Genomic DNA, 72,089 nt, shown 5'->3' with positions numbered 1-72,089 from the left:
AGTTAAATAGGAATAAATATCTACTTGATCAGGCTCTTATGGGGATTAAAAGAGACAATGTATATACAATACTTAGTATTATTACACAATAAATGGTAGTTCTATATTTTTATTATAATTTATCCCTTTTTTGAAATCATGCTACTTGTACCCTTAGGGCTGAACATTTTATACTTTGCATTTTAATTATTTGTGAAATCACTTATCTGCCTTACAATGAGCCCCTGGTGACAACAATCACTTATGAATGTATGAGTCAAAACTTTCTATTTGCAATTGGTATAAATCCAACTAAAACTAGTTTTAGCAATAAAGGGAATTTATTCATGATTGAAAACTCTAGGAAGAATCAAGGGCTCAAAAATGTCACAAGGAGTTGGTCTCTATTTTTCTTTTTGTGTATGTTTCTGGGCGGCAGGGAGAGGGTAGCCTTTGGCAGCTCTGTTTCTACATCTAACCAACTGCAAGTCCAGTGGAAAGAAATGGTCTCTTTCCAATAGTTCCAGCAAACATTCTGGAGTTAGGTCTTAGATCAACTTATCCATTCCTAAACCAAATATCTATGGTTTAGGTGGCAGTGATTCTGGTTGGCCAGATCTGGATCATGTGACGACCTTACTTGCTGCAGAGTGATGTCAGCCCTACTGAATTCATAGACTGAAAATGAGTAAGGGAAATTTCCCCAGAGGAAATCAATACATGTGACTATAAAAAGAAGGAATGGATGATGAGAAAGAAAAGTAATACTGACATTTTGTAAGCCATATCCTCCCTTATAAATGTGGAAGACATCATAGCCAATATCCTTAGTCTCCTGCAATCAGTATCATCCTAAATTGACTTCAAATCCACATGCACACTGAAGACAATATCCTGCATAACCATGGAGGGAAATATCTTAAAGCAACAATCTTGAATATCAGATCACATTCAGTTCCCTCAACTTGTACTTCTGGCTAAAATGGAGCAACGGGGACCAGATTTACCCTCCTGCCTGAAACAACCAAGAAAGACAGACAAACTACAAAAAATAACAGTTTTTGAGATACTGGATATCAGGCAACAAAGGACAGTGATCTCTGAGAGATGAGAAACATATGAGATGAGCCCTATGATTGTCCCAGATTACTGTCTTGAGAGAGTTTCCAGGCCACAGAACACGGAGACGAGACCAGGCAGAGCAAATGCCCTGTTTTAAGGAAATGGAGCTGAAAGTCCACGGAGATCAAGTTGGCTAGAGTTCACAAAACAAAATACCAGAGAAGAGAGAGCTACAGAGAAAGAATCCTGGGGAGCAGCAAAGGGTATTTAGCAGAGTACTCATCAGTGAATGCATGTAAGGAAACTACTGGAGAAATAAGTATCTGATAGGATTACAAAGAACAGTGCTCACACAGGGCTACAATTAGTGCCTATTATTACCAGTCAGATTGGAAAAGCTCATAATTTACAGGCAAAGAGGTACTCAGAAAGCATCTGCCTCAGTGGTGGGGAATAATGGGTCTTGAGTCTAGACTCCAGACTAAATGCTGTTCTCATTCTGCCTAACAAATCTTATAATGAAGATTTGGAATGATCAAACTCTTTCCAAGTAACTTAACTGTAGTCCAGAATAAAGCTCAAGAATATTTATAGGAATACAAAAAATATTCAGCATCCAAAAATGTAAAATTCACATTTGACATCCAATCAAAAACTACCAGGCATGGAAAGAAGCAAGGAAATGCATGCCATAATGAGAAATATCAATCAATCAAAAGTGATTCAGAACTGACACAGATGTTAGAATTAGTAGATGAGGATGTTGAAACAGTTATTGTAACTATATTCCATATGTTTAACAAGCTAAGTAGAGACATGAAAGATATAAAAAAGACCCAAGCCAAACTTCTAAAGATGAAAATTACCATGCTTGAGATTTAAAAATCACTTGCTGGGGCCGGCCGGGTGGTGCAGGCGGTTGAGTGCACGTGCTCTGCTGCGGCGGCCGAGGGTTCACCAGTTCAGATCCCAGGCGCGCACCGACGCACCACTTGGCAGGCCATTCTGTGGCAGCGTTCCATATGGAGTGGAGAAAGATGGGCACGGATGTTAGCCCAGGGCCGGTCTTCCTCAGCAGAAAAAGAGGAGGATTGGCAGATGTTACCACAGGGCTTATCTTCCTCACAAAAAAAATATAAATAAATAAAAAAATAAAAATCACTTGCTGCAATTAACAGCAAATTACAAAATTTACACATCTCAAAAGAAAAAGTTAGTGAACTTGAAGACATAGCAATGCAAAATGCAACACAGACTGTAATGAGAATTTAAAAGAGTAAAATGAACATCAGTAAGCTCTGGAACAACTTCAAGAGACCTAATATATGTATAGTTGAAGTACCCAAAAGAGAGGAGGCAGAAAAATATTTGAAGAAACAATGGCTGAAAAGTTACTAACTTTGATAAAAACTATAAACCCACAGATCCAAAAATTTCAATGAACCCTAAGCACAAGAAACATGAAGAAAATGAAACTACACCAAAGCATATCTTAATCAAATTGCTAAGAAAACGACACAAAACAGTGATAAATAGAAAATCTTGAAATCAGCCAGAGAAAAAAGACATTACATACAGAGGAACAAAGATAAGGATGGTAGCACTTTTCTCATCGGGAACAATGCAAGCAGGAAGACAGTAGAGTAACATTTTTAAAGTGCAGAAAAAAGCCTGTCAAGCTATAATACCGTGCTGTCATTAATCACATGAAAACTGGAGTTGTCAATATCATACAAGCTTTGTTTAGAGGGGAAACAGAAAAAAATCTGTTTTCACAATGTTTGCTTGTACATGTCAATAAGAAAAATGGCCATTTTGATTACATGCAGTAGTAGAAGCTAACACAACTTGAACAACTGGCTCTCTGAAGACAAATAAAATGAAAAAGTCCTGATTTGTCTTGGTGTATGTGCTCCTATTATGGCCAATTTCAAGCTACCTGAAGTCAACCAGCTCACAAATTTTCTGAAAACTTAACAAGAGGCTCTCCTGAGCCAGTCCCAGCCAGCCTCATCATACAACCGATTCTAAGCTATCAAAATGTGGGCACATAGTTATCTTATTCCTGCCAAGTGGCTCTCTTTTGAAGCAAAGATATTTAGAACTGTTGTTTGCAATTTAAACAAAAATTAAAGGGCACACATATGATCTGGGGGCTATAAATGGACATGCTCTAACTTTGAAAGAAGATTTCTAGGAGCATTCCACATCCCCTTCTTCCTTATTGAATAATTTAGTTTTTCTTTTGGCCTTAATAAATCCAGGCACCTGCTGCCTGAATCAATAGAAATCTAGTAGGACATTAACATTTCACCATGGAAATTGAGTATGCCTGCAGAAGATGAGAGGACAGGTCTTTTGGGATGTTCAAAGTGATTCTATTTGTTAAATTTTTGTAAGAAAAGTTAGTGTAACTGTCATGGATTTTATCAACTTCCAGGTCATATCAATTTGTCTCAGTCTTTTTTAACCGACTGGAACTAATGTGTAACATTGCTGGAGGGCAAATTAGGTTTCTCATGATGATTTTTAAAGGAAGTATTGATAGATACTGACTTTTAAATTAATTCATCATTTATTTATTATTATTATTATTTTTAGTGTGTGTGGCAGGGAAAGAGAGTGGGGATGCTGCTGGATTTGAATTTTGCTCTTTTCAAATTATTGGTAGATAGGTGCTAGGTGCTTTCACACATGCAATCTCGTGTATAAAATGGGGTAGTAACAATAAATAGATAATGGTGGGATTTCAGGCACCATATCTTAAGTCAGGGAGATAATTTCTCAGAAGTGTGACTTTTAAGTGACCATACATAATCCTGCAATTCCTTTGCCCTATCTGGCATAAGGCCAGCCTTAACTTTAGCACTCAACACACCACCTTCCCCCCAACCCACCTCTAACCTCTAAACAGTGAAATTTTTAAACTATCACCTAAAATGACCAGAAACAAAGACTATCATGTCTCATCTGTAAGCTAGGTAAGGGAGGGGAGATCAGTCCTGATCTGAGTATGCAAGTTTTCTATTTAGTGTGTTAGGGATTCAAGACCAGTGTGTACTAGCTGAGTAAGGTCCAAAAGTACAGACTGTTAGAAATATGCCACCTTCACTCCTCAGTTCACAAGGATCCCTAAGTTCCTGACATACAGACTGTGCTGTACACAGCCTGTGAGGGTCGATCTTAATTGATCACATTAATTCTATGGCCTCTAAAAAGAAGCAGTCCTGCTGTTTAACAGTGCATGGCAGCTCAGCCTCTGTGTTTACAATTCAGAACATGACGAGTAGGGCTTGTGAGCTGGGTGTGGTGGTGGGGGGGGGCAGGGGACCAAGGACAGAAAGAGGTAGAGAATGTGAAATGGTGGAAAAAGCCTAGGACCCAGAATCGGTAATCCTGGGATTTCCTCTTAGACCTGCCACTAATTTCTGTGACCTTGGAGAAGTCTTTTTTCCTCTGACTTCCATTTGTATCATCTGAACAATGAACATGTTGGACTAATGGTTTCTAAAGGCCTTTCTAGCCCTAAGATTCAATGATTTTAGGTACTCCTTTAATCACTCTGAGAAGGACCCTTACTCTATTTACCTTAAGGAAATTGATAAGAATTCATAACCTCTTATAGCTATATGGTTTAATTCAGCTTACAAAGCCCTCTCCCCATATATAATGTGTCTTGATCCTAGCAATAGCCTTCTGAGATAGGTAGAGTGGGTATGTTAATCTCAGTTGACAGATGTAGTAACTGAGGCTCAGAGGCTAGCTAACACTTACTGAGCACTTACTCTTTGTCAATGTGTTAAGCATGTTACATGGACCATCTCCCTTAGTTCTCTCAATGACCCTTTAAAGATTTTTATGGTAGGTAATACAGTTATTCACATTTTACAGCTGAAGACAGTGAGGCATAAAGAGCTTCAATGACTTACCCATGGTCACCTAGGTAGCAACTACCAGTCTGGTTTCAGAGCCTTGCACTTAACAATTGTGTCATATACTGCCTCTCTCATAAGAGCACATACAGAGTCTTGCCTTTGCGAATAGGAGATAAGGATAGGAGAAGAAACACCCAGAATTGAGTGGGTGAGTGGGTTATAAACCTGCTTTGGGCAGGCTGACTCTTGGCAAAATTGTGAATACAGTTTGTCTTTGTTGCTTCCTGACATCTCCCTTTCCAATAGGCCCCTAGCACCAATCAAGATTCATTTCCATAGGCCCTACTCTCTAAAGCTCAAGGAGATGGTTAAGCAGTTTCTACAACAGGGGTTCTCAGTCCTCATTGGCTGGGAGGGAATCTTTAAACAGCCTCACCTCAGAGAATTAGATTCAATTGGTGAAATTTAGATTCCATTTTTAAGCTTCCCAGGTGATTCTAATGTGCAGTCAGGGTTCAGAACAACTTGTTCTCAGTCTTGGCTGCACATTGAAATCATCTAAAGAGTTTTTAAAAGTTACCAAAGTGCCCGAGCTCCAGAAATTCTGAGGCAATTGGTCTGGGGTATGACCTTGGGATTTTTATAAATTCCCAAATGAAATCAATGTAGAGCCAGAGTGAAAAATCATGGATCTGGAGTCAGAATTCCTGAGATCTACTATAAACTCCATCACTTACTAGCTTGGACTAGTAACAATCTCATTGACATAGTTTCTTCATCTTAAAAATAAAGAAAATTATAAGACTTACTTTGTGGGTTTATTCTGAGAATTAAATGAGATAAGTCTTGTAATGGGCCAATATCTGGCACATAGTAAGTGCTGAAAAACTCTATAATGATAAGCTACTATGCTGGATAAAAAGTATATAATAAACTAAATCCCACTAAGGCAATGGTTCTAAAACTTTAGCATGCATCAGAATCACCTGTGGGCTTGTTACAACACAGATTGCCTCTCCTCACCCATTCTTTAGGTCTAGGGTAGGACCAGTAATTTGCATATGTAACAAGTTCCCAGGAGATGCTGATGCTGCTGGTTTGAACATTACACTTTGAGAATCACTGTTTGAGCTTTAGCAGTTTAAGGTTCCCCTCCAAAAGAGTATTGATGCTTTAATACATCCCAAGGATATTATTATGGTGGAATTTAAGATACTTTAGTTGACAGATAGTGGGGAGATATTCTGGGGCAGGAGAAACCCTTTTAGGAAGCTGACTACTCCATTTAATTTTAAGGTGAGTCCTTGTCAGCTTCCCTGTGCTGTTTTCCAAAGCAGTGGACAGATCAGAGGCTGCTCTGAATGGGATTTTTGTAACAGAGTAGAGACAGCTTTGGGAGATTTTTTTTCTTTCAAGTACTATTTTATGAGAGCTGCCTTTTCTACTCCTTCACATTCTCCTCCAATTTGGAAAAGACGCCATTAAAGTGGCACATATTTATAGAAGGATTAAATTCATGTCTAAACGTATGTTAAGGTCTGTAAAACACATCAAGATGGTTGGCATCTGATTATTTCCCACTGAAAAGTTTCAGAAAAATGAAGATGTTTTCCAGTGTGACTGGGGAGGTTATGACAAATAGACCAAGGCTGGCAAATTTGTGTCCCAGTCCTGACAGCTACTGAAGTCATCGTTTCTGAGAGAGATGACAGACTCTGAGACCAATGGGAGGCTGGCAAAGCTTGTCGGCAGCATACTCTTCCCACCTCTCATTTTAGCCACTCTGCCAGGCACTCCCCTCACATTGCCCAGCGCTGGCTTCCCAATTCTCCAACACTCTATTTCTGGGCAGCAGGCATTATCCACGTTAACCCTCACCCCAGCCAAAATCTATTTTGACTTAATTTCTATTTCTCTAATATCTGGCTAGGGCTAGGCAGTTGACTTGCTGAATTTAGATACAGAAATTCACACTGAATGTGTGAATGGTTGATACTGCTTAACGGGATATTTATTTCAAGGAATTTGCATGAAAAGCAGCAGCTGAAAGATATGCATCAAATAGTGGGAAGCCAGGCACTGTGGTTGATAGCAAAGAGTTTTGTTTGTTTGTTTGATTTGTTTTGTTTTTAATATGTGTGTGACATGGTGGGGGTGGGGGACTTTGAACAATTTATCACATAATATCCTCTCCCTCTTTGGGAGCAGGTAAGATAATTTGCTTGCTAGGTGGTATTTCATCAATAGGTGCCAATATTCTCTAGAGCAGAGAAAGTGGGGAGACTCCTAGAAGCTCAGCACCACAGGTGGTTGGATTTGACCTTGGAGATATCACTCAATATCTTCATCTATAAATAAGGTTAATAATATCCTGCCCTGCCTCCCTCTTTAGGGTTGTGAAAATGAATCTTCATGGCTCATGTGAAAGCACCCTGTAAATTAGTAGGTGTTAGAGAAATTAAAAATTTTTAATAACTGAATAATGATTATAATGGTGAAAATAATAATAAATCCTTGCCATATGAGTTTCTACAAATAACATATCAACTTATTTGGAGGGGACAGAAAAATAGGTTGAATATTAGTAAATTTTTCACTGCAGAAAAGTTATACTGAATTATTAAAAAGTACTCTTTTGATGCAAATTAATTTTAATATTACCATTCCTCCTATCTTAGAGCCAAGAAAGCCAACTGATTTGATGTGGAGACAGCATATTTACCAGACATGTCCTTCTCTGGGTCTCAATGTCCTCATATGTCCCATTAGGGGGTAGGAGGCCTGGATATTCATAGATAGCAAGGTTTTCTGGGAATTCATAGGGAGGAAAGAAGCCAGAGGTGAAGCTGGCTGCTGCCACAGCCTCCTTTCCTGTCCAGAAGTGGAGGCCCAAGGGCCGGAGAAGAAACAGCGACCCTTTGCAGGGGTCTGTACTCTGGAGGCCGCTTGGAGAACCTTGAGTGGCCGCTGCTGCCCCCTCCCAGCGAGCTGCTTTCAATGGAAGATTTACAAGTTCTAAAGACACTCCAAGACAGCGAAACGCTGGTCCACACCGGCTCATCATTCGAGGCAGTAAGTATGAAATGATTGCTCAACCAATAGCTAATATTCCAAGGACTTGAAATGATCCAGGATCACTTCTCTTTGAATCATCCCACTGGGGAAGAGAAACAGCTAATTTACAAAAGAGTCTTGCTGTATTTGCCCTGTATCTGCAGTCCTCAGCCTCCACCTCCAAGTACTGAATTAAATGAGCAGAGACTGTTCATGCAGAGAAGGCTTAAGACAATGAAACTTTGTGTTTAACCCCAAAGGCCCTAACAGCCTGCCATCTTCAGAAAAGCAACGAATCCTAGCTAGCCAGACTCAGCTTCCATGGTAATCCAGCACAACTTGCTCCAGGAGAAAAAGCAGAGGGCTGCAATTGGCAATGATCATCTCTGCATAACGTGGGCATCAAGAGTAGTTCCATTGTTCCACTGGGGCTTAATTTAGGGCATGGAGTTGGGCAGGTGGGTAACAGAGAGCCTGTTTTTAAAATGTTTATCTCCACAAAAGCAAGAAGAGGAGTGCTTCAGACAGGGATAACCTTATAAATAGATGCACTATAATCTCCCATTAAAAAATAAATATCTTCTTGTAAGCCTTGCAATCATGCCTCAAATTCTACTCGCAGTGCTTATGTTAAGCATTGCCCTCTTCCTACGGCCTTAAAATGGAAAGTAGTGCATCTAGTGATTAAGAGCCAAGGTTCCGACTGGGACTCAGCCACGTACTCTTTATCCTAGGCAAGTTGCTTAATTTCTCTTAAGTTCAGTTTCCTCATTTGTAAAAAATGGGTAAAAAATAGTACCTTCCTCAGATGGATGTTGTCCATGATTAAAAAGATAACATTTAGTAAGTGCTTAGCACAGTGCTCCACACATAAGAAATGTTAAAGAAAAATGGTAGCTTTTATTACCTAAAATCCAAATTCTTTTGCAGATTTCGCAAAGTGAGTTTCGCAGATGCCTCCTTTTCAGAGACAGTTTGGCAGAGGGTAAACACCATGGGCTTTGGATTTAAACAGACTTGAGATTAAATCTGGGCTCTCTCACCCTAGCTCTGCAACTCCAACTAAGTCATTTCACTTCCCTGAGCCTCAGGCCCAGCCTATTGTAAAACGGGGATAACATCTCACTTTATGGGACTGTTGTGAGAATTAAGAGAGATGTTTGTGACATGCTTGGTACATAGTAAGTGCTCAATGTGTTAATTCCTTCTCAGGAAAGCAATGGGCTCTGACACATGATGAGAGGGAGGGTGCTGAAAGTAGGGCAGTGGGTGTTACAAGGAAAGCTGGGACACTGGAAACAAACTTATGCCTTCTGGGCCTGATCTAGGATTTCAGTACTCTACTATCAAGATAATGGAAAAGGTGTAAGGACCCAGTGCCATAAAAATATTAGTACACCATAATAAAAGAGGTGACATATATAATCATATATGTGTTTAGGGGTCAATGTACAAGACAGAGCATTTAAGGTGTTTCCCATGCTCACTGTACTCTTCTGAGGGCTTCCTTCTTATCCTTAGGTCACCATCCCACTCTGTGCATATAATGGGCTTTTCAACTGGCTATGAGACAGTCTAGCAGGAGAACTTCCCCTAGCAGGGGGCCTAATGGGATGATGACTGGCTGAGCCCATCAGATCCTCTCTTGAATTTGGTGATGAGGGAGGGGGATTAGGGGCATGGAAAATAGAAAGAGATTTGTTATGGCAATGGTGCTTACTGGAGCAGCAGAAACAGGTAAACTAAGTTGATAATGGTCATCATTACATCACTGCAATGCTCTAACATTAGAGGCAGGAGCAAAAGATAGTTTCTGAGGGGAAGTTATATTAGAGGTATTGATAATCCATCTCTCTTGTCAGACTACTAGAGCTACTATTGTATCCTGAGTATGTAAACATTTCAGTTTTCTATGAGGCCTGGTTGTGTGGTTATCAAAATGGTGTCTTGATCTTGTATTTCTCTACATATCTTTATAATAAATCTTCTTTAGCCGACATGATCTGAGCTTATCTGGGTTCCTTGCAAACAGAAAGAATTTAAATATTTTGGTGTGAATTTCAGCCCTGCCACTTACTAATCTTCATCTATAAAATGGAAGTTGTCAGGATTAAAAGAGTTAATACATGCGAAACATTTAGAATAGTGCTTGGCATAGAGCAAGTGTTCAAAATGTGTTAACTATTATTATAATTACTTTGGACAAGTAACAGCCTGAGTTTCAGTTTTCTTATCTGTAAAATGGGATTATATTCACCTCATGAAGTTGTTGGCAGGAGTAAATGAAGTAACTCAGGTAAAAATAGTGCATAGCTATACAACTGGTACTTAATATATGTTGGTTATCGCCTTCCTTCCCTCAAAAACAAAATCTTTAAACATTTTGAATCATCAAACATCTGGGCAGTATAGTGAAAACAAGTTTGGGCTTTGTGCATAGTAAGTGCTGAATAAATATTTAATGTGTAAAGTTCCTACTTCAACGAGGGTTGCTATTTTGAACCTCTTTCTCACTCTCTACCCTCACACCCAGCCTCAGAAGAATTGAGGTGGCTCAGGTATGGTTCTATTTGGAGATTTATAGCAATAGGAAGGTTTTTCCATAGGTCCAGGCCTTCTTGGTCAGTTAAAAGGAAGCAAGATAATTTCAGGTCCCTTGCAAGTGGGATGGTGTAGCCATCCTCACCCTAGCTAAGTAATGCCCATTCTTTATGAAGCTTACAGTGGTGCAACACGAATGGGAATAATGAATTTGGCTTTGGATTCAATTTTCTTTCTTCTGTAAATAGGCAATTCCACCTGGAGGGCCTCAAAAAAGCATATTGAGCTGGTAAATCTCTACAGATTTTAGTAATTGGGAATCTTGCTTTTCTTCCCATTACCTGGAAAAGCATCCTCCATCACGTCTTTCATTCAACCCCAGAATGGTTGTTAGATTTTATGTTGGACTGAATCTAAAGAAATGATCAAAATATATATAGAGAAAGTCCTTGTTAATTATTGTATTACTTCAACATCCAAATCCCTTTATGGAAGTGACATAAAATTACTGTGCAGTAACGTTTTCCAAAATTTTTAATCTTTTTCCTCTCAATGATTTCATGTCATTTTCATAAAGGAAAAGCTAAACATGTCAAGCTCTGGCATGATCAAGTTTGAGTAAGATTTCTAAGAAACAGATACAGAGTTCATTTTATGAACCATCATTTGGAACATGGGACCCAACTTTATTTTAGTGACCAAGCAACATATTAAATGAAGACTTTTTGCCTTCCCTTACTAAATTTGAGAACAAACATAAAACAGAACAAGTAATTTATTTTACTAGGCATAAATTTTCCTTTAACATCCTATTTTGATTTTTTTAACTGAAGGCTAGAAGGCTTTTAGCTGTCTGGCAGACATTAGTCATTTATTTGCTACTACAGTAGAGAAGTATATTTACAGGAATATAGACAGTATCATCAGTAGGTTGGATAGATTTTATTTTTGCAATTTCAGTTGAATTATTTTTACCAATATATCTTTTAGCTTGGGAGCATTTTCCAGTGTGGAAAAAGAAAATCTTGAGCATGAATATAACTTGGTTAACTTTGTAACAAATTGATTCCATTTGTTAACTTATGGAAAAACAGCTATGATTTCCAAATCGGAATAAAGTCTTATTTTTCTGATAGCTCACTCTGAGGAAAAAAGAACCAATCCTCACCTAGAAACACTCTGCTCAACACCTGTGTCTTGGGATGAACTACCCCCAGGTCAAGAATTTGATTAGTAGCTTTCACTGTCTGTCTCAGCAACAAATTCAGAAAACTATATAGTGGGAATAGAATGTGGATGAGGTATAACAAGACTTATAATTCCAGTTAGAATCCAGGTTCTAGTACAGTGCTATGAGCACTGGATTTGAAGTGAGACATATTTGTAATAAAATCCCAGCTCTGTTTTTTAGTAGCTGTATGAATCTTTGCAATCTAATTAAACTATCAGCATAGTTTCCTGTTCTCTAAAAATGGAGATAAGTCATCCACCTGCTCACAGGATTCTTTTGAGGATTAAATAAACCACAATATATCAAAGTACCCAGAACCGTTCCTAACACATAGTAGATCAAATCTGGTGGATCTGAATCTCTCTGGTCTCCTCTTCCATAAAATGAGTGGTGGGGTGGACTAGATGTTCTCTAGGTCTCTGAGACAAAAGATTCTAAGACCTATAACATCATAATACTGCACTTTAAATTCTTTTGGGGGAATGGTAGAAAACAGAAAAGAATGGTAGGAATGTACTGTACTACAGCAACTAATTTCAATTTACACAACCAATGTACTCTGAAAAGATTTGTAGAAAGGGAATCTAAGGCCCAGAACGGCGTAAGAGAATTATCCAAGTTAGAAGTTAGTATCAGACATAGGGCTAGAAACCCACATCAATCACTATAGATCAGATCCAGAGCTTTTTCCTCTACAGTCTATGCTACAGCCAATTTAAGACTTTATCTTGGAGCTGTTATCTACTAACTTCAGTTAATCCACAGAAAATTAGGCTAAGATTGTCTTTGGCACTCTATCAATCATTTTCATCTTATTTTCTTTATAACTAGTACCCTTAGATTCTCTTCAGATAATTCATCCAGAGGTTCTTTTCCCATCTCTCTAAACTATAAAGCAAACTCATCTTCTTATCTTACCATATCATCTGTTCTATCTCCTATTCCTGTTTCCTCTCTGTAACAATGACTGGTAATAAATTAACCAGGTAAAATAATCTAGCCCATAATGCTTACCTAAGATGGTTCACAGGAAGGTCAAAGATTATAGGCATCGAGGCATAGGAGCAGGGGTATAATTTTTGTCAGGGGTGCGTTTTAAGACTTCTTTAAATAATAGCCACATTGTCTAAAGGATGAAGGTGCAGCAAAATGTTCTGGAGCATTTGACTTTATACATTCTACCAAATGATATAAATCAAATACTCAGGAAAAATATCAGGAGAAAATTAGATTGATAGGGAACTAAAACTGAAGGTAAATAAAAGGTGCTATGATGTCTAGCTTTCATGATAGTATAGTCTGACGTGTTACTTTTCAATTATCGAATGACTTATCAAATTAGAAATGTAATTTATACTAACAAGAGTTCACAGGTTGTGGGGATATTGCTCTAAAAACAAATTGTAAGAAATAAATTTTTATTACAAGACAATAGATGAATCCAAAAGTACAACTTGGTGTCTATCAGAGAACAATATTTTTACAAGACCAATCTGATATGTCTGTTAAATAAAACTACGAGCAGTTATCTTTAGATCAGAATCACTTATATTTCTAGATTTAAGTAAGCTGTATTCACAATTTAACAATTTTTATTCAAGTCAAAAGAACAAAAGCTACAATTCCCACTAACACAAAATAAGAAAACTATTTCATAGATATTTTAGTCTGTAATAATTTCTTCTATGGCTCCTCAGAATGTTCCAATACAAACAAATAAATTTACCCTTTAAGTAGAAAGGATAAAGCATCAATTATAAACAAAATGGAAGATTACCACATTGAGGTCACAACATATAGTCAAGTACCAAGAAAGTTCAACAAGTTGAACCCAAACTTAGCAAAAGAATAATTTCTCATTTCATTAACCAGTGAAAATAATCTTCATTTATATATGCTCTCATTTACAGTAGGAAATCTCATGTATGAACGGTGAATACTCAGCAAAAAAGATTCTCCATAATTGCACTTTGAATGCCTTCATGACTTACAATGAAAGGATTTCCCTACAGATCTACTCTTCAATAGAACTTTATGAAATATTGGAATTATTTCATAGATCAATCATGAAGTAAGGAAAAACACCGTACCTACGTAACCTAGATTAGTAGTATACTTGCTAAAATATAACTTGGTCACTTCTCCACATTTGAGACCATTATAGCAGAAAATTGCAGGTACATGTTAATTTGTTCATTTTAGTTGGGTAAAATATAGATATGCCTGAGGAGATGGCAAGTAGTACAGCTGGTCATCAAATGCTTTTCCCCACAGATCCTGGCCTTCCAGAGTCTAGTCTTCTTTACAACTTTATGACTTTTCTTTCCCTCTATGCCCTATGTTGTGCTCCCAACTTCCACTGAGCTGGAAGTTATTCACATGACTGGATAAAACATTTTATTCCAACTTATTTGTTTCTACTTCATTTCTTCCAGTTATTAAAGAGTTGTTTTTTAAGATAAAAGAATGAACACATTTAACCAGGACTTATAGTAGTTGTAATTTGAGTTGGTTCAATTTTGTTTTCTTTGTTGATATTTTTTGTTGGTTGGTTTAAAAAAATAGGCCAAGATTCTCAAAAACCAATCAACAATCCTATGGAAAATGAAAATGATATTGAGGCCATGCAACTTAATCTCCTTTTAAAATACAGCCTAACAAGGGTTGAGTAGAAATAGGAGAATCATTAAAAATGTGTTTCAATTTCATTTGAAAGTATGAAAGGTTAACTTTCTCTGAGAGTCTTAGCAACAGTGATATTTAGCAAAAAGAAAATGTAAAAAATGAGTAAACCTTAATTTCTTTAATGTTGCAGATTTTTACTGGTTATATGGGAAAATTATCAATTAATTTTTTTTTTAAATTTAAAGAATTAAAATAATAGTCATTAGATTCCTGGGTAAAAATTCCAATAATAATCTAAATTTAAAAGCTAATGAATATAGATTAAAAGTCAACTGCATTTCTGCTTGAATAGCAAAAACAAACACAAACATAAAACACAAAAAATGGCACTGCCCATTGTATGATGCTAAATGAGGTGTTTTGGTTATGTAAACATATTAAGTAAACACGTTTTCCCTTTTATTTTCACACATCACATGTGTATGCAGACAGATATTTCAAACTGCTTTGAATTAAAAAGAAACCAAAACCTTTATTCTATACTTTATTCTGTATAAAGTACTATTTTCTGTAGTACTTTGGTGCTAGATTTTTGATGTAATTTTTGAGAACGATGTTTCATATACAATAAGCTAAGGCTAGCTTAGTCAAAGACAACTACAAAAAAAGATGTCCCTCATACTTTTCAACACAGTATACAAAACTGTAAAATCTGTCAAGGTGGAAACTCTCTGAAATTTCTTCAAGTATCGGAAAGTACAGAAAGGCAAAAGAAAGCATTATATACAAATACTGTTTAAGCATTCTGTAATATATGGTGTTCTTAGTGTAAGTGGAGTGCAATTTATCTATATATACACACAAAGTATTTCAGAGGCAAGTGAAGTAAACAAAAACACGAGTTCTTTAAATTACACTTGATCACGTAGACGAGCAAGTCTCTGTGATAGTTCATCCTGGAGAAAGCAAATTTTAAAAGTCACAAGCTGTGACAAATATAAATCACTAATATTTTAAATAGCCCTCATTTTAAATAAAATTTAAAATCTTGGCTCAAAAATGTACACAAAAACCAAAATTTACAGTTTACTTTTTAAACATCTCAGAATAAATGAAGAGCTTAATAGAGCAGAAGCTATGAAGGGGAGCAAATTCAATTTCTAAATGAAATGTGCATGCAAATAGAAAACGTCCATCATTACGGAATTAAAGGCTAATCACATTTTGCTAATTTATGATGTCATATTATAGTAGAGAAATACTTTATAAAATAATAAAGTATATATAAATACATATAATATATATTTAATTCATACATAAAGTTCATACTAATCAAGATAAAATCAAACCTCTACCTGTTCTGTAGAAGCAACACTTGTGCCAACAGAACCTGTCTGACCCTGTGGTAGTTCCATATTGAGATCAAGGCTACAATTTAAAAATAATTAGCATAAATGAATGTTAATATAGGCATTTTCCTCCTTATCTAATTATAATAAGCAATAAAATAGGTTTATTGCAAATGTGAATATTCCACAAACCATTTACCTTAATTTAAATAAAAATAAAACTGGTCCAAATTTATAAATGTAAATAGAACTTAAATATATTCTGAGTGTCCACCTTAGGATACATGAATTTACTAATTTTAAAGTGTTTTTGTTGAGCCCTAATGATGACCCACGTGGATGATAAGTTTATGATAGAAAAACTAATAAAAGACAGGAAAATGATCTGGTCATCCGAACAAAAGACCAAAACAATGGTCATCCAATGTATTCAATTTACTGGAGATTACTATATGTCTCCTACTGGGAAGGAAAATTAATATGCCAAAACAGATAAACCAGACTAGATAAATGTAGCCTCAGGATCCATATCTAACATTTGAGCTAACTTCAAGGTCAGTGTCTAGCTCCTGAGCTACCTTTAGTAGGAATCATTACTTGCATCCACCCATACAACTGAGGTTTAGAAAAGTTAAGTACGCTTGTCCAGGATGACCCTAGTGATAAGACAGGTTCTGAACCCAGGCTTGTCAACCTCTAAGGCCTGTGATTTTAATCTCCATTATAACTACTCCTCTAGGATATAAACTGGCCTTTCTGCCTATCTCTAGACCAGTGTATGCTAAAGCTAATTCTAGTTTGAAAACACTACAGGGAATATAATAACTTTACCAGTCATTAGGAGATTCCATAGACAGATTGTTATTTAAAAGGTAAATATATGCTATACTAAAATTTTGTTGAAGGAATCACAAACTCAAAAAGAATTCGGATACTTAAACATCTATAAGGATGGGCATCAGTATTTTGCCATCAGTGGTTCTACCTGTTTCTACTGCTCCAGTCACCACCCATTATTGATATAACTAATCTCTCTCGATTTTGGCCCCCCACCCCCAAGGAACATTTGGAAATGTCTGAAGGCATTTTTGGCTGTCACAACTGGGGTGACGGGTGTTACTAGTATCTTGTGGGTAGAGGCCAGGGATGCAGCTAAACATCCTACAATGCCTGGGACATCCCCCAGGATTATCTAGCCCAAAATGTCAATAGTGTCAAGGGTGAGAAATCCTGCTCTAAATCTTATCAAAAAGTTGTCTACTGAACTTGATTTCCACTGAGGGTCCACAAGACTGTAATGTGGTGATATTCATTTTACAAGACTTCCCTTGCAGTATTTTCAAGCCCAATCTTCTTATTTTGTCTTTGGTAAAAACAGAAACAAGTCCTTAGCCTCATATTACTAAGATGAAGTCTTCTGACACACAATGCCGTGGTCTCTTTTATAATACTTAGCAAAAATCACCTTTCTTGCTACCTCCCTGTTGGTATGTGGGCTACATCAGGATACTAAAGCAAAATAGTGTACAACCTAACTTCCAGCCCTGTTCTCAAATATTGCAAACCTGATTTATTAACCTGGGTTTTAATTTACTAATGATACTTTAGTGATCTAAAGAGCTGATAAATTGTTCACTCTAATCAGGTATTAGTTTAGACACTAGAATAGTATTCATCAACTTTATTTTCTAAATGTCTTCAAATTTTCTCTTTCAAGGAGAAAAGAATAGAGTACATGAACCCTATTTCAAATTACTCTACCTCTGAAGAGAAAGTATAAAACTTTAGTATAACCCAGTTTTCATCTTTATCTTTGAAAAAATATATTTTTATTCTTTACTACAATTTTCTCCTTAGCTAAATAATATACCAAAGAATACTGATATAACATGACTTCTGTAGCACAGACATTATTATGGTCAAGTCATTCTCTTCAAACATGAAGAGCATGAAATAAGCAGCCCATTAACAGACACCCTATTTCGAACAGCAGTACCACAAAGGGTGTCAATTATTTACGTTTTTAAAAAACAAATGACCATCGGCAATGATGCAATGTTGCCATCTTTTGAACTCCTTGGACATTCTGCACATATGGCTCAGTTTGCAGGACTCAAACAGGGCGTAAGACTTAATCGTCTGATCACAGCAGAATTCTTTTGGAAGATCCCTTAAAAAAAATTCCAAACTTCTGATATATGCTGAACACAGAAGGTATTGAGGAAATGTTTAAACACTCCCACCTCCCTCAATCACCTTCCTGCATTTCTTATCATACACTAAATGAATGTATCTCCAGAAATTTTTAAGAAAATATCAGGATGATTTGAACAAAGTTACATTTTTTATGAGCATGGCAAAGAGCTGAATGGACTGTTCCAAAGGGCCTCTAACACTAAATTCTAGGGTTAAAAACCTAATTGACCATTGTTGGTAAAGACCAATATTTTTATGCACATCACATAATTTTAGGATCTCTAGATATTAAATCAAGATTATCCGAAAGCACCTGAATAATTTCTTACCCAGCTTCATCTGCCATTTCTTGAAGCAGCATATCCACTTGGTTCTAGAATAAGAAAATGAAAACTTATATTTTAATGGCATTTGCTTTTTGGGTGTTTTTGTTTCTGATTTTGCTTTAAAAAGGAGAACTGGAGGCCAGCCCGGTAGCATAGTGGTTAAATTCGTGCACTCCGCTTCAGCAGCAGGGGGTTCGTGGGTTTGGATCCTGGGCGTGGACCTATGCACGGCTTATCAGGCCATGCTGTGGCAGGCGTCCCACATATAAAGTAGAGGAGGATGGGCACGAATGTTAGCCCAGGGCCAATCTTCCTCAGCACAAAGAGGAGGATTGGCAACAGATGTTAGCTCAGGGCTAATTTTCCTCATCGAAAAACAAAAAAAGGAGAACTGGTCTACAATTTTTTAAAAAAAAGCTTTTCTTAAAAAAATATTTTTTTACCACCAGAGGGAGCTGAATTATTTCATAAAATGATTTATTTCTGAATAATGTTAAATTATAAAGCCTTAAACTATGAGGTTTGTGAAAAATATTAGCAGCGATATTCACACGTAATTTGAATCTGAGTAATGTAGCTCTCTTTAACAGAGCGAACCAATGTATAAAGCTCTGTTCTAACCCACTTTGCTTGTATTTAAAGAATAATAGATTTAAATTTTAGATTAATCATAATTTTTCTTTCTGCTAGTTGATGCAAATTTGATATTAAGGATTATTCTTCAAAAAATATCTAGAGATGATTAAAATATAAATATTGAGATTTTACTACAGTACAGGAGTTCTCAGGGACTCGAGTCTGACTAATCAAAAAAACTCTTGTTTTCAACTTAGTTGTTTAAAATATTTTGGACATTCAGGTGGGAGTTCTAAGACATAGTCCCAACTCTATCATTAACAAGGTGTATGATTTTAAGCAAATCACTAACCAAGCTCTTGGGCTTTAGTTCTCTTGTTCTCTTTCATTCACCTTAAAAATATTTCCAAAATACAGAAAAGTTCAGAAAATAATACATCAAATACTTATGTGCATTTACATTTTGTTGTCTTTACTTCATATATAAATAGCATTATTTGTGATTTTAAAATTTACTTAAATGGTATTTATATTATGTACACTATTCTACAACTTGCTTTTCTCATTCAACCTTATAAGATCTAATTATATTGAGATCTAGAGATCTAGTTCATTCACTTTCACTCCTGCATAATACTGCAGTATAGAAATACACTCAATTTTATGTATCCATTTTATTTCTGGACATTTAGACTTTTTTCCCTAATTTCTCCTGATTATAGACAATGGTGCAATCAACAGTCTCATGTATAAGTATCTTTATACACACAAGTAGGGGTTTCTTTGTGTATAAATTTGGAAATAGAAGTAGGTTATAGGTTACATGCATTTTCATATACTCTAATTTATTTGAAAAATATTAATTGAGCACCTACTTTATGTCAGATATTGTTTTAAGTGCTAGGGATGCATCAATGAAGAAAAATGATAAAAATCCTTGCCTTCATTCACCTTACATTCTAGCGTGTGCATGTGAAAGGGGGGGCAAATAAAATTTTTAAAAAATTATATGGTATATTAGAAGGTGATATCATGTACTATGGAGAAAAATAAAGCAGGGATGGTAGATAGGGAGTATAGGCATGGTGGGTGTGCTGTTGATGTACTTTTAAGTAGAAGAGTCAGGAAAGACCTAACTGAGAAAATGACATTTAAACAAAGAACTGAAGGAGGTGAGGGAGTGGGCAATGAGGATGTCTGCAAGGCTGAGGAAGAACATTAAGGCAGAGGAAACCGCAAGTGAAATGGCTTTGAGGCAGAAATATACTTGCTGTGTTTGAGAAATAAAAAGGAGGCCAAGTGCTTGAGTACAGTGATGAGCAATAATAGTAGATAAGGTCAGAGGGGCAGGGTGAGGCAGATCCTATAAAGCCACTGTAAAGAATTTGGCTTTATTTTGAGGGAGATGTGGAGCCACTGAAGGGTTTTAAGCAGAAGAGTGACATGATCTGCCTTGTTTTAACAAGATCACTCTGCCTCCTATGTTAAGAACAGACTAGATATTACCAAATTGCTTTTCCAAAGTGGATATGCCAATTTAAATTCTAATTACTCATTAGCAGGATATGAGAATTTGGACAACTAAGTGTGTTCAACCAGATCTCTCTCCATTTCTGTTGTAAGTGATTTTCTGTAAGTTTTGGTTGATTTTTTATGAAGAATGTTTATATATATTTGAATGTCCCCAGCACCTAGCACAATACCTGAAACAAGAGAAGGTGCTTAGCAAACGTTGGGTGAATGAATCTCAAGATTTTTCATAACTACAAGGCATTTAGATATCATCAAACCCAACTTCTACATTTTATAGCTAAGGAAACTGAGGCCCAGGGTAGTGGGTATCTGAAGGTCCGAAAGCTAATTAGTGGCAGTGTAGGGATTAGAAATCCAAGTGTCCTGACTTCAAGTCCTCTTTCTAATTCACTTGTGTTTCCTAAACTTGACTGATCATTAAATCACCTGGGGATCACCTAAGGTGCTTGAATAAGAATCAGAAACTGTAGGACAGTGCTACTCAAACTTGGTGCATAAAAATCACCTGAGAATCTTGTTAAAATGATTCTGATTCAGTATGCCTGTAAATGGGGTCTGAATTTCTGCATTCCTAATAAGCACCCAGATGATACAGATGTTCCTGATAACTGTACCACACTTTGGGGAGCAAGCACTTTTTTACATTCTTGAGGATGTAAAAAAGTAATGGCTAAATATATGCTCACTTTAAGACATACACATGAATTCTTTCTTTCTTCTTAACACTAAAACCTGAATAAAAGCATGTTCTCTTATTATTTACCTCTTCGTGAAAAGTTATCTGCAGCAAAATTTTGATGGATGGTTGTTGATTTCTTCCTAACCTATTTTGTAAATTATAATTTTTCCATATTAGCATCCAAAGTAGTGGCTCTTTGTTCATTTGATTAACCATGTGATAGGTGCTGGGATCAAAGAGAAGAGTGATAATTTTCTATCTGAATATTTAAATTTCACAAAACTTTACTTCTGGCTCATGTGTCATGTAAACTAGTTTAAAATTTTAATTTTCCCTGTAGCACATCTCTGCCTAAGTTGCAGGGTTAGAAAACATCCTAGTTTTCCGAAAAATAACTTAGCTTGTAATTGACTATTTGTTCACCTGTGACTTGTGCATAAATAACACACCAAAAGAGTAGATAGGAAGGAGAAGAATATTTGCAATGAGATGAATTAGCTGAGGCTTAGGATAATAGCTAATACTCATTGGCCTCAGTGAACCTCCAGTGCAATGCCTTCATCAATAAGGACCACTGGCAGCAAGGCAGAATACCAAGTTCAAGACTCTCTAGACATGTGACCTAGTATATTTCTTAGAACTTCAAAACGTGATAGGGAATGTCATCTTCCAACATGTCCTCAGGAATCCAGGGGCAGAGCATAACTTTCTAGTTGCATTTTAGGGATATGCCGTGTTTACTTCGCATTCTAGAGATGATTTAGGCTCACAAAGCCATTATATTTTGAAGTTGGGTAATTTCAAAAAGTTATTCTAAGTACAGAAACCATTCTTACTTGTGGTGTTGTTAGGGTTGTAGTGCTACTCATTGTGTCTTCCATTTGTTGTGTTTGAACATCCAGTGTTTCAAACTGGTGTTCAAATTTGTCCATCAGGGCAGAAATCTGTAAAAAGAAATATAGTCATAGAAAAACTTACACTGAAAAGATGCTATCTGAACACCAAATAATTTTTTTTTTTTTTTACCTTTTCAAGGTTCATACTCCTCAATGTAGCATCCATAGATTTAACTACACCTGCCATGGACTTGGTTACCTATTGGAAGTGTAAAAAAAGAATAAGTATATAAGTAATCTCAAAATTTAGTAGTCTCTTAAATATATTACTTATAGATCAACTAATGAAATTTATCTACCCCTTCCTTAACAGAAAAATATAATATGTATTTCTGGTCTAGGCACTGACTATCTTTTATTCATTGGAAGATAACTTAATTAGACCTTAGTCTAAAATCCAATGCCAGAATCATTTTCCTCACTAAGCACTTTGACTGTGTCTCTCCTGCCCATAAAGGCCTTTACCAGCACCCTGTAGCACCTTGCAATAGATTTACATTTCTAACAACTCTTAATACTCTCATTAAACTTAAATCACAAGTTTCTATTATTTACAGATATTAAGCCTTACCTTGCCCATTGTTACTGCAGTCTGAACTCTGGCTGCCACAGCATCAACCCTAGCACTCATTCTTAAAAAATTAATTGCTTGGTTCTTCTGGCGGATTGCATTCTCAGCATGTATTCTTGCAACTTCTGTATTGCCTTTCTGAATGGCCTGTTTTAAACAGAGCAAAAGAAGACAAAGTAAAGACAAAAAGCAAAGGTAAATATTGGCGAAGAAAGGGAGCAAAAGTACGGATATTTTAAACAGAGGAAAACAACGCCAAATTAACTTATTTTTAATAATATTTAAGAGATTTTAAGATTTTTTTAGAAAATAAAAGAATTTATAGTTAACTTTTAAATTATGATGAGAACATATATGCTCATTAATATTTTAAGAAATTAGAATATAAAGTTTAAAAAATTTCCCATAATCATATCACTGAGCCATTACCACTGTTAGTATTCCAAGCACATAAACCTAATTATTACAATATAAATTTATTTATTACAAAAGTGCATGTATAGAGCATAGTTTTTTCACCTAATACTTTAAAAAAGCCATCTTGTAAAGTCAATAAATATATAAGTACATCATCATCTCTAAAGTCTGTGTTGTATGGATGTACCACTAACCAGGGCTTTCCTCATGTGTGGTACAAACACTACTGATACATATCTTCATTTTAATTATGAATTTATTTAAACGTATACTTGAAATGATGTAATTAGCACAGATCCATGCTTTTCCTGTCATCATAGCTTTGGCCAGGGCTTAAGTTAAAAGTCAATTAAAAGAAAAATATTAAATAGTTCAGATGGTCCTCCACTAGAGAAAAACCAAGAAGGTATGGAAGTGACTGAATTTTGAGAACATGGATCAATTAAGATCCCTGATTGCTGGATATTTGTTTCCAATTCTTCAATAATATAAACACCAATATGATAAATATACTAGTACCTGCAACCTCGCACACTTCCAAAGATTTTTTGTTCTAGTTAACATCCATAACCACAGTTAAAATTTTTTTTATGCTTGTGATGAGAATTTTTAAGATCTACTCTCTTAGCAACTTTCAAATATACAATACAGTATTATTAACTATAGTGTACATTATATGTATATAACCACATATATAACCATGTTATACATTACATCCCCAGGACTTATTTATTTTATAACTGTAAGTTTGTACCTTCTGACCACCTTCTCCAATTTCACTCACTCCCAACTACCCATCTCTGGCAACCACCAATCTTTTCTCTTTATCTATGAGTTTTTTTTTTTTTTTTTTTAGATTCCACATATAAGTGAGATCATATGAAATTTGCTTTTCTTTGTCTGACTTATTTCACTTAGCATAATGCCCTCAAGGTCCATCCATGTTGTTGCAAATGGCAGGATTTCCTTCTTTTTTTATGGCTGAATAATATGCCATTTTTTAATATATTCCACATTTTCCTTTTCTATTCATCCATCGATGGACACTTACATTGTTTCCACATCCTGGCTACTGCAAATAATGCTGCAATGAACATGGCAGTGCAATATCTTTATGAGTCAGTGTTTTCGTTTCCTTTGGATAAATACCCAGAAATGGAATTGCTGAATCAAATGGTAGTTCTATTTTTAATTTTTTGAGAAAGCTCCATACTGTTTTTCACAGTGGCTGCACCAATTTACATTCCCCCAAACAGTACACAAGGGTTCCCTTTTCTCCACATCCTCTCCAACACTTATTTCTTGTCTTGGTTGATTGATACTAGCCATTCAAACAGGTGTGAGGTGATACTTAATTATGGTTTTGATATGCATTTCCCTAATGATGAGTGATGTTGAGAACCTTTTCATGTACCTGTTGGTCATCTGTTTGTCTTTTTTGGATAAATGTCTATTCAGATCCTGTACACATTTTTAAATCAGAATGTTTCTTTTTTTGCTATTGAGTTGTATGAGTTATTTATATAATTTGGATATTAACCCTTTATCAGATATATGATTTGCAAATATTTTCTCCCATTCCGTAGGCTGCCTTTTCATTTTGTTGACAGTTTCCTTTGCTGTGCCGAAGCTTTTTAGTTTGATGTAGCCCCACTTGTTTATTTTTGCCTTTGTTGCCTTTGCTTTTAGTATCAAATCCAAAAAAAGCATCGCCAAGACCAATGTCAAGGAGCTTACTGCCTATGTTTTCTTCTAGGAGTTTTATGATTTCAGGTCTTATGTTCAAGTCTTTAATCCATTTTCAGATAATTATTGTGCATGGTGTAAGATAGTGGTCCAGTTTCATTCTGTCCAATTTTCCCAACATCATTTATTGAAGAGACTGTCCTTTCCCCATTGTATATTCTTGGATCCTTTGTCATAAATTAAGTGACCATCTATGCATGGGTTTATTTCTGGGCTCTATATTCTGTTCCATTGATCTATGTATCTGTTTTTATGCCAAGACCATACAGTTTTGCACACTAAAGCTTTGTAATATATTTTGTAATTAAGAAGCATGAAGTCTCCAGCTGTGTTCTATCTCAAGATTACTTTGGATATTCAGGACCTTTTGTGGTTCCACACCAATTTTTGAACTGTTTTTTCTATTTCTGTGAAAAATGCCTTTGGAATTTTCATAGGGATTGCACTGAATCTGTAGATTGCTTCAGGTAGTATGGACATTTTAAAAATATTAATTATCCACTCCATAAGCATGGAATATCTTTCATTTATGTCTTGTTCAATTTCTTTCAACAACATCTTATAGTTTTCAGTGTATAGGTCTTTCAACTCCTTGGTTAAATTTATCCCTAGGTATTTTATTTTTTTATGCAATTATAAATGAGATTGTTTTCTTAATTTCTTTCTTATAGGTTGTTATTAGTGTATAAAAACACAACTGATTTTTGTATATGGATTTTATATCCTCCAACTTTACTGAATTTGTTTATTAGTTCTAACAGTTTTCTGGTGGCATCTTTAGGATTTTCTATATATATCATGTCATCTGCAAATAGTGACAGTTTTACTTTTTCCTTTCCAATTTGGATGCCTTTATTTATTTTTCTTGCCTAATTGCTCTGGCTAGGACTTCCAATACTATGTTAAATAAAAGTAGCAAGAGTGTGCATCAATGTCTTGTTCCCGATCTTAGCAGAAAAGCTTTCATCTTTTCACTGTTAAGTATGATGACAGCTGTGGGCTTGTCACTTATTGCCTTTATTATGTTGAGGTACATTCCTTCTGTAGCCACTCTGTTGAGAGTTGTTATCATGAATGGATGTTGAATTTTGTCAAATGTTTTTTCTGCAGCTATTGAGATGATCTTAGAATTTTTATCCTTCATTTTGTTAATGGGGTGTATTGCATTGATGGATTTGCGGATATTGAACCATCCTTGCATCCCTGGAATAAATCCCACTTGATCATGGTGTATGAACCTTTTACTGTATTGTTGAATTTGGTTTGCTAATATTTTGTTGAGGATTTTTGCATCTATGTTCATCAGGGATGTTGGCCTGTAATTTTCTTTTCTTGTAGTTTCCTTGTCTGGTTTGGTATTAGGGTAATGCTGGCCACATAAAATGAGTTTGGAAGTGTCCCCTCCTCTTTTATCTTTTGGAAGAGATTGAGATGGATTGCTATTAATTCTTTAAATGCTTGGTATAATTCACCAGTGAAAGCATCTGGTCCTGGACTTTTGTTTGTTAGGATATCGCACATTTTAATACTGCTGTGCTTTCCTGACATTTGAAACCTCAAAAATCATTTTTACGTTATTTCTAATCTCCTCAATATACAGAAATATTAGACCAAAAATATTTTCATGCTTTCTCTTTCCTTGCATTAGTTGGGCTTATGTTTTTTAAAAAAGGATAATCCTAATCCATCATTTCTAAGTTTATTTTTTCTTCTAATTCAGCCTAACTACTTCCATCTCATTTTCTGGAAGTTTTCTTCCCTTAAAGTTTTCCCTTTTAAGGGTAGAGACAAAATACCCAAAGTGACTCAATTTAAGGATTGGATATATGCTATTACGACAGATGTGAATAACTAAGGTAATAAAATATTAAAAATAGGTATATAAATAACACGTGCAGACTCTATCATTAGAAAAGTCTACTTGCAAGTTTGGCAATTGGCTGGGATCCAGGAACTTGGATTCAGGGCAGGTTCCCACCATTTGCAGAACTGTTAAGAGTGGCTCACTCTGCTTATACTGTTGGTACAAACAATGTGGTGTTTATGCTAAGTACCAAATTTCCTTCTGGGAGTCTGGAATTTTAGTGGGTGTTAGGCAGAGGATGCCATGACTACCAATAAAAGCCTTGGACTCCTGGGTGCAGGAGAACTTCCCTGGTACATAACAGTTCACACATCTTGTCATAATTTGTTGCTAGAGTAATTAAGCTTGCCCTGTGTGACTCCACTATGAGAGAACTCTTGGAAGCTTGAGCTTGGATTCCTCCAGACTTTGCCCCATATGTCTATTCCCTCTGTTGATTTTGCTTTGTATCCTTTTAGTGTAATACATCATAGACATGATTACAACACTATGCTGCGTCCTGTGAATCCTCCTAGCAAATACACAATACACAAACCACAATATACATTAATGCTATGCACTGTTTAGATATAAAACTTTAGAGACTGTAAAAATTAAAAAGGGGCCAACAAACATTAAATATTATTCTTACACATAGGCTTTATACTTCTCAGTAATAGGCTTTATACTTCTCAGTAAGAGTCTTTTGGCTACAAACCAAAAGACAGTCTTTAGATGTAGGTAACAGAACAGTAAGGTAACAGAACAGTTACACTCTGTCTTGTGAGCCATACTTACACATATCAATAGTAATAAACAAAAAAGAGTCATTATTAACTATGTTGGATAATAAATAATTTATTTAAATAGATATTTGCTTTAGAATGCTAAAGCCAGCAATCTTTCTTCAATGTAAAATAAACTGAAACAATTAACCACTCTTCCATGATTAATTGTGCTCATTTCATGAGTTTAAGAAAAAGTAAAAATATTAAAAATTGCTTACTTTTTTAATCTTGGCCTTTTCAGCCTTTTCTTCTTTATCACATTTCTTGGCATTCCTATTAAGTTCTTTTGCAGCAAACTTCAAGTTAAATAGGTGTTCTGAAAATATATGTTAAGGCTATTCAAAAAAGTCATTTCCCAACCTAGCTACCTGCAAACAAGGTGTTAAATTATAAAAGTTATCACATAAGATTATGGTATTTAAACCAACTCTTCACAAAGGGTTTGAGGAAAGAAAACAATTTTTATCTCTTCCACATTTGTTTTCCATTAAAAAACTCAATTAAATTAATGGCAAGAAAGATATTTATTAATTATGAAGGGAAAAAATAGCAACTTTAAAGTAGAAAAACATGGCAGACACCACCTTACCAAGGATAACATCACCGGTAATGAGACATTTCAACATCACTTACCTTCTGAAATGATGAATTAAGAAGGGTATAGCATCATTTCTATGGTATTGTTGCCAAAAACATAACCTCAGTCTACTCAAGAGTAAACATCAGACAGTACTGAACTGAGAGACATTATACAATATAACTGACCAGTGTACTCTTCAAGTGTCAAGTTCATGAAAAGCAAAGAAAGACTGAAGAACTGTCACAGAATGGAGAATACCTAAGGAGACATGCCGACTAAATGCAATGTGGGATCCTGGAGTGGATCCTGGAACAGAAAAAAGGACATTAGTGGAAAAACTTGTGAAATTAAGTAACATCTGTAGTTTAGTTAATAATACTGTAGTGATGTTGATAATTATATTATAGTTATGTAAGATGTTAACATTAGGAGAAGCTTGGTAAAGGGTATAAAAGAACTCTCTGTACTAATTTTGCAATTTTTCATTAAGTCTAAAACTATTGTAAGATTAAAAATTTTAAATTAAAAAAAATGGGAAGAAAAGTGCTCTGTTCAATAAGACCCCAATGAGCAATACCACAAATCTTTCACAAATAAGATGTATATGCACATGAATATGACAAAGCAATGTAGATTATTTCAAAACCAACTGGTTTGTACCATGATTAAATCACTAGTTAGGAAGATTCTGTATGTTTTCTGCCCTTTAGCAAAAGGTAAAATCTACTTTTTTTAAACTTGATTCTGTATTTCTTCAGGACACCTACAAAAATGATGTAGGGTTAGTTTTTTTGAAAGGTACACATACGTCATATAGTTTAAAAGGCTGACTTTTGGATTGATTATATCACTATCAGAAAACAAGACTTGTTTTATTTACCAAAACTAAATCATAAATTAAGCTACCTTGTTCATCTCTCAATGACTTCGTGGTTCTAATTTAACACCTTATTTATCGATAATGAAAGGGATGACTTTGCTATCCTGAGTATTTTTCATCAACAACAGATACACCTAGAATTGTTAAGAAAATAAGTATGTGTATGAATTTCTGGGTAATTTTAATGTAAAATATATTTTACATTTAGAAGTAAGATTTATCAATTTCAGCTAGGTGACTGAGAAAGTTATAGCTCCTTTTATAAATAGGGTTTCTCAACCTAAGCACTATTGATATTTTGGGCCAGAAAATACTTTGTTGTGGGGGCTGCCCTGTGAATTCTAGGAAGTTTATCAGCATCCCTGGCCATTACCACTAGATGATACCAGCACCCTCCCTCCCCAATTGCCACAACCTAAAATGTCTCCAAACATTGTCAAATATCACCTGGAAAGGGGAGCAAAATTGAACTGTGTTGAGAATCTGAATTACCGATATAGATGGAAATAAAGAAAGGACAAGAAATAGTTTCTCATTTCCCAAATCATCTCCCAAATAGAATCAATGTCTCTGTAGTGATATTTTAGTCACTATAGTTAAAACCAAAATTAAGAAACCAATTATTTTAGATGAATTCATGTAAATAAGATATTCTTTGTTGTTTTTGAAGAATGATTTCATCTTCCCTTAAACTTGAAATTTACTATAAACTGCAAATACTGAGGACTGACTGCTGAATGCCTATTATAGCCAATTTGTATTCAATATTAAGTTAAGGTTGATCATGGTATAAAATACTGGCCAAAAAACAATAGGAGATTCATTATAAAAGTTCATTTAACACTATAACGCTTTTTTCCCCTTTATCCTAAAAAGACAAGAACCACTTCCATAAATATGGAAGTCTAGAGATTTAGAAAAACACCTCAAAATACTGAATAAACTACAACAAATGTCCTTTTAAATACAGAACTCAGCTTGCAAACAGGGAAGGAAAATCCTTTTAGGGGACAGAACCAAAGAAGAAAATGGAAATATCAGTAGTAGGAAGCACTGAAGCCCCTGAAGCCAAAGCCCCTTATTGGGACCACACAAGGTAAGGTGCTGGATCTGAACTTTCTGAATAAAGCTAGAACCCTTGAAGGCTACAATATTATCATAAGGGTGGGATAGAAAAAAAGTCTCATGGCTGGCAAAGGAAGATGAGATGACAATGTTAAGGGTCATTATGGGCCTTGACTCACAGCTAGGTGTGGAGCAAAGTAGATAAAGAAAATTACATAAAGCTGAGGAGAAAATTAGCAAACTGAATATAGATCTGAATTAAGATTAGAGTGAAAAAATAAGGTTACTATGAAAGAGGATAAGAGATAAAGAAAATAGAATAATAAGGTCTAATATCTGGAATCTCATAAAGACATAATAAAGAGAATGTGTTAAGGGTTATAGTCAAAGATATAAAGCCTGAGAGTAATGAGAGATATAAAATCTTTAGATTCAGGAAGCACAAAAAAAAAAAAAAATCCCAAGCAGGACAAATAAAAATAAATCCTCACTTAGACACATCATAGTAAACCCCAGAATACCAGAGACCAAAATAACTTTAAAACAGCCATAGTGAAAATTCAGGTTACTTACAAAAGAAGTAAAATCAGGCTGAGCAGAATTTTCAGACAAAATGCTACAGTAACTTCCAAAGTATGTACAGTGAATTCACATTATTCACAGTAGTTACATTTCATGAAGTTACTGCCAACAGTGAATTAGCAAGTATGGAACCATTGCTCCTACGGAAATTCAGGGTTACATTAACGCAAGCCTCTGTTCATAACATTTTCATCAACCTACCAAAACATAACCTTGTTTTATGTGTATTTCTGTTTTAACACACCTTATTTAATATATATTGCTGATTTATTAACATTGAACTCATGGCCAACAGCATTATAACTTATGTCTGACAGAAGCTTATTTAACACACATATATTCTCCATAAGGCACATCATAGCTTTGCACTTAGGAACACCACACAGCCCTTCAACATTATCCTTGGAGATCAGTGAAATCACCAACAAAAAGCACAAAAATGCAAAAATTGTGGCACTAGATAGAAAGTGAAAAAGATACTTATTTAAAGTACTGAGAGCTGAAATAAGAAGGCAGAGCATCACATTGTTCAACCTCAGCTGGGAATGTGTGCCTCTGGCCACTCAAATTTTTCACTGCCCGAGCATGTCCGTGAATGATCCTAAAACTAAAAGCATAGCAAGGACTGATTTTCATGTTACAAATAGATTTTAGTGAGTAGGTGAATTTGCAAATACAGAATCTGCAAATAATGATGACTTAATAATGATGACTGACTGCATTTCGTAAGAAACAAAATTAGGACTGACATAATGAAAGGCTTAGTGAGCACAGAGACTGGTAAACACATGGGTAAGTCCAGAAAAATACTACCTATAAGATAATTGTAATGTCTAATTTTGGAGATAAAAAGGCAGAAGAAACATAACTAGATAATGAAAACATGTAAGACAGATGACTGAAATTAAATGTTTAAAAATCTTTATATTATTCAGGAGAAGGAAAGAGTTTCTGATTATTTAGATAATAAATTAACTATGAATGTTAAAATGTGAAGGTTACTGCTAAGGAAATAGAATGTAACTTCCAAAATAGTAGAGGAAAAAATGAGGTGAACTACTTGACAAATCCAAAAGAAGATAGCAAAAGAGAAGTGAATCACAGAGAAAACAGGATCAAGAGAAATAATAAAATACAGTCAATGCATCACTTAACAGCAGGGATACATTCTGAGAAAAGCATCATTAGGCAACTTCGTTGTGCAAACATCATAGGGTGTACTTACACAAACCCAGAATGTATACCCTACTACACACCTAAGATATATGGTACTAATCTTAAGGGACCACCATTATATATGAGGTCCATCACTGCCTGAAATGTTGTTATACAGCACATGACTGTAAAAGGATAGAAACATCCCCAAAATGTCAGGATGGATTAAAAAACTAATGAAACAAATTAGAACCATGTGCTTTAAACAGGACTTTAAAACATAAAGATAGAAAGTCTGGATGTAAAAGGACAGAAAAAGTTATAACAGACAAATACCTAAAAAAAGCCGATGTAACTTTATTAGGATCTATCAGATTTCCTAAAGCAGCATTAGGAATTTAAAAAAAGTCACTATAAAATGATAAAAAGTAAATTCACAAGTGGATGAAATAATTCTAAATTTCCATGAACCTCTATATATTGTCAAAGTGTCATTGTGTATATGTCTACAAAACTGACAAAGAGAAAATTATCACTCTTGGGAGATTGTAACAACACTCTCAGTAACTGACAAAACTAAGTAAGAATATAGAAGTTATGAAACTCTATTAAAAAGCTTAACTTAATAAACATATAGAGAATTATAGCCAATCTTGTACCCAATAATTTGAGAATACACATCATTTTAAGCATATGAGACATATGAAAACCGATCATGCACTGGGCCATAAAGCAAATTTGAAATAATAGATATCAGAAAAATTTGCAGTCTAATCACAACTAAATAATGAATGTATTAATTAATATGGGGATTCTCTTCACAAGTTTTCTGTAAGAATCTAAAACTGTTCTAAGATAAAATGTTTATTAAAATATACATTTGGAAATTAAAAAAACATTTTACCTACATACGGAATGAAGAAAAATTAAAATGAAAAATTAATAAAATAGAATTGAATGACAATGAAATGAGTGGAATGTGGCTTGTGGGATGCAAAGTTAATGCCATATTCAGATGGAATTTTCTAGCCTTAAAAATTCACATTAGAAAAGAAGGCAGGCTAAAAATTAACATGATAAGCATTCATCTCACAAAGTTAGGAAAAGTACAGAATAAACCCAAAGAAGCATAAGGAAAGCAAAAAATCTCAGAGGAAGAACATAGAAACAAAGATATAATAGAAAGGATAAAAAAGTCCAGACTTGAGTTCTCTTTAAAGACTAATAACATTCACATATCTCTGTAGAAACTGATCAAGGAAAAAGAGAAGGCATAAACAGTGTAGGAATGAAAAAGGAGAAATAACTACAGACACAGTAGAGATATTTTAAAATAAATTATGAACATTATGCCAATAAATTGGAAGTTTTAGACAAAACGGACAATCCTAGAACAATATTATAAAAACAAATTAAAAATTAAATAAAAAATCGAATAATTCTAAATTCCTGATTCAATGTTAAAACATTTTAACATATAAATTAATTAATTAACGACAGAGGCCCAGATTGTTTTACTGGTACATTATATCAATGATTTGAGAAAAAAGTAATATCTATCTTATACAAACTCTTCCAAAGAATAGAAAACAGAAGGAACACTCAACTTTGATACCCAAATAAAAAAGGATACTATATGTAAATGGACAATTACAGACCAAACTCACTTATAAGCAGAGAAGCAAAAATACTAAACAAAATATTAGCAATTAAGCAAATATTAAAGGTACTTCATATTCATGATGGGTTTATCCTAGAAATGTAAGGATGGTTAACATTAAAAAAAACTATCCATGTTTTTTAACCAAATTAGAAGATTAAAGAAGAAAATACAGATGACAATCTCAACACAACATTTTGAAAGAACACAACCAAAAGAAAGCTGGTATAGCTATACTTATATCAGACAAAATAGACTCCAAGCCAAAAAAGTTAACAAGAGACAAAGATGGACATTATATAATGATAAAGGGGGAAATCCATCAAGAAAACATAACATTTATTAATATATATACACCTAACATAGGAGCACCAAAATACATAAAGCAATTACTAGTAGATCTAAAGGGAGAAATTGACAGCAACACAATAATAGTAGGGGACATCAGTACTCCACTTACATCAATGGATAGATCATTCAGACAGAAAGCCAATGAGGAAACATCTACCTTAAATGAGACAAGATGAACTTAACAGATGCATATAATATTCTATCCAAAAGCAGCAGAATACACATTCTTCTCAAGTGCACAGGGAACATTCTCAAAGACAGACCATATGCTGTGAAGCAAGACAAGTCCCGATAAACTTAAGACTGAATTGATATCAAGCATCTTTTCCCACAACAATGGTAACAAACTAGAAATCAACGACAAGAAGGAGGCTGGAAAAGTGACAAATATATGAAGACTAAATGACATGCTACTGAACAATTACTGGATCACTGAAGAAATCAAAGGAGGAATCAAAAAATACCTGGAGAGAAATGAAAATGAAAACACAACATATCAAAACTTATGGAATGCAGCAAAAGTGGTACTAAGAGGGAAATTTATAGCAATACAGGCCTTCCTTAAGAAACAAAAAAAATCTCAAATAAACAAGTTTACACTATACCTAAAAGAACTAGGAAATAGAAGAACAAAGCCCAACATCAGTAGAAGGAAGGAAACAATAAAAATCAGAGTGGAAATAAATAGAGACTGAGAAGACAATAGAAAGGATCAATGAAACTAAGCTGGTTCTTTGAAAAGATACACAAAATTGATAATCTTTAGCTAGACTAAGTAAGAAAAAAACAGAGAAGGCTCAAATAAATAAAATCAGAAATGGAAGAGGAGAAATGACAATGGGTACCACAGAAATACAAAGGATTATAAGAGAATACTATGAAATGCTATATGCCAAAAAATTGGATAACCTCGAAGATTTGGATAAATTCTTAGACTCATACAACCTCCCAAAACTGAATCAAGAAGAAATAGAAAATATAAATAGAATGATAACTTGTAAGGACATTGAAACACTAATACAAAACATCCCAAAAAACAAAAGTCCAAGACCAGACTGCTTCTCTGGTGAATTCTACCAAACATTCAAACAAGACCTAACACCTACATCTCAAACTCTTTCAAAAAATTAAAGAGGAGGGGACACTTCCTAACTCATTTTACAAGGCCAACACTACCCCGATACCAAAACTAGACAAGGACAACAGAAAAAAAGGAAATTATAGGACAATATCACTGATGAACATAGACGCAAAAATCCTCAACAAAATATTAGCAAATCAAATACAACAAATACATTAAAAAGGTCATACACCACGATCAAGTGGGGTTTATTCCAGGGATACAAGGATGGTTCAACATCTGCAAATAAATCAACATATTGGTACATCACATTAAGAAAATGAAGAATAAAAATCACTTGATGATCTCAATAGATGGAGAGAAAGCATTTCAAATGTCCATATTACATAAAGCAATCTACAGATTCAATGCATTTCCTTTCAAAATTTCAATGCCATTTTTCACGGAAATAGAACATAGAATCCTAAAATTTACTTGGAACAACAAAAAACTCTGAATAGCCAAAGCAATCCTGAGAAAAAAGAACAAAGCTGGAGGTATCACACTCCCTGATTTTAAAACATACTACAAAGCTATAGTAATCAAAACAGCATAGTACTGGCAGAAAAACAGACACACAGATCAATGGAATAGAATCAAGAGCCCAGCAATAATCCCACACATTTACTGTTAATTTTCGACAAAGGAGCCAAGAACATACAATGGAGAAAAGAAAGTCTCTTCAAATAAATAGTGTTGGGAAAACTGGACAGCCACATGCAAAAGAATGAAAGTATACTGCTATCTTACACCATACACAAAAATTCAGTCTAAATAGTTAAATGTGAGACCTGAAATCATAAAACTCCCAGAAGAAAACATAGGCAGTACGGTCTTTGGTATCAGTTGTGGCAGTATCTTTTTGAATACCGTGTCTCCTCAGACAAGGGAAACAAAAGCAAAAATAAACAAATGGGGGACTACATAAAACTAAAAAGCTTCTGTACAGCAAAGGAAACCATCAACAAAATGACAACCTACTGACTGGGAGAAGATATTTACACATCATATATCCAATAAGGGGTTAATATCCAAAATATATAGAGAACTCATAAAATCCAACAACAAAAAAACAATGCAATGAAAAAAATGGGCAAAAGATCTGAACAGACCTTTTTCAAAGAAGATATACAGATGGCCACAGGGGCATGAAAAGATATCCAACATCCCTAATTATTAGGGAAATGCAAATCAAAACCACAATGAGCTATCACCTCACGCCCATCAGAAGGGCTATTATTTAAAAGTCAAGAAACAACAAGTGTCGGAGAGGATGTGGAGAAAAGAGAACCCTCATATACTGCTAGTGGAAATGTAAATTGGTGCAGCCACTATGGAAAACAGTACGGAGATTCTTCAAAAAATTAAAAATAGAACTGACATATGATGCAGCCTTTCCATTTTTTGGTATTTATCCAAAGAACACAAAAACACTAATTTGAAAAGATATACGAACCTCCATGTTAATTGCAGCATTATTCACAAAAGCCAAGATATGGAAACAACCTAAGTGCCCATCCACAGATAAATGGATAAAGAAGATGTGGGGTGTGTGTGTGTGTATAAATATATATACAGACAAATACCATATGATTTCACTCATATGTGGTAGATAAACAAACACCTATATACAGAGAACAGATTGGCGATTACCAAAGGGGAAGGGAGTGGGGCGAAAAGGGTAAAGAGGCACATTTGTACAGTGACAGATGGCAACTAGATTCTTGGTGGGGAACACAATGTAGTCTATACAAAAGGCAAATTATAATGATGTAGGCCGGAAATTTATACAATGTTATAAACCAATGTTACCTCAAAAAAAAAATGCAGTATCTGCAAAGTGAAATAAAGCAAAGCACAATAAAATGAGGAATACCTGTAAAAGAATGATCATAGCAGTATTGTTTGTCGTTACAGAAAAAAATGTAAACAAGCTAAATGTTCATCACTAACAGAATGGGTAAATTGTAGGATATTTCTACAATGAAAAACTACATAGAAATGAAAATGAAAATGACATAATGAATGAATCCCAAACATCACCTTGAATGAAAATGAAAATGGCAATATGACATCACACATATAAAATTGGAAAATATGCAAGATATAACTATATCTTAAGAATGTACATGTATGTGGTAAAATATGAAGAAATACACAGAAATGATAAATATGAACTTTTAGAGTGGTTACGTTTGGTGGATGAAGAAGGGACACGAGTTGATAATGTTTTATTTCTTAAGCCCAGTGGTAGGTAACTGGTATTTTATTCCTTTTTGTGTTTTCAGGGGTGGGGATTAAAGTTACACGATTTTAAAAAGTCATTTCAAATAAAAAGTTAGATTAATTTAAGAGTTTATAGTCCTGGTTCCATGAGATGGTATCTTTGAACTTTTAAAAAGGAGGGTTGTTCAAAAATTAAAAGAAAAAAACCCAAAAATGTATTAAATAATACCAGTATATGGACAATGCTGTTAGGAATGTGTAGTAATATTATAACTTGGATAACTTGAACCTGTTTGTGCTTTAAATTTAATATAAAATAGCTTCTGTCCAAGATTGTTTTCATATATTCTGTTCCTAAACTTGAAGTATACTCTGTAGAAACACTAATTTTAAGTTTATAGTATCAGTAGCTACTTACTCTGTATTCCCATGTTACTTTATATATCACGTTCTTTTCTTCACTTCATTATAACTCTTTGTTTACATGTCTGATTCTTCAACTAGACTATGGACACCCGGAGAATAAGGATGAGTCCTAATCATCCTTATATTATCAGCCTAGTGCAGTGCTTAACAGAATTTCTCAACAGCTTTAAGTGAATGAATACTAGTAGAAAAGTGTTTTGCAGTGGTACATGATATATTGGGGGAAAAAGCACCACTGATGTTGGGCAAGAGGACTCAATTACACATTTAAGCTTATAAGTAAGTTTATACTAACACAATGCTGTCTATTCGTTATATGTTAGGATTCCACATAAGATTTCATTCAGAAAAAAAGGGATCTGTTGCTAAGAGTTACAAAACTAATGTGACAGCAGATCCCAATTTTTTTTAATTTCATGGACTGGTATAATTAAAAGAAAGAATATATCGACACCAAAAATGTAGGAAGGAGAGTCTCAGAATAAAGGACAGCTTTTAAAATTGAACACATTTAGCTTTGAAAAATACTTTTCACATTGTCCCTTTTTATTTTTCTCATTTTGACTTGATCTCGAAACCTCATCACAGACCAGCAGTATCACAATACCAATAAAGCTCTTAAAAAATACAGAGTTCTGGACCCAAATCTCTGGAATTTTCAGTTTGGTAGATCTGGCATGGGTTTCAGAAATATGTAGTTTTTAAAAAATCTCACCAGGTGATTTTTATGCACAGTTTGGTTTAGAAACCACTGATTTAGTATCCTCTTCCACAGGACAAGTGAAATATTGGAATGTTTCTATTGCTATCATAAGCAACATGATAAGATGTTATGGATCTGTATTTGATTCTTATGATACACATATATATTAGAATGTTTCTGTTGCATATAAATATACATATAGATTTATGATCTCTTATCCATAATTCCAAAATCCAAAAAGTTCTGAAAACTGAAAGTTATATATAACATTTGTTAGCAAAACATGACCTGACCAGAACAAATTTGATGACAAAACCTGATCTCAACTAACAAGTTACATACAGCCTTTAATTTATCCCATTTAATGTTCACGTTTCAGTGTAGAAATATTAATGCGTGTGATTATGAGGTGCTGCCCCAAGCCACCAAGATATAATGCAATATATGGCATATGTGCCTTATTGCCTTTCTAAAATTTAGAGAAGTCTGAATTCTGATTTGAATATTAAAAAAATGGCAACTCAAAACAAAACCTGTTTCCATGTGTATGGCAATTTTCTCAACCACTCATTATATGGAATGGTTATTGTTTAAAATGTTCACACCTTAAAAGTATAAAAGTACCTAAGAATGAGGAATAAGGCATTTTTTTAATGTTTCTTTTTGGAAAGGAGCTCTATGCAAACAGTTACTTTCCTGCATAATAAAATTATTTATAAGTTTGTGTCAGGAATATTTTCTCTTTGAAAGGAGATGGGGCTTAGTAAACAGTATAAAACTTTATACTCTTGAGTATTTATAAATTAAATTTTAAAGTAACTCAAATACTTTAAAAAGTAATTTACTTTTAGCTGCCAAGAGGAATATTTTAACTATGAAAAGTAATTAATACAATGCAACAATGAGTGAAATAAAGCATGAGAATATTGATTAAATCATAATTACTACCAGTTCTGGTAACTACAGCCCTATTATTACACTTGTTTTAATAAATTCAGAGTTAATAATTCAGTCCCATAGAAGCAGAAAATGCATGTGCATACATACACACTCTACAAGTGCTTTTCAATTTAAGAAATGTTAACTATCATAAGGCTAGATGTACATTAAGGGCATGTGAATTTTTACCAGTCTCTATTCCAAATAGTTATATACGTTCAGAAATGAATAAGGAGATGAATTCCCTGACCTCAACCTTAAACTAGAATATGGCAGACAGACAAGATTACCAATAGTTTTAGTGCAAATAAGCACATGAATCCACAGTCTACCCATCTTAGACTACCACCACTGTCAAATATATTCACGTGTCTATGTAGCCCAGGCAACCTGTAACACCAGTGTTTCTCTGATGATGAATCTTTCGTTCTAGGCCAGAAATCAAAACATCCCTGGGTCTAAAAACTTGCCTCTAACTATTGGGTACTTTCTACAACTCGAGTATGAAATTCTTAAATTCAGTTGTCTGCTAGTCAAATAATCACCCTCTGTGTATGCTACTATAAGTGAATAGCTTCTATATTGAAGTGGGGAAATTGTTGGTGTGGAAAATAATGACATCAATTCAACTACTAAATTGAGCTAACAGAACTGATACACTGTGTAATATTTTAGATATTTTAGTTGGCTATAAATCCCTGGAGTATTTTTCTATTTGGAAAAATAACACTGGCAGAATAACCTCTTTCACTGACTAATCATAAATTCAAAGTGGCAAGGTGGTTGCTATTAAGACAGCATTTGTTTTGCTTTGCCCCCTGAAAAGACAATGGCTGAAATACTTTATGTTTGATGGACTAAAACTTTAGAAAGACTGAACAGTAATACTTATTAACACGTATAGAATGATGCATAAGGCCCTAAACTAGGTGTTGGGTAATCCCAGGCTCCAGCACCTTGTGCTTCAGGGATGTTGGCCTCCACCAGTTACTGGACTCTGTCTTTACATACAGTTCCTTTGCCTAGTATACCCTTCTTTCCTCCTCCCTATCACCTTTCTCTTAATTCCTGTGAGGTTAGCACACACCACAATGCTTGCTTATTGGCTAACATAGACAGTAACACTGATTCGGAGAAACTGGTCTCAAAGATCTCCATTAATGGCAATAGGTTTCCCTCCTCCTGCCAAAATCTATGCAAAAGTGAAAAAAAAACTCACTCACTTGGCCCTCGGGATTGATAAATAAGGAAATCAAAGAATCATCTGAACATTTCATTATCTGAAATTTTCATAAAGTATCAATTCCCCATCTTCCAATTCTAGAAAATTAAAATTAAAACATTACATCATATAGATGTACCTTTTAATAGGAAATATCTATGAACCAGACTTGTCTTCAAGAGACTCTTTAGGCTTTCCCTAAGGTGACTGTAGATTCATGGTTTTCAAACTCTTGTTAGCACAAAATCTCAAGTGGAATGTCAATATATAGAAAAAGTAGCTCTGCATAACCCTAGGACTCCATCAAACATAACTAGATTGAGCTGTAAGTTCTGGAGGCACTGTGGAAAAGTGAACACAACAGAGACTATGGAGCCCAGCCCAGATCCTTTACCCTGTACTTATAGGCTCTGTGGCTTTCTTAGCTTTAATTACTTCTTCTACAAAATGAGGATACTACCACCCGTCTTCCACTGCTGTTTTGAGGGTTTGAGATAATATATACAAAAACCCCAACACGAAGTTTGGCACATAGTAGGTGTTCAATAAATTGTCATTACCACTTCATGACTTTGCTAAGTCACCTATATATATATATATTTTTTTTTGAGGAAGATCAGCCCTGAGCTAACATCCATGCTAATCCTCCTCTTTTTGCTGAGGAAGACTGGCTTTGAGCTAACATCTATTGCCAATCCTCCTCCTTTTTTTTTCCCCCAAAACCCCAGTAGATAGTTGTATGTCATAGTTGCACATCCTGCTAGTTGCTGTATGTGGGACACGGCCTCAGCACGGCCGGAGAAGCGGTCCGTTGGTGCGCACCCGGGATCTGAACCCGGGCCGCCAGTAGCGGAGTGCGCGCACTTAACCGCTAAGCCACGGAGCCGGCCCCAAGTCACCTATCTTAATTGGGCAATATGGTTAGTCAGGGAATAAAAAGTCCCACTGTCTCTTTAAAACATTCTGTGTGATTTAATTTATTTGCAATTACACTGCTGATAGGCAAGACAGAAATCAACTATGTCTTAATAGATTACTGCTTTGAAATTTAAATTAGAATCAGGGCTCAACACATTCATTATGCATACAGAAGGAAGCCTTGCTTTAAGATTTCAATCTGTTTCCTAAGAAAAATTATTAGTCAGCTTACTAGCAGAATTTCATAGTAGAAATCTCATGTTCTGACTGCCTCTCTGAAGTGGGTGTAGCAACACCAAGTCAAAGTCCAAACATAGTAGGGCAGAAAGCTATTTGACTCCAAGTGACAACAGTAGGATTATGCAATCTTTTGGGCACAGAGAAGTAGAGGTTGAAAATGGAGGTAAGAAGGAGGAAATAAAAATGTTCCACTAGCACGTGCATGCCCCAGAATAAAGCAGTGGTACCAATACGATAGATTGTTTATTCATACATTTGATAAGAAGGAGTGGCATTATGCATCCAACTTTCCCCTTTCTCAGCTCCCAGCATCTTGATCATCCCTTGTGTATTTCTGGGAGGTAGTCTGGGATCACATAAACACAGGGAAATCATCAGAATTGAAAGGAACGTTAGAAATTACTTGTCAACATCCCTCATGTTACAGATGTGAAAACTGAAGCCTAGAGATCTATAATTGTGGAGTAATTGCTGAATAAAAGAACAAGAAGGAACTCAAATCCAGATCGAATCTTATTTTCCTCTTTGCATTTTAACTTTCATAGTGAATTGCTCAGAACTGGTCCTCAAATTGTATCAAATGATGAACCATAAGTAATCTTTACATGCAACACTTCTTGTAAGACACCATATTCTACTAGCTAGGCAGGCCATAAATTATAAGACTAAGGCCAGGTAATGATATTTAAAAAGCACATTTGAAATATTATTAATGTTGGTAAACAAAAATCACAATGCATTTGTGAACACTAGCAAAACCTCAGACTCTGATATGTAATTAGTTCTGCTTTAGGATATAAAGCCATTCATAAATGGCAAACAGACATTTCTAAGGTAGCTGGCAATCTTTGCCTATAACACAGTCTCATCTGTCTGAGTGACTACAAAAGGAGATAATGAAACCAATTCAGTTCACAACATCCCTTTCTCTACTCTCAGAATGTCTACAGTACCTATTATCTATTTCGTTACAGTCATGCATCGTTTAACAAGGGGGACACGTTCTGAAAAATGTGGTGTTGGGCAATTTTGTCATTGTGCAAATATCATAGAGTGTACTAAAGATGAATAAAATTTGCCACCCTAAAATGTGTCTGTTTAACATGAGGTTTATTTTAGGATGAGTATTTTTAAGAAACAAAAGACTCGGGGCCGGCCGGGTGGCGCAAGTGGTTAAGTGCACGCTCCGCTGCGGTGGCCCGGGGTTCGCCGGTTCGGATCCCGGGCAGGCACCGACGCACCGCTTGTCAAGCCGCGCTGTGGCGGCATCCCATATAAAGTGGAGGAGGATGGGCATGGATATTAGCCCAGGGACAGTCTTCCTCAGCAAAAAAGAGGAGGATTGGCAGATGTTAGCTCAGGGCCCATCTTCCTCACAAAAAAAAAAAAAAAAAGAAACCAAAGACTCAAAAGTTTTTCTAGATACCTCTCCCTTACCCGCCTAAAAGAATTCAGATAAAAAACCTGTCTCAGGAAGTGAGCTATCATTTTAGCATAACATGAACTAGGTGATAGACAGGGAGGAACCCAGAAAGGCTTGTTTGTTGGGCTCCCCTCTGTGTTCTTCTATTTCCCTGTGGCCAAACACTTGTTTTCCAAACATTTGTTTCTTTTCACCCACCTGTGAATTGTCTTCCTTCCCTTTGAAGTCCCTGACTCTCCCCATCCCCAACATCCTCTTTTGTCTTTAGCTGAGGATGGCATTTAAGGTGAGGGCTTCGGCCACTTTGGTAAGCTACTTGGTTTTCCTGGGTTTCTCCTATGTATACACATTATTAAACTTTTGTTTGTTTTTCTCCTGTTAATCTGTCTCATGTCAGTTTAATTCTTAGAGCAGCCAGAAGAACCTAGAAGGGTAGAGAAAAATTTCTTCCTCCCCTACAGTACCTACACAAACCTAGATGGTATGGCCTACTACACACCTAGGCTATATGGCACTAATCTTATGGGATCATCACTGTATATGCGATCTGCTGTTGACTGAAATATCATTATGTGGTGCACAACTGTACTTCTCTACCTTTCTCTACCTAAATATTGCTACGTATTTATCCCCACCCATGTGTGTACTGGCTCAATTATATCAAAAGTTACTCCAACTTGGGAATGGGTCTTATAACCCTCTATATCGACAGCTTAGGTGCATTGCTCAGCCCATACTAGAGACTCAGATTCAATATATGCTAATAATTAATTCTTAATAGAAAGTCATTTGCCATTGTGTCCACTAGGCGCTGAGTGCTATGCAAGGAAATGAGGATTCAAAGATGAAAGATAAGGAACCCATCCACAAGGAACTCACGGTCTAATGTAAGAGATAGATAAGTAAACATATGATTACAATAGTGAAAAAAAGGCTAAAATGGAGGGGAAAATAAATGAGGAAAGGAGCACAGAGTAGGAACTGGCACTCTCAGATATCTAGGTTTATTGGGGATGCTGGGTTAGGAGATTAGGAAGATGACATGGAAAGCTTCCTGGAAATGAAGTATGCTTGAGCTAAGTCAAAAACAACAAAATGCCAAAAGAAGGGTAGAAACATAGAGAAGCAAAAAAAAAAAAAAAGAGCATGGAATCGAGGAGCATCCCTTAGTTATTTCTCTTCTACTGTTTCATTCCTATAATCAAACACTACTCCTGAAACACACTGTGTTAATATTGCACATATATTACTAATAATTCTATACTTGTAAACACCTATATGAACATGTTACAACAAATAAATTTGGTGATTCCATCGAGTTTTTTGAACTGAGATTTGATCTAATCCACCATGATAAATTCAGTGTGTTTAACTGTCCAAAGACAGAAGTCACAACTGCCACGCTAATTCAACTGTTAGCACATTTAATCTTCTTATATACTGTAACAATGACATTTTTGCATTTTATACAGGTGACAAATGTTACTCAAGTTTCAGTTCAAGTTATTTTTTTTAATGTAGGACAGGTCTGAGTCCATATGCCATTCTGCTCCTCTATGCTCCAAGGAAAAGGTCTGGATTCTACAAAAAGGAACCAGGAGAAGTGATCACTGCCAAATGGTATGAATCAAGTTAAACCTCCTCACTTCCTCTGATAGACTGAAGGGTAGCTAACAGTTCATTTTTGTTAGGTATTAAACTATTGATAACAGTACCATTAATTTTAAGTATAGTCAGGCATACATACTTTTCACTGAAAGGAAATTAGTAACCAATTATCTTGATACTGGAAATCACATAGGGTAGGCTTAGGTAGAGGAAAAATAACTTGCACTATTAGAGTAGGAAACAAAAGCAATTTTAGAGCTATTCAAATCCTTTCAAAAGTTCTGGGGAAAGAGAGAGCAATTTGTACTAAAATTTCTGAATACTTAACAGCATGTTCAAAACTTTACAATTTAGTAAGCCCTTCCATTTTATTTTATCTTCAGAACAGCTTTATAAGGTTGGCAGGTTAGTACGTTTACAGATCAGTAAACGTTGCATGACAGAGGCTATATGAGTTGTCCTCATTCACATGTTTCTTAAGAGACGGAACTGGGATTAGCAACTGATCTTCTGACTCACAATCCAGTGCTCTTTCCTTTATGATGCTGCTTTAAAAAAAAATCATCTAACAACTACACTTCCATAAAACATATCCTTTAAACTGTAATGATAACTGGGCCTTTCAGTCATCCACTCTGTTCATGAAATGACCTATTTTTCCACTTCCTCAAGGGTTCACAATTTATTCTTGGTTTATCTTGGCCAGTTCAGCACAGGATATGTTTCAATATTACCAGTATGGCTTGTATAATTTAATCCTCTCACCAAATGTCTTTCCATGTTTCAGACTTACAAACTAATGAAGGCAAAAGAGCTTTAACATGAGCTATCAAACAATCACCATTACCCACATTTTGTCATTTTGCCAAGTTTTATTCAATGGCAAGATACCAAGCCACTCTATTTTTTGTAATGCCAACTCCTGGAAGAAGGAGGAATTACAGCGACATGGAAATCCTGCGACGCTATTTCAGTTGTGAAAAGCAATTTCATCACTCAATTCAGGGCTTCACACAGCTTGGTTCCTAACCCAGATCTCATTGCTTAAGTGGGAACACAGGTGCAATTGATGAATTTTTATAGCTTTAGAGAACTATATGAGTTTCCTTACGTGCTAAATCTGATTATCAACAAGCAAGCACTCAACTTAGTTTGGAGGGATGGTATTAAGCATTTTACCTCATTACCAGTCACCTTCATTCAGAAAAAGGAAGAAGTTCCACAAAAGCTATTTGACCCTGTACTGCATTCAAAACCTATACCTCCGCCCCAAATCTCTAGCGAACTCCTGCCGTCTCTGTTTCCGAACCACTCCCCCTCTATTTCTAAGAAGTGGAAAAATTCACTGAAAGGACAGGTGACAGTAGTTCTCAACGAGGTGAGGTTCGCGCTCAAGAATCTTGCTCAAACCAGTTCCGCCACGACTCTGACTCTTGGCAACGCAGTCTCACGTCCCCTGATTCTAGGATGGCGGCGGCTACCAGAAAAACAACAACAAACAAAACAAAACAAGCTGCCGGCGCCTACCAATCGGCGTCACCGCCCTTACCCCTCCACAACTAAACCTAAAAGGTCACCACCACCAGGCGCCTCCCAGGGGCCCCAGTCCCTACTCTTCCCCCCTTCTCTAAGCCGTAGCAGCAGCTTTTCAGACCGGAAAGGATACTCTCCATAGTCGACATGGTCCCACGACTTTTCTCAGCGGCAGACAGCCAGAGGCAGCAGCACAGGTTTGATTGGAAGGCACTCAAAGTACCGCCCAGCTCCTAGGTTTGCAATCCCACTTCCTGTTTCTGCACACGGCCTGCCGGGGGGTGGAGCCATCTGCGCCCAAGGGGCGTGGCTGGGGCAACGCCAAAATGGCTGCCGCTCCGAGAGTCGGTTAGGGAGTGCTGCAGTCGCTTGGGGGCGTTAGGGGGTTCGAGGGTAGGAGGTTACGCCCCTCCCCCTCGAGTCCTTCGCGTGCACCCTAGTGTAACCCAGCGCCTAACGGTTCTCGTCACCCAACTAACCTGGTTTTTACTTTTGTCGTACTCCGAACTCTTCTTAACCCCCTCTTCTTAGCCCCACCTTTTCCCTCAGATTTCACCCTATCCTTGACCCCTCACTTCTGTTCTCAGAGCTTAAAAGTCTTACGGATGAAGGAAAAAGGTATAGGGCTTTTAAAGTACTTTTTTTAAAAAAATTATAATCTTATGAAATAAGGGCGTAAGGGGTTAGCGGGGTTGGTAATTTTGAATTGTGAGGTTCGGTTGAAATTTTAAAAAGGATCATGATCCGTAGTTTTAGGTTAAAAGGGGAGGACAAAAAAAAGTAACCCTAGGTTTAACAGGCGAAGTTGCTGTGAAATATATATTCGTAATAAATAGGTTATTATAATTGTTTACAATATATGGTGTAAAATACGAAAATTACTACGAAATCTCTCTAAAATGGGCGGTGAGGTTAATCGAAATACTAAATATTGGTTGGCATTTTATTTGTGACTTATTAAAATATCCAAAGGTAATTTATTAGATACCATCTCTAGATTTATGGGAAGGGAGGAGATCTTTGGCGTTGGTGTCGCTGAATTTCGATTCAAAACTCTTGGAAATTCCAAGGAAGAGCTAAGAGATATTACTTTTCGGAAAAAAAAAAAAACAGAATAATTATTCTCTGAGGAATTTTATAAGTTTGGCTTTAAAATTGTTCTCATCTTTAAAATTTCAGTATGTGATGGAAATGAGTGTATAATTGGCTAAGCTTCTTTTATCTTTAGGATTGTTTCGTTTTGAACCAAAATGGTTCTAAAAGCTATTGTTTTACTCTTTTGTGTTAATTATGATTGGTAGGCTTCAGACTGTTACCTAATTATACACCCTCCATGCTGGAAAAACCAACCTTTTTGAATATAAGATGCTGGTAAAGTACAATCTGGAGACCACTTTCACAGATGAAGCTGTGTAAAGGTTATTTTTATTTTTTGATCTTACTCTATATATTTGAGATGCAGGGTTTACTTTTATAGAGATAGATAAAACTTGGCAGATTTCATCGTTTCCTCACTTTCCATGCTAGATAAACAACTGTATTTCACTATTTGAGAATTTTTTTTTGGTATAAAGGTAAAAAATATTTTTAAAAAAAGTTCTTCCCTAGGTGCTTAATATGTATTTACACAGCTCTTTCAATAAATCTACATGTAGACCACAACAATCCACTAAAGCTTAAGCATTTCCAAGTTTTATGTAAAGATTTTTTAGTTATATGTAGGTGATCTATAAGAATAAGCCTTTTTTAAAAAGTGTTTTTAAAATGTTTTTGCATATTGTAGAACTTCTTAAGAGGGAGATCCTTAGGATAGGATCAGAGTTTTAGTAAAATTGAGATCTGAAGATTTTTTTTGTTAGGAAATTTTACTACTGATGTCCATCTTAAGTGAAAAAAAGACATAGCCTGTATCTTTGATTTACTAACTATTTAAAAGTTTAAGTTGATTTTATTTTTATGAATTCTGAGCTAATTTCGACTCCAAAAATTGCTCTCATGTTTTTTCTTGGATATCTTATTTCTTAAAGTTAGATTTAGAAATTTTTTTTTTATCTTAGACAGTATAGAACTGTTTAAAGTATATGTATGTTCAATTATTACTGCTGCTGTTGAAAGCAAGGAATTGAAATCTGTTAAAATCATAAACCTGTTTTTTTTTACAGAGCGAGTATAGAAAGGAAAGACATCAAATTTTGTTTTTATTAAATATTGAATACCTATAAAATAATATTTATAAAACATGAGTACCGAATAAACAAAAGCAATGCAGCAAACACCTGTGACCTATCACCCAATTTAAGAAAAGAAAATTACCATTTCCTTTAAATTTCTTGTGTACACCTTTCCTAATCACGTTCCTTTCCTTCCCTCTTTAGAGGCAACTGCTGTCTCAAATTTATATATAATTCCTCTGTTTTTCTTTATAGTTTTACCATAATATTTGTATCCATAAATAATATGTTATTTAGTGTTGCATGTTTTTGAACTTCGTGTAAATGAAATCATGCTTCTTCTTTGACTTGCTTTTGTAACTCATCATAATGTTCCCTTTTTTGTTATTGCACGTAACCATAGTTCATTTATTTTCACTGCTGCAGAGTATTCCACTGTATGAATATATCATAATTTATTTGTCTCTTCTTCTGATGATGGATATTTGGGTTGTTTCCAGGCTAATATAGCCTCTAAGAATATATTAGTGTTATATTAACACATATTCTGATTAAACAGTTAAGATCAATAACTTATTTTAGTCTGCTAAACACATTAGGATGAAATCTGGAAATGCTTATTTTATCATAGTGATGATTAAGGTTAACCTTTTTAAAGCCAGATGTAATCTTTAAAAATGTAATTTTACTCTCTTACTCTAGTCACAATTATTCATTCATTGTTTATTGTATTTATTCATATTTCTTATTTTGGGGAGTTATCTTGGATCTTGGCTTTGTTATTCCACTCTACCAAATTCAGTAATGCCTCCTACCCTGTCTCACCTAAATAGGCAGCAATCTTTTTCTCCTTTCACCCTTAGAACAAGACTATAATGATGACGATGATAGGTATAGTACCTCCCAAGTTGTTCTTTTGGGACTTAGTTAACTCTAAATATGAAGGTTTAACTGAAGCAACATCAGTCACATATTGAGAAACTCAGATATGATAAATTTCACTTATGTTTACATAGAAAGATGTGTTTTAAAAGATCTGTGAATTTTCACTTGGATAATTGAGATGTAAAGAACCAATAGTCTCTTAAGTTAACTCAGCAGCTATTGAATATGGTAAAATTTGACATGAATAAAGCTAATGTGGTAAATTATAATAATGCCCCCAGGAAATTAAGTTATTTTTATGATTAATCATTCTTAGGTCTCTAAATATTTTGCAATCCACTGTGTTACAAAGAGCAAGCTTTGATTTTTAAAGTTAAAAACACTTATAAAACAATTGCAGTTGAAATCTAAATTACCTAATTTTTAAAATTTAATTTCAGTTGTTTTGTGACAACACATTTTTGTCTTTTACCAAATGATTTTAAGATGATTAGAAAATTAAATGGTACATGACAGTTAAATTTCCATTGAAGTAGAAAGAACGGAGTATATCAGAAATGAGAATGGTACAGTATTATATAGTATTTCTCCAACTTTGGTGTCCTTGTTAAAAATACAGATGGCTGGACCTCACTTCTATAGAAAGAATAAGTTTGGAGTGGGGCCCAGAAGTCTATATTTTGCCTCAATTTGTATAATGGAAATGAACCTTCTAATATAGAGTAATATAAATCTTATATTGGCTAACATAGCTCAATTTGGATGGAACTTCATAGTTTACAAAATGCTTTTTATACATCATTTCATTTGATGCTTAAAGTAATATGAGGCAACCTGGGCAGGTATTATAATCTTCTTTTTACCAATTAAAAAAAGGAAAAAAAAACAAAGCTCAGAGACATTATATGATTTGCCCAAACAAGTTTTGAGCAAATGGAGTCTGTATTCAATTCAGGACTCTGATTTCTAATCCAGTACTTTTTTTTTTTGGTGAGGAAGATTGGCCCTGAGCTAATATCTGTTGCCAATATTCCTCTTTTTGCTTGAGGAAGATTGTCCCTGAGCTAACATCTGTGCCAGTCTTCTATTTTGCATGTCAGATGCTGCCAAAGCATGGCTTGATGAGCAGTGTGTAGGTCCGCGCCTAGGATCCGAACCCCTGAACCCCGGGCTGCCAAAGCGGAGTGCACAAACTTAACCACTATGCCACTGGGCCAGCCCATCTAATCCAGTACTTTTGAATGCATATAGCAGAGTAAGGAGGACTCATTTAAGAATTTGCTATTATTAGAGATACTTTCCCACTTCGGGATGATTCCAAATTAGTTTTGAGAGTTGTGTGATACAGAAATTCTTTAATATAGGTATAAGTGCTCATAGAGAAACTCATTTTTAATAAACCTTTTCTTTATTGTTTTACTGTCCAGGAGCTGTTTGGAGAAAATTCCTTAGAGAAGAAAGAGCAAAAATAAGAGATTTTTTTCAGAAGAGCAAGTGAAGGCAAGGTAAAAAACAAAATCACTAAGTCTTGAAAGACTACTATGCTGTACTCCTGTATGCCATTTTACTGGGCACAGATCCTACACCCTTAGTTCCATACTGCTTTTATTTACTATTATTTTCATACCATTCTTTCTCCTAGATCGATTCTGGAATCTCAAGTCAAAATTCTGTCAAAGCCATTCCCATGGTTTTAGAACTTTATCTGGTAATTGGTTAGAACAGAGCATGCTTTGTAAATTTGTCGAATCCTCTGTATTTTAGTACACACATTCAATGACTTTTGAATATTATTTTTTTCAAAATCAGCTATATTGTGGTCCACAATGCTTGCCTCTAGATCAGGGTTTCTCAACCAGCACTATAGACATTTTGGGCTGCTCAATTATTTGTTTTGGGAGGCTGTCCTGTACCTTGTAGGATATTTAGCGATATCTCTTGTTTCTAGCCCCTAGATATCAGTAGCTTTACCCTCCCAAGTTGTGACAACCAAAAAAATCTCCAGAGATTGCGAAATATCCTCTGGAGGATAAAATCACCTCCAGTTAAGAACCACTGTTCTAGCTCTAGGATCATCTAGCACTACCTTTATATTAAACCAACAGACACAACAACAATAGCAACAAAAACATCTTTCAGCTTACTCTTTTTTTAGGCATAACCATAGCAAGAGCAAAACAACAATAACATCTCTAGATTTTGAATCACTTTACTAAAATTGGTAAAGTTAGGATCAAGGAAAGGAATTTTTGAAGTCATTGTAGAATTTTTCACTTTGGAGGCAGTGGAAAGAGCAGGGCATTTGGAGTCATTTAGAACTGGATTTGAATTTCTGGTTCTCATACTTAATAGCTGATTATCTTGGACAAGTTATTTAACCTCTTTGTGTTTCGATTTCCTCCTTTGCAAAAACAGAGATAATATTTATTTCTTATGTTTATTGTAGGGATTAAATGAGATTATTCTGAATAAATACTTAAAATAGTGGCTCTCAGAAATGGTAGCTAAGTAATGTCCTCTGCAGCTAAAAAACCCTCAACAAAGAGGTAAACATCATCAAGAAAGATATTTGAAACAAAAGAGAAAACGGTACTGATATAAAAGCATGGTACCTTAGTGCTTGCAAAAATTTAGTTATTTCTATTCACCATTTCTTAAGAAAAAATTAACGTCAAGAGAGGGGCCAGAGAAAGACAGTTATAACAAGTGCTAGAAGGGCTTTGATCAGAATAGACTGTTTAATATTCTTCTGTATAGAAAGCATGGGTAAATGTTGATTGAATCAGTTTACAAAATCATGGAGTATATGGGTAAAGTAAATATGAATTTTGTTCCTAGAATCTTGAGTAACTAAGTGTAGGTGATCTTCCTATGACTCAGCCTACTCAATGTTAGAAGGAGGTATTCATTGTTTTTTGTTTTTAATAAGTTTAATAGCATATTCTCTCAATATTACGTGATTCTTTTTGTAGTTTTATAAGAAATTTTATTTTTATGAGAAATTTTTAAAATGTAGAAAATAGATATAATAATATATTAAACATCCATGTTTCCACCTTCTCCAAATATTTACAACAGTTAATATGTAGTTACATTTTTTCAAGTCCTTTTTAAAATAAAATAAATAAAACAGTAGATGAAGCTGAAGTCTCCTTTGACCACACTCACTAGTCTTATTCTCTGCTCTCCCTCCTGGATATAACTGCTTTCATGAGGTACTGTGTATTCTTTTCCATACATAAATGTACATTCATGGATAATATACAATATTTTGTATGTGTTTTTAAATTTACATAAATATTACACTTAGTATATATCTAGGTGCCATACTTTTTTTTCCTTCTTTTTTTCCTAGATCAGTCTCACCATGGATTTAACGAATTTATTGGTTTTCTAGGGACCAACTTTTAGCTTGGCTGGTCTTTTCTATTGATGTTTGCTTTCTATTTCATTAATTTCTGCTCCTTTAAATTTTCTTCAATGTTCCATACTTTTTACTCAACATTTTTTTTTGAGATCTACCCATGTTGATGTATTTACATTTGTTTATTTAATAATCCATCATATAAATATGGCACATTTTATTTATCCATTCCCTTCTTGACGGACATTTATAGGTTGCTTTCATTTTTTTTTTCAATTACAAGTAATGCTGCAGTGACTCACTGGGTTTCTCTGTACACATTTGCAAGAGTTCTCTAAGGTGTATACTGGAAGTGGAATTATTGGCACATAGGGTAGAAATAGCTATTTTAAGATAAAGGAGGTACTATTTTATATGTTAAAAGGTTTTATATACTGAAAATGAAGATTCTAAAAGGAGTTAAATTTGCATGTATTTTGTGGAAGAGCTGATTTTCACTTGGGATTGTTGACTTAGAAGTCAGACATGCCTGCTTATTTCAAGAACAGTTCAATGAAATATTGATTGCCTATTGTGTGCTCAGCACTGCACAGCTGACATTATCAGAAACAGAGTACTGAGCTGGATGGACTATGGGTCTGATCCAGAAGGGCTTTTATTATACTCTGATTCAGTCAGAAAGAAAGACTATCTACAGGACAAGATCAATGTATCAGGCAAAAGTCTATAAAATGTAAGTATATCAGGTTAATTGCCTATTTGATTTGCATAGCTATGGTCTAGAGGGCTTGTCATATGCTTTCGTCCTCTCTGAATCTCACAATTTTAAAGACCATGGTTGGTCCATTGTAGCTGAGATATACTGAAAGTTAACATTTCAGTGTATATAATTATTTCCTAAAATGAGTATTGACTAATGCATGTGAAGATATAGAGGGAAATATACTTATATATCACTTGATCCACTATAAAACTAGAATAAAAGAGGCAGTCGATTAAAAGATAAATTTTGAAAAGAATGTATAGAAAAAATAAGAATTTATGAAAAATGTTGTATAACTATGAGAAGCCAATTCTGTGGGCACTCTTGGCAGCAACTTATTCAAATGATATTTATCAGACTTTTTATCATTGAGATAACCACTTTGACTACAACACGTCTCAAATTCCATATTTGGCCAAAAAGGCTTAAAATTTTATTTCACAAATTATTCTAGACCTTGTGTGTCTCAGTTGCCTAAGAACAAAACAGTGAATTTCTATGGCAACTTAATTCAACTAACCCATTTCTAAGTCAGATCCTAAGCCGAAGCTTAATCAGAACTAGGTAATGATTCAGACTACACAAAAATTAATAAACTTCTATTTCTTTTTTTCAGATTTAATTCCTTGTAAAACGAAATCATCCAATATTTCACGTCTATCTAACTGAAATTTCACTAACTGGAGGTAAGCTATAAAGTTTAGAGGGACACAAATTTATAAATTGGAGGAAAAAAGAGGGGTTATATAACTTATTAAAGACGATACATCAGGTTGGTGTGATTAAGCCTTTCATTTTTATTTCAACCTTCAGATAACCCATCATTTAAGATGTATTTATGAACAGGGTAGAAAGGATTGTCTTAAAAATTGCCTTTGACAATTATATTAATAAATAAAGTATGGATTTAATAAACAGTTGCTCAACTTTGGATAGATTAAGGAAAAAAAGATTATGGACATAAATTTGCAAGCACATTCTTCATTATATTATTCTTTTACATTTCTTCTTTCTTTTGTAGAAACCAGTAGTATTTCTCTATTAGTATTCTTTTCTCCTTTCTTATTAGTCTTTCTCTATTTTTTTCATTACTAATTCTCATATTCATCCTCAGTACAACCCTTTTGGATACTTTGAAATCATACTTGACCAAGGAATTGCAAGCTCAACCTAGATTTCTATACTTTAGACCCAGAATGATAAGCCCAGGGGAAAAGGAAAGTAATTCCACATAGGGTGACTGATAAGATCGAAGACACAGGGGTAAGGATTAATACCTTTTTCTACTCCAGGGGTATGCCTGTGTTGGTTAGTCAATAACTCTCCTTTAAATCCTAACTAGGAGACTATGAAACTCTAGTTTTTATATAATTAAGTAATGTATTTCTTGTTTATTACATGGCATATATTCACTGACTGAAAACACTACCAATCAAATAAGCATATTAAGGAAAATATCTTAGGAACATTTCTCTAGTTAACTCTAAGTAGAAGAAATTAAAGATGGCAATCTTTAAAAGATAATTCAGAGCTGTGTGATATTAAAATAGTTTTATGGGTTTCAGAACCAGATGAATGAGACTGAAAAATCAGTTGTCCTTTGTTTATTGGTTGACATTTATGGCATCATTAAACTATTTTACACATAGGAAAACATAAATCATTAGAGCTTTTACTGTACTACCTATAGTTACATCATCATTTTTTTCACTTTGGACTTAATATAACACAAAAGCAATGATGCTACAATAAGATCTCATTATTACTGAAGAACTCAATGGGCAGATAAATAATGAGACAGTTTACAAATTGTGAATAAAATTTAGGTTGTTGGTATTGAAAGATGTGTTCTTTATTTGTTCCTTTAAATAAATTTTAAACTAACACTGTCTTATTGAATGGGAGGTCAACTACCATGCAATTCTAATAGAAGAATGAAGAAGAACCCAATTTAGGCTTTGAACCAAAAGAAATGCCGTTTTGGTTCAGGAAGATTTGAAGAATATTTTGATAGTTTGAATCATTTGTTTTAGAAATTGATAGCATTGATTCCTGTTCAGACTGGTCAAGTGTATGTGATTTAAAGTGGAATTTTGGTATGAACAAAGTTAATTTCGGATTTTATATAAACTAGAACTAGAAAATAGGTTTCAGTAAATTATAATTTTTTTTCTTAAAGTACAGAATAAAGTTCAACTCAAGTTCTTGGTCTGTAGAAGTTACCAGGAGGATTGCAGATTGTTGGTTGCACATGATATGAGAGAAGAATGGTGTGTGATATTTGATAGTCTGTGTTCAGAGAGGTTACAGAGCAGTAGCTCAGCTTCTCTGGATATTTATGATAAAGGCATGTATATTGGAAGAACCAAGACAACTCTTCCCTGATAACTCTACCTATTGAAACAAAATTGAATACTATAATGAAGATAATTCTAAGTCAAGCAAAGTAGTTTTGTGCAGTGTGCTCAGTATAGCTGCCCTCTGTCTATGTAGAATAGAATCATATAAAGTTGGAGATGCTAAGGCTATTAATGATCTAGTCCAATCCTTTAATTTTACAGAGGAGGAGACTGAGGTTCAAAGTCCCACACACAATATTAGAGTCAGTATTAAAATCTAGATAGCCTCCCTTTCAATCTAGTCTTTTTGTTTTTACTGTAATATATTGCCTATATGAGACACAGTATGGTTTGAAGGTTGTTGTTAAAAAGATGCTAACCCCACTAAATCTTATCATTGTCCTCTCATACACCAGAAATCGCCAATATTAGTGATTCTTATGTAATCCTGTTTTAATATCCCCTAAAGGGGATAACACATTATACCCAGCAACTTTTTAACATGAGTTGGTTTATAAAGGGCTAAAAGCTTCAGAATCTAGAGGAGATGGAGCACAGCTAAGTTTTGATACAGAAAGGAAAAAGAAAAGGTCTGGGATATGCAGTGGTGCCCAGAAAGGGCAGGCCTGGGAGGGAAATTACACCTTGGTATCTCCCTAGGAGTAGGAGTGGGACATTGAAAGAAAGTAATATGTGGAAATGGGAAGTGGAAGTGGTATGGCACTGAACACAAAGTTCATTTCCTTCACAAATGTGAGAAGAGATAAGTGAGGTTTTAAGAGTAAAAGAAGCCCAAGCCATTTAAACAAGCAAAATTTTTTCTTACAAGCACTGTCTCAAAAATAGCCTGTTGTTTTTTTCAAGCTGTGTGGCAGGAGGTTCAGGGGAAAGGATGGGGATGCTATTCAAAGAATTATGTAACACTATATGAATGACTTTTTTCCAAGTAATAGAAGTGGGTGAGAATTGACTATTCAGGGCTTAACGGAAGAAATTATCCAAACAGCAGACAGGGCAAGTTCCGAATTTTAGATTGAACATATATTTGGAGTAGCTGCTTGTTATTAAAGAGCCTGTAGTTATATTTTGTATTTTTATATTTATTTTTTTACTTTGATATTGCAAAGGAATGAACCACAGAAATAACTGAGGTTACTGAATTTCAGTTCTGTCTAGCAAAATAGGTCTCAGATATGCTGCTTTTATTTCCTTTCCTTTCTTTTTTTTTTTTAAGGAGAACATGTGGTCTATCTTAGTTTAATCAATCCATTTCCTGGGCCAGCCCCGTGGTGTGGTGGTGAAGTTCGTGCTCTCTGCTTTGACGGCCTGGGGTTCATGGGTTCAGATCTCAGGCGTGGACCTACACACTGCTGGTCAAGCCATGCTTGGCAGCATCCCACATACAAAGTGGAGGAGGATTTGCACAGGTGTTAGCTCAGGGTCCATCTTCCTCAAGCAAAAAGAGGAAAATTGGCAACAGATGTTAGCTTAGGGCCAATTTTCCTCACCAAAAAAAAAAAAATAGTCCATTTCCTGGCTGGAATAGATTGCCGTATATTTTAACCATATGTAGTTTTCATAGACTACATGTGGACTTCATATGTAGTTTTTATAGACTCTAATATAATTCGAAAATAAAATCTTATGATATGGTCTATAACTGAATAGCATGAACTAATTTAATGAGTAACTGAGCAAAAAGGAGACATATTCTATAGAGGCAAATATATATACATTTAAAATGGTTTTGTTCTCCTGTTTTTTTCCCTTGGTTCTAATGTCAGTGCAGTGAGCACATATTTTCAGAGCAGCTATATATAATCAAGGTTTTATTTCATTTTGCAAAATCAAGTTATCTACTTTTAATTACAACATTGATTTGTGAAATAATTGAACAATGAAAAAAACTTAGTATTGTCTGGTATCTTTTTTTAATTGATATATGTATTGATAAGTGCCTGTATTAATAGTGTGCACCCTCTGTAGAAGACCTTAAATATGACAGTGGGCATTTCATGTGTGGACTAATTAACTGGGTGTAAGTCCTAGGCAAAGAATTTTTTAATAAACCTGCTACTATCCTGAGATTCCAGGTTTAGGTATAGCATATAACCCTACATATCCTTAGTGAAATAGAGTGATGACTTCCAGGTACAGTAGACCCTCATTATTTATGAATTTCATATTTGCAAATTCGCCTACTCACTACAATCTATTTGTAACCTCAAACTAATACTTGCAGGTTTTTTTTTTTTTTTTGCTGACATGCATAGTCACATGCAGTGAAAAATTTGGGTTGCCCAATATGCAGGTTCCCAGATGAGGTCAAATAAAGTGATGCTCTGTCTTATTAAGTTCTCATACTGTAAACAAGTGTTCTTTTCACCATCTATTTGGTGTCACATTTTTGTGGGGTTTTTTTTTAGATTTTTCTGTTTAAAATGGCCCCCAACTGTAGTGCTAAAGTGCTGTCTAGTGTTGCTAAGTGCAAGAAAGCTGTAATATACCTTATGGAGAAAAGACATGTGTTAGATAAGCTTTATCCAGGCATTGGTTATATAATGCTGTTGGCTGTGAGTCAATGAATCAACAAAATATATTATATTAAATATATATATATATATATTAAATAAGTTGTCTTAAAACAGAAACACATCCAAACAACATTATGTATCAATTGGTCGATGAAAATATTGTGACCAGAGGCTTACAAGAATCTAACCTTGTATTTCCCCTAGGAGCAGTGGTTCAGTACTCGCTAATTCAGTGTTTGTGGTGACTTTATAAAACATAACTACTTCAAATAACAAGAATTGACTGTATATATTCTTACTGTGTTTGTAGTGCTTTCTAAGTCTGATGGGAAATGAGTCTTCTTTTCTATATGTTTCTTATCATTTCTTGCCAATTAATGATGCATAGTTTCTCTGAATCTTGAGTACATCTGTGGAGTTCTCTCTTCATGTTATATTTTGTGTTCTCAGGTTGAAACTGTTTTTCGATGAACACTTTATTCAGTATGTCTTTGTTGTGGAATTAAATACAAATTATCCAAAAAGATATCAATTTATAGTGTTATGTGACCATGTAAGTAAGCTGAGTTTTGTTAGATGTTTTTAATATTTCAGTGCCATCTAATGTAGACACAACCTTTGGGCATGTGTCTAAAGCAGTAATAAAATTCACCTTGCCATATATATATATATATATTTTTTTTGGTGAAGAAGATTGGCCCTGAGCTAACATCTGTTGCCAATCCTTTTATTTTTGCTTGAGGAAGACTGTCACTGAGCTAACATCTGTGCCAATCTTCCTCTATTTTGTATGTGGGATGCCGTCACAGCATGGCTTGATCAGCGGTGTGCAGGTCTGCACCCGGGATCCGAACCTGTGAACCCCGGGCTGCCGAAGCAGAGCACATGCGCTTAACCACTATGCCACCGGCCTGCCCCCCACTTAGCCATATTTTTTTTTTGTGTGTGAGGAAGATCAGCCCTGTGCTAACATCTGCCAATCCTCCTCTTTTTTTGCTGAGGAAGACTGGCCCTGGGCTAACATCCGTGCCCATTTTCCTCCACTTTATATGGGACTCTGCCACAGCATGGCTTGCCAAGCGGTGCGTCGGTGCGCACCCGGGATCCGAACCGGCGAACCCCAGGCCACCGCAGTGGAGCACGCGCACTTAACCACTTGCGCCACTGGGCCGGCCTCCGCCATATTTTTTAAGTAAATATTTTAGTTCTCTTCTACTCCCTCCCTAGAAGCTGGCTACCAGCATTTCAGAGTTTTTCCCTTGGCTTTCTTGTTTCCCTCATTCTAGTTCTCTTGTGCCAATTTTCCCCATCTAACTAGTTCCTTGTCAACTGATCCTGTCCTCCCTAGAATCTCTACCTTAAAGACTAGGAATAATAATATAGCTCTTTTTGGTATAAGAGCCCCTTCTCTCTAATAGGATTCTCTTCCATTCAATCAAGAAATTGCCACAGCATTTGTTATGGATTATGAAATAGAACATGAATTGACCAAATGTCTTAATCAATCCTTATATGCAATTAATCAGTGTCTGTGCCCTCATATATTATTTTCATCGTCAGAAAAAAATGACAGCATTTCTAGATAAAGGTAGATATAAAAGGATAAATAAGACTATATAAAAATTACAAACCTGTTTTAAGAAATATTAACACATGGAAAAGTCTCATGTATTCCTATGAAACCAATCTGGTAAGATTTTTATTTTGCTTAAGCTGTTATTAATTTAATAAAAGCCGTGTAGTTATAATCAGGAATTTTGGAGGTGTTAAACAGTACTAAACCATTGGCAATATGAAGGAGACAGAAGTCGTTAAGATTCTTTTTTAACATTTTTTTAACCAGCTATAATACTGCTTTTCTGTGTTCTTTACAGGCTTAAAATAGGTTCTTTGTTAATTGAATATCTTAAAATACCATAACATTTTAATACATAATTATTGACTTCATAATGTACTAATTACTACATTTTCATAACTTATGACTTTAACTTAGAAGGCATTGAATATAAAACCAAAGTTTCCCATTGCATTAACATCCTTAACACAAAATGGGGCATAGTAGTCATTTCGTGAGTGTATCCAGGTTAGAGCAGAATTTGATAAACATTAAAATTTTATCTTTAATGTCATGAATTTTACAAAGTTAATCATTTGTTTTAAACCCTTCTACCAACAGTGCCTTCAAAAGGTATGTAGTTTTAATTTATATTTTTTTTTACAAAAAGTTTTAGTGGCCTTAATTTAATGTTTTATTTGATGGACCGTTTTTCTAGTGTTTATTCATTAGAATATGCCACAAAGTTGGCCACGTCCTTCTTTTTTTGGTGTGAGGAAGATTAGTCCTGAGCTAACATCTGTTGCCAATCCTTCTCTTTTTGCTGAAAAAGATTGGCCCTGGGCTAACATCTGTGCCCATCTTCCTCTACTTTATACATGGGACGCCTGCCACAGCATGGCTTCATTAGTGTGCATAGGTCTGCGCCCGGGATCCAGGCCTGCGAACCCCGGGCTGCCGAAGCAGAGCATGTGACCTTAACCACTATGCCACTGCCCTGGCCCTGGCCACATCCTTCTTTTTGAAACACTCTCCTCTCTCAGTTTCCACGATAACATATTCTTCTTGCTTTACTCCTGCCTCTTTACCCACTCTTTCTCAGTCTTCTTTGCTGGCTCCTCCTTATGTATCTGCCCTCTAAAGTTGGAGTTCATAAAGCATTTGTCTTGGTTCTTCTTCTCTCTATATACTCTCTTCCTAGATTGGTTCTTCCATTTCTATATCTTTTAATACCATCTATATACAGATTACTCCCAAATTTAGATCTCCAGACTAAACCTCTCCTCTGAACTCTAGCCTCAAAAACTCCACTGCCTACTTTATAAGCTTCTCATATTTAGGCATCTCATATTTAATATGTCTATAACTGAACTAATAATTCCCCCTACTTTAACACACACACACGCATACAAACGGCACATGCCTGTTTTTCCTGTCTTTACTCCAGTTCAGTAAATGACGCCAATGTTTGCCCATATTGTTGAAGCCAGAAGACAGGATTAATTCTTCACTCCTTCCTCTTTCTTATATTCCACATTGAATCTGTCACCAAGTCTTGTTTACTCTACTCCAAAAATGTTTCTGAATCTATATTATCTTCATCTGAAATGAAGTGATATTGAAAAGTGTCTGTTAGGTTTCTCAGTATGTACTCTGTGCATGAACTTAAGAAGAGTTTCAGTGCAGTTAGGATGGGGGAGATAGAAGCCAGATTGAATAGAGTTAAAAGTGAATGAATAAGGTGGCTGCAGAGGAGGATGAGAGATCAGGGGCCGCTTGTTTATTTGTTTTTGTTTTATTTAGTTTGAACAAATAAGTTCAAAAATCTAAAGACACACACACACCATATATATGTCTGTCTGTCTATCTACTTATCTAAAACACTGAGGTTTCCCTCCCATCCCTGTCCCTCACTGCCTGATCTTCTCTATTTCCTCATCCACAAATAGGTAATCTATTACTTTTGATACTTTTAAATATCATTCCAGAGATTCTCTTTGTAAACTATAAATATATAGTTATACTTTATCTCCAAGAGGGGTTTCTTTCTTTCTTCTTTTATTTTTAAATGGGAAATTCCGTGTGTGAAGTCTGTGGCAAGGTCCTCACTTCTTTTTTTTTTTTTTAGTTCTATATTTATTTATTTATTTATTTTTAATTTTTTGTTTATTGCAGTAACATTGGTTTATAACATTGTATAAATTTCAGGTGTACAACATTATACTTCTATTTCTGCATAGATTACATCATGTTCAAGGTCCTCACTTCTTTTTTTTTAAGATTTATTTATTTATTTATTTATTCCCCCCAAAGCCCCAGTAGATAGTTGTATGTCATAGCTGAACATCCTTCTAGTTTCTGCTTGTGGGACGTGTCCTCAGCATGGCCGGAGAAACAGTGTGTTGGTGCACGCCCGGTATCCGAACCCGGGCCGCCAGCAGCGGAGCGCGTGCACCCAACCGCTAAGCCACGGGGCCGGCCCAAGGTCCTCACTTCTTGATGCCACTTTTCTTTGTCAGGAAGTCTTCGGTGCCTTCTTTCAGCTTGGCCTCATTTACTCTATATCGAACAGAAATCCCTCACTCCAGAGTTTCTAGTGATGACACAGGGTTTGTTTTTTTCCTCTTTACATATTCCTTTGGCTATTTTCATGGGAATTGGGGAGTATGAAACTTAGATGCTGGGACTCAAATTTGGACTTACCAAGACATTGTAGAGTATACTTTATAACAAGAATTTTGTGGGATCAGAAAGGATTACCAGGAATTATATTTCCAAGTTTTCAAAGTACTTTGTTGTTTTTGTTTTTGTTTTTTTAAATGATATAATTAGTAGTGTTCCTAATATTAAGGAAACTCGCCTGACACAGAGTAAGTATTCTGCTCATTTTTTATGTAAGAACCATTAGAATTACCCACTGCATAAATATTCATGCATTTCATGGTTTCATGTATTTTCATTTTAAAAGTTTGTGTAAGAAACAAGATTTATGGGATTTTATTTATTTATTTATTTGTAGCAGTTTAAGACTAAAGCTTCTAGAGATATTAGGAAGCAGTAAAAGGTAGTTTTAAAAAGTGCAGGCTTTAGAGTTAGACCTGGTTTTTATATCCTGACTTTGCCACCTGTGACTTTTGGCAAGTTAGTTTCCTCATCTATGAAATGAGGGTAGTTATACCATCTTCATACATTTGTTGTAAGGATTAAATGAGATAATATACTTAACAGTTTTTAGCAGACCACAAGAAACACAACTAATGTTCAATAAAAGACAGGAGTCATTATTTTATTGTTAAGAGCAGCAGCTGCAGTAATAGAGTAATTGTAATAGTAGTAATTGTTGTTCTTGTTGCCATACTTTGTTTTGTCATAGCAATATGTTGTAGCAAATGTGAAATCTCTCCTAGTAGACATTTAGTTCACTGGTTAATTCAAAAGTCTCACTTGTGCTATTTAATGGTTTCTCATGGTATGTTAAGAAAAGTTGAAAGTATTGTCAATGCCATTATTTATAAGACTAAATAGATTGCTCTAGTGATGGGTGAGAGAGAGAGAGAGTGTGCGAGTGTGTGTGTGTGTGTATGTATTCTTTATGGAATTTATTCCACAAATGTATTATGAAGTCTTAATAATGGAATGTGTTATTATTGAGAAAATAGTAAAATGTCTTATTTTTCTAGCACTTTGGCTTTAATATAGATCTTAATATTTTTTACTAAATTTACTAATTTTAGGATTTTGCCCTTTTATTACAATGCACTTAAAGTAGTAATGCTTTCCCGAAAAAAGTAAAAAACAGTATTTTGGGCTATAGTTTATTATTTAACTTTCTTGTTAAGGACTTCAGTTATCCTTTGTCTCACATAAGACACAAAAGCTAAATGTTTTTATAGTGACATACCAGATATGCATTTTTAAAAAAGATAGAGTCATATATTCTGTTTCATTTTTAGGAAAGGATAAGAGAATGGATGTTTTATTGAATGCTTACTATTCGTTTTCTCATTTAATCATCAAATAGCTATATGAAATGTATTATCATTATTATCCTCCTTTTATAGATGAGAAAAAACTAAGGTACAAAGACTAAGTAACATATTCGTGGTAAAATAGTTTATAAATTACAAATATTCAGATCCAAGCCCTGGTGTGTTGGGATTCCAAGACTATCATAGTCTTTTTCTACTATATCACTTTGCTTTCAATATTTATTGAAGACTCTGTAACGTTTGAGGTATCATACTGGGCACTTTACATAGTACATTTTAATTTTCACGGCATCCATGTGGATAGAAATATACATGCAAGATCTAAGACTTTAAGCATTTAAGTAATTTACTTATGACTTCATAGCTATTAAATGGCAGAGCTGGAATTTGAATCTATATTACTCTAGTAACTCCAGAGCACGAAACCTATCACACCTTTTAACCCAGCTAGCTAATGCGAAATGACCACAATCTAATAATTCTTTATGTGTTGCTAATCATAATATAACACGATCCCTTTTATTGTGAATTTTAAAATTTGTCTTACATTAACAGTTCAATTCTGATTAGAATTCTGAGTTTATATTCCTTAGTTCATTTTGACATAGTACAGAGATTAATAATACCTTAAGAAAAAATGGTTCCAGAAGGATTCTCAAATATATCAAGAGGTTCTTTTGATTTGTAAAATATTTTATTGATTATTTTAAAGGCTATTCAGTATTTTCCAATATTGTTAAATGTGTTATGTATGGTAGTCTAAATGTCTGTGCACAAAGATTAAACAAATTCAGTATAAAATATAAAAAAAGTATGAGAGAGAGAATATGAATGAATTCCTAATATTCTTTATCCTTCCTGGCCTTGAAATTTGAAATCATAAAATAAAATAAAAAAGGCTAAAAGTACATCTAAGAAAAATATAAACTCTTTTAACATGCTTTTCTTTTGATTACTGAGGATTTAAAAAGTCAATACAAATTTCTAGACAATTCATTTAAATGCCAAAATATATCTAGTGCTCTGATACGTATTTAGTCTGTCATGCTTTCTGGCTTCCTAATATACTTGCTATTGTTGCACCATACCAACATTACCCCACCCAGTAATTTAACTTTGAGGTATAAAAAATTGTTCAAGGTCAGATTGTCATTAAGGTATATGCTAATTTCCTGGCATTCTATATTTTCTGATTAAGGTACCTTGTTCTGCTTGACAATACAATATACTCAATTACAAACATGATTATAAAGGCTAATAATAGTAGCAGCTAAAAAGGGATTCTCAGACTAAATGTAAGCTTCTATAACTGTATTTTTGTTGGCTATAATTATCCCTTACTGTGGATTACTTTTAGAGTGTGACAGTGAAGAGTTGAGGATAGCAGGGATTTGAAGGATACACTTGCTAAAATAAGACTGTTATTTAAAAAAGAAAAAGAATGAGAAGAGTATTTTATTACATTTTTTGGCAAATACAGGTACCTAACAATATTTTCAAAGTGGCCAAAAATAGTGGTAAAGATTGACACTGTCTAGAGAGATCAAAAGATTAAAAAATTTCAAATTGAAATCAGAGAATCCACTTACTATTAGAATAGCAACAACAGCAAAGATAAGAGTATCAATAGGAAATCAAAGAAGTATTCAGAAGTAGCTATGCGTTTTTACCCATGAAGAGCAGGATAGAAATTAAAATGGAAAACATCCAAGTTATAAGTACTCAGGCTAAAATAAAAAATAAGATTGAAAAATATGGAAAGTCTTAAATTTAGAAAGAATAGTGGAAAACCCAGGGTTCTTGCTGAAAAAGTCCAAAAGTTATAGAGATATAGATGCATATAGTCTGCTGAACCTGAGACTTGATTTTCTAGATAGGACCAGGAAAGCACCAAATTGAGTAAGCAAGAAAAGAGGTATGAAACATGAAATAATTCCTTGATGTTTGCTAGAATTATATGGACTAATTGGTCAATAAACAATGAGAGAATTTCATTTTGAGGTCAGAGCATACAAAAAATGGGCAAAATAATAATCATAATTAAGTCATTTGGTTCATCTCATAACCAGAGAAATTAGATCTAGAATTTTACTGATGTGTAAGACTAAAAAGTCAAATGAACCATATCAATGAGAACTCTCTGTATAATCTAATGAAACTTTGGGAAGTCATTTTTATAGGAATCAGCTCATGTTAGTAGCTTCTGTGGGAGCCTGCTTTATTTAGTTGAAGAAGCACCATTTCAAGTTAATACATTACAGTAATACATGGCATACAGAATTAAAAAAAAAAAAAGACTCAGAGTCCCCAGATTTGAAGGCATCCTAAAGATACTCTAATTTAGCCCATTACTTAGGTACTTTAGTAGCTATTCCAACTATAATGTGATCAGTAATCTTGTATGATAACAAAACAAAACAAAACTCTGTGGTCAGTAGTTTTTCATCTTGATTCTTTTCTACATTGTTTAATATCCTTGGCAGCCAAGTAGTTCTTTCTTTGTTTTATACAATACAGCTTTATTTTAAATCTGTTTCCTTTCTTCTTATCATTTGTTAAAATGGGGAAAAAGTCGGGGAGGCAAAAAATTATACAAAGGTTACTTGCAGGTCTTCCTGGAGCTCAGCCAATTCAGGATCATAGCATAGTGTGTGCATGCGTGTGTGTGTGTGTGTGTGTGTGTGTGTGAATGTAAATATATAATCTTCTGTCTCCCTCATAATTGAGAATATAATATATTTCTTCTCTCCAACCAAGAAAATGGTCTCAATTCATTTCCTTAATTTTTAAAAATTCCTCATTAAAATTATTCTTCTCCATTGTCCAGAGTATTGGTGAGATGGGCACCTACCTACATGGTAAAAGATCTATAAAGAAAGGAACCCGTGTCTTATTTTGTCCACCACTCTATGCCCAGTATATAGCATCATGCCGGACAAATAGAAGGCACTCAGTAAATATCTGTTGAATTAATAAAGGAGTTTATGGCCCACTGCAGTCTGATTTTCATTTCCACTCCATAGAAACTGCTATTGTTATTTATCAGTTATTTATTTAATTTCCATCTCTGAGGAACATTTTAAAAATGTCTTATCTTACTAGATAACACATCTTCATTTCACAATGTTGATTGCATTTTTCTCTTTTAAACTTTCTGCTGCATAGTGCTCTTAAACATTTTTATTGGCTCTCCTTGTATGTATTTAACTGTAATTTCTCTGTGCATTTCATGGATTCCTCTTTTTCTCTCCATCCTCTAAACATAGGTATTCCCAAGATTCTGTTATGCATTTTTTTTCTGATTTTACACTCTCTCCTTGGGTGAGCTAATTTATGCTTTATCTTCAATTACTTATATGATGATGACTCACAAATCTATATGTCTAGCCCATATTTCTCTCACTTGAACTTTACACTCCATTATCTAACTGTTGCTAGATATCTCTCTCTCACAGGCTCTTCAACATATCTAAAATTGACCTCATTGTTTTCCCCTCAAAAGAGCTCTTCATTCAGTATTTTCAATCTCATTTGGAGACACCATTTTTTCCCCAGTTACTCAAACCAAGCTTTATCTTTTACTTCTTCTACTTAATATTTCATGTTTAATAAGTTAATAGATCCTGCCGATCGATATAAATATTTCTTGAATCTGTTTCTTCCTTTCTACTCCTACTACCATAATTATAGTTCAGACTCTCACCATCTCTTGTCTGGATTATTACAGCTTCATTCATTCAGTCAGTCATTTTAGTCAACAAATATTTTCCTTACCTCTGTTCTTATCCCTTTCAAATCCACCTCCTGTACAGCTACTAGAAAGCTCTATCTAAAGCAGAAGTCTGAGGATGCCACACCTCAGCTTAAAGCCCTTTGATGGTTCCTCATCATTTGCAGCATAGTATTCAAACTTCTTCACATAGTCACATAAAGGTCCTTTATGATTAGGCCTCTTCCTATCTCTTTTAGCTTTATATTCTACAATTGCTTGCTTTATAGATTATTTTATAGCACCCGTCCAGAGCTTTGTCTCCAAGTCCATATGATACTATTTATCACCTCTGTGGCTTTGCTTTGGGCTTTTATTCAGCCTGGAATCCCGTCTTCTCTTAAACTCCAGTAATTCCTGTTCTTCATTTAAGACTTGGCTCACATGTCATCCTCAGGAACCTTTTCTTGGCTGCATCACTACCTTCTTGTATAATTATGTCATTCTTTGTACTGACAGATTGTATTTATAATTTTCAGTTAGTGTTTCCCACTATATTGAACTTTTTGAAAGTAGAGACTCCATCTTTTATCATTTGGGCCTGTCATAGTGCCCGACACCTAGCGGGCACTTCAAAACTATTTATTGTAGTCATTTTATTTAAATTGTATGTATATCTTTGCCAAAGCTGTACACCTTTGAGCAGTGATTCTCTCAGCGATCAAGAGCTTTGAGTCATTGCAGGTAATCCATGTTTTTATTTGCAACAAGAATTGACCGTAGTTTAAATGAAATCCCCAAAACACAATTACTTAAAAGTGTTACTGAATTTATCAAAGTTATTATTGTTATATAGTTATTCAGTCAGTCACACTGAGCATGACAACTCCTGCCATGTGAGCTTCTGAGAATCTTTTTGATGTTAAAAAGGGGTCTTCATACTAAAAAAGCTTGAGGACCATTACCTTGTACTGTTAAGTCATGGAAAATAGGAAATTATTCCTTCTATTAACATCTTTTTTCGTAAAACACCAGTTACTGGCACTAGTGAATGGTAATAATTAAATATTATAGCTATGATATTTCAGTCAATGTTAACTGAGTTCTTATTTTTTGCCAGACCTTTCACTAGGTGCTATTAAGGAAACCAAGATATGTAAAAGGTATATGGACTTGCCCTTGTGCATACATGTAGTGATGATTTTTGCTTCGGTTATCTGATGTCAGATACAAGTTATTTGAGGGGCTTGTATTGTTCAAATAGTATCCCATTTTATTTGAATGCTATTTCATTTTGCGTTAGACACAATCAAGGAGCTTAAAAGGGAAGTTTTTTATGATCATGAATATTGTTCATTCTTCATCATCACTAAAAGGAACGAGATATTTCATAGCAAATGCAAGTGTTCTCAAATAGAAATTAAAAAACAAAAATCCAAATTTAAGGAGAATCATACTAAGATTTGTAATTAGATTTTATCTTTATCCTGAAACATTCCATTCTGAATATCTGAAATAAAAGGGATTTTGAAAATACATCAGCAAAAGTTCAAAACAGAAATATCATAGACCCCTAACATTTGAAATAATGAGTTATCTAGCATTTAGAAGGAAACCTCATATGCCAAGTGATAAATTCCAAAGAAAATGGTTTCAGAATACTGTTTATCCTTAGCACCTAGAATTATAGTTACCTAGAGTAGTTTCTCCATAAACATTTATTGATCATAAAAAGGAAATAAAAGCGCGGCAAAATTGTTTGCCTTCACTCTGATGTGATATACCACAAGTAAACCTTGAGTTGATGAAATTATTATATACTTTTTTATTGATTTAAAATACTTTTATGGTTATAAAATACATGTTAATTGTAGAAAATGTCAAAAGTGCTGAAAAAGTTTAAAAAAACTGAAATATCACCAAAAGATAACCCGTTATATTTTATTTTTCTACCCGTATGTGTATTTATGTATATCATATTTTTCATAATTTAAATCATAGTATATGAAATTTTGTATCTAATTTTAACATCTTGAACATTTTCTAATACTATTTTCTTTTAAAATGATTTTAAATGTCTGTTTTATAGTCCATCATCCATAATGTATCTAACCTTTCCTTTATTGTTTTTTTAATCTTCATTGAATATTTTGTGCATAAATCTTTGTTTACATCTGATTTTTAAATTGCTACTTTAAGCAAAAATTTTATCTCATTGTTCTTTTTCTTTTCTTGGTATGTTTCAGGAATTATTAGATGTTGGGAATAAAAGAGAAATAAGATGTGCCTCTAATCTCTAGAACTTGAGGGTCTAAGGAAAGAGACAGACATGAAAGCAAATGATAAGATAATACAGTATGAAATGTTAGCAATATGAAGTAATACATATATGTAGAAAGTGCTATGAAAACCAGAAGAAGAGGTGACTACAGCTCTATATGGAACTATATAGTTCTGTGATTTTATTTTCTCATGTAAAATATTATAATTTTCTTCTGTTGAGACAACAAGAGGTAAATAATCTACTCACTATATTATAAATCCTATTTTGTTTTCTTTTTTGTTACTCTCCATTCGTAAAATCAATAAAGTGCTGAAAAGTTTCTTACATCTTTATAGTGTTACAGTTTTCTGTCTATCATAATTAGAAAATAGTCTATGCAACAAAAATATATCTGCTAGGAATGGGTAAGTCAGAAAGGTATTTCTTGTATTTAAATACTGATGGCTGAAATTTATCTTTTTGTTCAACAGGTCACTCTTCTTTGTGTATTTTAGTAACTTTTCATCCTCTCCTTCCAGTTACTTCTGTGTCATCCATCTTTGAGCCAAACGTTCTTTTCAGACTTAACAGAACATGCATTAGGTATATGTGTTTTTAAAAACTTATTTTGAAATTGGCTATTATTGTTGTAGTCAAGTCTCAATTTTTCACGTGTTATATTGTGGATAAACTCACTTCTAGATTTTAGCTTTCCCCATTTTTCATCGTTATCATCTAAGTTTTCCTCACTAAGTAGCCAATGTATGCATGTTCAAGGAATATAATTTAATCTTATTTTCCCTAATCAGAAACTTACTTAAAAATGTAAATTTGCTTTAGAGAAGTATAGAATATTCAGCTCTGTTTTAAGCATTTAATCTAAGATTTTAGGAAAAATACCACTTCCAGAAATTTGCTAGAAAACACTTTACAGGATCCAGTGAAGACCATATGTTATGATGATATGTTATGATGCAAATTGTTCTCAGTTATAGTCACACTTCTATTTTTTTCCATCCTCTAATTTATCTAACAAACACTATTATATACTTTTAGTATGTTTACAATAATAACTATTATTATATGTTTACTGTCAAAGATGAATAAGCCAAGACTCCTATTGTTAAGGAACACTGGGTATATTTCACTCTTTTCCAATCAAAAGATATTATGATTCATATTAAACAGAATACAAATAACTGGAAAACTGCTTTGAGGGTATGTATCCTCTACTAGACTGTGAGTACTTTAAGGCGGGGATTGGTCCTTATTCATCTTTGAATCTCCAGTACCTGGCCTATAGTAAATTCATGCTTTCACTCAAAAAATATTTGTTGAGCATCTACTATATGTGGGTCACTGTTTTCTTTGCTTGGAATATAATGATAAGCAAAAAGCCTCCTTTCATTTTAATAGTAGTGGTGGTAGGCAATAAATGCGATAAATAAAAAATATAGAGGGACCAGCCCAATGGCGTAGAAGTTAGGTTTGCGTGCTCCGCTTTGGGAGCCCCGGGTTCGCAGGTTAGGATCCCGGGTGCGGACCAACACACCACTTGTCAAGTCATGCTGTGGTGGTGTCCCATATAAAGTAGAAGAAGATGGGCACAGATGTTAGCCCAGGGCCAATCTTCCTCAGCAAAAAGAGGAGAATTGGCAACGGATGTTAGCTCAGGGTTAATCTTCCTCACAAAAGAAAGAAATATATATTTATAGAATGTTAGAGAGTGTCACATGCTAAGGAGGAAAAGCAAGTGAAAGAAAAAGAGGATGTGAGAGGTATGTGGAGGTGGGACAATGAAATTTTACAAAGCGTGGCTAGGGAAGGTCTTACTGAGAAGCTGACTTTTGAATTAAGACCTGAAGGAAGGAAGGGAGAAATCATGTAGATATATGGTTAAAGTGCATTCCAGACCAGAGAACACTCTGAGGTGTTTGTGTGCCAGGCATATTCAAGGAACAGCAAGAAGGCCAGTGTAGCTGGAGTGGATATAAAAAGGGAGAGTAGGCGATGAGGTCAGAGAAGTAATGGAGAGCCAAATCATGTAGGTCCTTGTAGGTCATAGTTAAAAAGACTTTGCTTTTTATGCTGAGTGTGGCAGGAAACCACTAGAGGGTTTTGAGCAGAGGAGTGACATAATCAGACTTCCATTTTTAAAGGATTACTCTGGGTTCTGTATGGAAAAAAGCGGCAAGAAAGTAAGGGTAGAATGAGGGAGACCAGTTAGGAGGCTATTGCAATAATCCAGGCAAGAGTTGATGATAGCTTGGACCAGAGTGGGGACGGTGGGGTGGTAAGAAGTCGTTTGATATCTGGTTATATTTTGAAGGTAGAACTCACAGCACTTGTTGATAGATTAGATTTAGGTGTGAGTGAAAGAGATGAGCCCATGATGACACAGTTAACTGAGATGTGGGAAACCTGCATGAGGATATGTTTTGGGGTGATGAACGCTATCATTATGGAATTATGGAAATGTTAAATATGAGAAGCATATTCGACGTCAAAGTGGATATGCCAAGTAGGCAGTTAGATATGCAAGTCTGGAGTTCAGAGTAGAGGTTCCGCTTGGAGATTTATACTGAGGAGCCATCATTAA

The 72,089-nt window shown here is 34.8% G+C and overlaps 1 protein-coding gene and 1 long non-coding RNA gene across 3 annotated transcripts; one reads left to right on the top strand and one right to left on the bottom strand.

Annotated features, from left to right (window-relative positions):
• Positions 1-13,316: 13,316 nt before the first annotated feature.
• On the bottom strand, positions 13,317-46,189 carry LOC101392848 (charged multivesicular body protein 1B2). 2 transcript variants are annotated; one of them, XM_014796506.2, is made up of 8 exons: positions 46,052-46,189; positions 27,506-27,603; positions 22,494-22,640; positions 22,053-22,121; positions 21,863-21,970; positions 18,242-18,285; positions 15,723-15,795; positions 13,317-15,323 (listed from the first exon to the last, which is right to left on the bottom strand). In XM_014796506.2, the coding sequence occupies exons 1-8, from the start codon at positions 46,065-46,067 to the stop codon at positions 15,279-15,281; spliced, it is 600 nt and encodes a 199-aa protein (XP_014651992.1). In that variant the 5' UTR covers positions 46,068-46,189; the 3' UTR covers positions 13,317-15,278. The 2 variants fall into 2 exon arrangements, with proteins under 2 accessions (XP_014651992.1, XP_087283217.1); XM_087427091.1 differs by lacking the exon at positions 15,723-15,795.
• Positions 46,190-46,405: 216 nt separating this feature from the next.
• LOC147911874 (uncharacterized) lies at positions 46,406-53,783 on the top strand. The gene is made up of 3 exons (XR_015550544.1): positions 46,406-46,536; positions 50,402-50,479; positions 53,718-53,783. It is a non-coding gene; the product is annotated as an uncharacterized LOC147911874 (long non-coding RNA).
• The last annotated feature ends 18,306 nt before the right edge of the window (positions 53,784-72,089 follow it).

The sequence above is a fragment of the Ceratotherium simum genome, chromosome X, assembly GCF_057802395.1.
Source record: "Ceratotherium simum simum isolate JZ-2026a chromosome X, ASM5780239v1, whole genome shotgun sequence".
NCBI classification, from domain to species: domain Eukaryota; kingdom Metazoa; phylum Chordata; class Mammalia; order Perissodactyla; family Rhinocerotidae; genus Ceratotherium; species Ceratotherium simum.
Note: the sequence above shows the minus strand (reverse complement) of the source record. Positions and strands in the feature narration are given on the sequence as shown.

Coding starts and splice junctions, on each gene's coding strand:
- LOC101392848 (XM_014796506.2), bottom strand. Junction 15,796..18,241: donor GAAATGGCAGATGAAGCTGG/GTAAGAAATTAT, acceptor TTTAAATTGTAG/CCTTGATCTCAATATGGAAC. Junction 15,324..15,722: donor GTGTTGCTTCTACAGAACAG/GTAGAGGTTTGA, acceptor TGCTTTCTCCAG/GATGAACTATCACAGAGACT.